The following is a 72,089-nucleotide window of genomic DNA, read 5'->3' on the forward strand; positions in this document are numbered from 1 at the left end:
ATTATAAAGATCTACTCCTTCTAAAAGATTATTAATGATTTTTTTATGACTCATAAACAGAATATTACTCATTCAGCCAACATTTGGCATTAATTTGAACTCTAACATGAAACAGGCAAACAGTAACACAAGTTACAGACCGGAATAGAAATCTCAAAAGGAGGCTGTAGTGTTTTTGTCAGAGAGGTGAGAATTTCAACTTAGCAACCTTAATCTCTGATGACATATGATGGTCATTTTATGATTTATTTCAGTAAATATATCACAGATCTCTCCTTTAAACGACCACACTAAGTACAAAGGTGACTCAGACTGGCTAAGGGATGGCCAGTGCCCACACCCTGAATGAAGTAGTGATACTACTCATCATATGCCTCTGCACTGCTCTTCGTGAATTTCACCTACATTTATACTGTATAATGTGTTCAACACTGTAATGATTATGAAAATGATACGAGGCTTTTATAAAAGAATACTATATAAAGCCAGTAAAGAGGTTAGCTATGGTCCAACAGTAAAAACACTTTATATTGAACCCTTTTAGTCAAGAAGGGCGTTTGGAAGTTTTCACAGTAAATTACATTAGCCTGCACTGTGCCATGTGTTCGGGTTAAGTGAACTGAAATCTCTCATCTCCCTCAGTTGTCATGTAGCCTCGGCACCCCGCTCACCCACCCACCTACCCCCGAACCCACCGCCTGGGAATCGAACGGTCTCAGTAGAGACCCGACAGTCAGAGTTTGGCTGCTTCTGCTCCATCACCACATTAAATAAAAGTACTGTACTTCTTGTGTTTCTATAGCAACAGTTCCCACTCATATCTTCAGGATACTGAGCAATGCGGAGAGTGAAGGAGAGCTGCAATGACGGTTGTACCTGGGCGTTTTGTTTTGATCGTGGCGGCTGTTGGTAAATTAAGAGTTGACCAATATACATACGGTACAGTCCCAATTATACAGTGTGATATTTTTCGGATATTTTTGGTGTCTGATGTTGTGTGACTTTAAATGCAAGTATATTCATGGCAATAATTCCAAAAAAAGTGAAAGAAATTTTAATCTTACTGAATATGAAAAGAAACAGCATTTATTCTGTCGTGTTGTAATAAAAATGACTCAGGATAACCACACCACTGAACTATGTCACTACTGACCCTGATTGGAAGAGCAGAAATCACATTTCTGAATACTTTATTGATTAGCGGCTCACACAGGCAGGCGAACATTAGCTTCTGAAAATCATTCGCTTCATGTGCAGTGATTTTTACTGTTGTGTAGGTGTACTCGTCCTTGGCTTTTTGTTGCTTTTAAGTAACTCTTTTCACTCTTCACTCTTCCATCCCTCCCAATTCCTCTCTCTCAGTTCCTCACATTTTCTCTCTTTTGTTACCCCTTCTTCTCTCTCTCTTTCTCTCTCTTCTAGGTGTTGATGAGTGACAGAGGTGATGCAATGGCAGAGCTAGCCGGCAGGACAGATCAGAGCGGACTGTCTGCTGCACACTGAGCCCACTGGATGCAACACGTTAGAGCCTAGAGAGGTGGGGTTCCTGGAGTTTACTTTGAGAGTTTTGGCTGACTTTTGTGGGCAAGACCTTGAACACAGTCTTTAAAGTACATAAAAGCACAAAACACCTTCAAAATGTAGCGTGACAAACATCCGTTTCACAAGCTGTATGTCAGTTTACTTCCTGTCATTGCTATAGAAACGTTACCTTCACCAACAAAATTAGTTATTTTTGACCCTGCCAGGCGTAAGCCAGCCAGGCATGTGTGTGACCAATGTGCCTAAAGCTTGTATACAGCAGACACACATCTCACTACATTGTGCAAGTAGAGCATTTCAATAAAAACTTCCTTTTCATCTACTTTGACATGTTTATGTATGAAGTGCAGAAAGCAAAATCATTGTCTATGAAAGTGTGGAAGGAGAAGAAGAAAGGAGAATATAGTATAATTCTTGCAACTAAGGAATTTTATTGCACTAAAATGTTGACTACCTGATTGAATTCCATGCCAGATTATAAACAGATTAAATAACAACAAATAATAGTCACAAAAAATATTGTCCTTTTCTGAAAATGACTTTTGGAAAATACAGTTTCCCCAGGCCCCCTTTATGTCTAATACTCAACTCTCTTTCAGAATGGATTTCCCCAATTGCAGTGAAGGGGTGTTTGCCACAAACATCAGTGGTAACGACTCACTGGAGACCACCAAACTCCCTTCCAGCAAGGTCCTGCTTACGGTGACTCTCTCTGTAGTGGCGATCCTGACTACATTCTTCAACTGCCTGGTGATCACAGCTATTGCAGTCACCCGCAAGTTGCACCACCCAGCCAACTACCTCATCTGCTCATTAGCGGTGACCGACCTGCTGGTGGCCGTGCTGGTCATGCCCTTCAGTATTATGTACATCCAAAAAGAAACGTGGGTCATGGGCCAGGTGATGTGTACCATCTGGCTCAGCGTGGATATCACCTGTTGCACATGCTCCATCCTGCACCTTGCTGCGATCGCCATCGACCGTTACAGGGCCATTACCGATGCAGTGGAGTACTCTCGCAAACGCACTGGGGCCAGGGCCGGGGCGATGGTGGCGGTGGTGTGGATCCTGTCCATCTTCATCTCGCTTCCTCCTCTACTGTGGCGACACTACACCGAGGATGCAGAGCAGGAAGACCAGTGCATCATCATCCATCATCACTTGGCCTTCACCTTGTACTCCACCCTCGGAGCGTTTTACATCCCCCTGGGGCTCATCCTCATCCTCTACTACAAAATCTACCGGGCTGCCCAGACCCTCTATATGCGCCGGGAGGCCAGCCGGGCTAGCCGCCACTCATGTATGACCAACGGGAGCATGATCCCGTCGACCTACCCTGCTGGAGATGGCGATGTCGATGGAGGACCACGGAGTCCAGAGCCTGTAAGCCCACCTGAAAAGTCATACTCTGAACCATCCAACGAGGAACCACCACGTGAACGCGTGCGTGTATCGGTTAAGGCTTTCAAGCACAAGTCACGCCGGCATGAGTCCCGTAGTGAGTCTCGTCGGAGCCAGTTTTACCAAGGACCCCGGATTTCAGGATCACGAGAGCGCAAAGCAGCATCTACACTGGGGTTAATAATAGGGGCCTTTGTCATCTGTTGGTTGCCGTTTTTTGTCAAGGAGGTCATCGTCAACACCTGCGGTTCTTGCAGCACTTCGGTGGAGATGGCTGACTTTCTGACGTGGTTGGGTTACCTCAACTCGCTGATTAACCCCCTCATCTACACAATCTTTAATGAAGACTTCAAAAAAGCATTTCAAAGACTTGTTAGGTGCAGTAATTACCTCTGATGGTTACAATTATGCATGATCATACCCATATACTATCACACATACACATGTAACCAGGAGGGGACAAACTAAAGGCTGTAAGTCAGAGAATACTGACTAAATACTGACTCAGTGTGCCTGAGGGAGAATAATCTCAAAGAGGAAAAGGACTGACACCCATTTCCAGGCACTCCAACAGCCTAAATGGCACCAGCTCAGCAATGAGCTTTGCAGCAAAGTTCCACATCGAAGTCCAAGTCCTGCTATTAATAGAACGGCCTGAGATTTCCTCGATGTTAATTGGTGTGTTTGAGGGGACACTGACATGTTAGTTTTTAGAAAATGGGCAATCTCTGACCTTTTTCGGGTCTGGGTTGTGTGCATTAGTGATCAGCCCCATTTAAAGGTCTTGAAATAGCTGACCATTATGTCTGTTCCATCTAATGACCTCCCTTCTATCTAGTCCACGCCACTGGCTGAAATCCAGGACATGTGTAATATACCACAGCATACCAAGTTGTGACTTTCTGTGGCCATAACATGACATGACATCTGATTGACTGTTGCAGTAATTGTTAACAGAAATAGTTGTTGAATGTGTTACGTATTCAGCCATGCAAAACATTCCAACAAATATGAAATAATATGAGCTTCATGTCAGGTAATTTTACCGGCTTAATTCATTTGACAATCTGAAAGCGGGGAGTTATTACCCGCCTTTCATAAATTTCACAACGCTGAACTTAACATGCCATTTTTATGATCTAGGACCAAAGCATACCATTAATAACACATTCTGAAAAGAAAAAAATACTTGGGGACCAATATAAAAATGTGCTTATTTCAACTTTGACTATAAAACGTTAACCTCTCGAGAAGGCTTAGGTTATTAGGGTAACAGGTTCTATAAGACACTGCCACTTTAAGTGATGTTTTTGCACAACATTATGTTCCTTTCAGTTGTTATTTATCTATCCTGGAGCCATTAAACGCCCCATCCCATCTCACTCCCACGCTATAGCCAACACGAAGTTGTAATGAATGTGAGAGCCACTGGTGGAGAAGTCCTCATTATATTAATCCCACTCAAGCACCAGGAATAGAACTACTATTTCTTTACTGCCTCCAAGAGGGCACATGTTGATGGAAATATCGTGGATGAGTCAAGTGTGAGGGTGTACTGTATGCCAGAGAGATAATACAAGGTGTGTCATATGCTTACATCTCTGACAATATGACCAGTATTTGTATACCGTTTATTTCTTTGTCTCTCCCTGTCTCAATAATCAATAATAAACAGTCCTCATATGAATGATGTTCCCCCGTTCCTTTCTGAGTTTATGATAATTTTCTGAGTGAAGATTTGCCAAGTGAGTGATATGAGTGCAGTATATCTCTACGTGTATGGAGAGAATGGCAGCAGGAATAACAGAAATGATTGCTCGCTGATAATCTGTACCTGTAAATGAATGTTGATATGATATACTGCAACCCTATATTTCAGTGTGCTGACAGCTGAGTGTGAGCAGACAGGATGCTCTGATGTGAGTGTGCCCCCTTGTGGCGAACAGAAAGGCTGCAGACCTTCCAATTGTTTGTGATGAGCTGCATCACTCTCTTTCACAGCTGCAACAAAGAGATTCATGAATCTGGAAGTATGTTATTGTTCATTTGGCCTCACCAGTCAAACAAATAAAAGTATTAAAATCTGTGGTAGTGTGCAAGTTGTCTCTGTCTCATAGGCTGTTTCGTGCAAGACATACAATATGTCTGCTTATGAAAAAAGGAAATTTTAATACCTGTCTTATCAAACATGAACATCATGTTTAAATGTTGTGATCTATTTAACAATTAAGGAATTAAAAAAACACTTTTATTCCCACCTTTTCCCACCAGTTTGATGAATATAATGTGTACAAATCAATGATCCTGAGCAGCCTCAGTTGTTCTCACTTGAATATATTACTTTAATACAATACATATCTGTGCACAGAGAAGATCTGGGTACAATGAGTACACATGGCAGAGTTCATACCAAAAGCTTAAAGTAACATTAAATTTATTCTGTATTATACCTTTGGGCGACAGGAGGATAATAATAGTAGAATTATAATATTAATAATGATAGTAATAATAATAAATTGGGGATAATTAGGCTATTACTGTTTAATATTTTCACTTTTGGATAAAATTAATGTTATTTTTACTAGTCTATTTCATTGTGAATAGACTCCTGGAAAACATGGGAAAGCCATAATGATAACAAAATGCTCTCAGAGCTGCAGTGGTAACAGCAAATGAATTAAATAGCGTATTACAGGTCTCAATATTATGGGGCAGCAAAACAAACATTTGTCATTTTAGTAAATAAGTTGGGCAATAAATGACATTTTTCCATCATTCTATGATCAAACTATGATCTGATTTTATGCTGCACAAGGCATGAGTCTGTGACCAGCAGGCCACAGTGAAAGGAGATGGTTACCTGGCTGAGAAAGTTGTTGCAGGTGTGCAGCCTGTCGCCTGCAGCTCTTCATCTAACAGCTCACTGTCACTTACTCCCTGTATTATTTCAAACTGATCTGCCGTCAAAAATACTGAAAATGACTGCTGTCTTGTTTTGTAGACATACTTTTGATAAATGATTGTGGAAAGCCAAGTTTACTGACAAAGACATTGCATTTCCTGTACGTCAAAAATAAAAGTCAAGTCAGTTTGCCAGTGTAATGCGAGTTAATGTGAAGCTGCAGCAGTAGGAAATGTTTGATTTGCATTAGCAGTAACTTAATCCAGCATTTTTTATGCTCACTGAGCTGGATCTTTGCCTGAGCCTCTGCTTGGGCCTTGTTCAGATGGTTCTTCTAACACAGAACATAAAACATTCTAATCTGAAGGGCACTAATATACATCAAACAGTGTTGAAGTTATTAAAAGTTGTCTTTGTCTTTTCCAACTCAGTAATAATACTTGTGGAGCGGATACAAAATGCAAAATGCTTGCTTTGATTCATGCAGTGTTGCCAGCTGCTTCTGGTTCACCTGTGGATCCTGAGCATCCAGGGAAGACGGTATAAGTGGAATTTCATGGTATCACTCCTTCATCCCGTACAGGAAAGTCATACAACGAGGCAGTAAACTAACGCATCCCACTTATGACTCCTGGCAGCCATTTTCACTGGAACGACCGTCACTGAGTTACAACTGCCAGAAATAAGAGTCTGGGTCTCAGTAGTGGGTGCAAGTGTTTGCCCCAGCGTCATCCATTACGGCCAAAACTAAAGTTGCTTTCAGAGTTTGAAAATATAAAGCTTATAGGCTATAATGGCATGGTCCACGTCCACTTATTCAGAAGCTTTCGCAAGCCCACTGAGTCGACATCTGTTATGAAATCTGTCTCCATACAGCAGCACACGAAGGACTGTCTGCACCAGCATGTGTGTGCACATTCCCCAGGGAACATCAATGCAGGCATCAGGCACAAATGAGCCGAAGTCTTTTCTCTTTCTCCAGCGTGGTGAGGAGAACAGGAGGCCTCCAGCTGACTAGCCCTAAAAGAACTGCTGATGTTCTCAGGGGTAAAGAGATCCCTCCTCACCAACAGTAAGGAATTACAAGGTACACAGATACTGTGCCCAGGAACTTGTGCTCTTTCCTGATGCTGATGTTTCCAGTAATTGAAATTAATTTAAGACATTTACCATTTAGGTTAAAATTTCTCTTTAGTGTGCGCTCTGAAACCTAAAGGCAAGAGGTAATTTTGACCTGTCTTAGTAGGAAAAGTACAGGTGTGCATGATCAAATTAATGATGGCTGAATTCTATTTAGGTGCTTTAGTTTCAGGGTCCTCATATAGGCTATTATGAATTCTGATCCACGTCACGCTGTCACAGATTACTGGGACACTTGGAGAGAACCGAGCTAATGTCAGTGTTATTAGTAACACCTGTGCTCTTCCTCCTATAATACGTCTGCTGTGAAAAGGGCTATTTTATGAGCACACAAATTTTATTATTAGCTTCTGCAAAGGGATTCTATATTTCATCTGCAAAATAAACTTTTATATTTTCTGTACTTGTGGTTATTTATGCCTGACTGTACATGAATTTGTTTCTATATTTTTCTCCTTTGAAAAATTGTCCTCCTCTATGGCCACAAGTAAGAGGGTGTACGCACAAATATGGGGATATTTTTTTTCTTCGGGTGACACCTTTGCAGCGGTCTAAAGATCAGATCAGTTTTGAACTATGTTTTCCAAGCTGAGAAACTGACAATCTTTCATACACTGTGACCCCCAAGCTGTATTTTGTATAACATACACAAAAACTAGAAATAATACGTTCTTTAGACATTGGTTATTCCCTAATTAGGCACCGTACACCCAACGGTCCACTAATAAGACATTACAAGCAGCACTTTGTATCAGAATAGATGAAAACTAGAAATATTTCTTTATTAGACAGAATTAGACACTCTTTTAGAAACTTACTGAACTTTCTTAGAGGGTAATTAGGGACACATAACAGAACTGTACTGTAAACTAAACTCTAACTACCCTCTAATAAAGTCTATGAAAGAACATATTATTTCTAGTTTTTGTCTAATTTGATACAAAGTATGGCTCATAATGTCTTATTAGTGTACCATTTACTGGAATTAGTGGTTATCTGCATTTAGCTGTGCTGGTTTACTGTCTCATTAAGAACATATTAAGTCTAGTATGTGTCGAATTTAATACAAATTACAGCTTGTTAGGTCTTATTAGTGTACAGTAAACTAAAGTGTGGCCTGAATCACTTCTGGTGTTACAAAATATGTCAAATTCAGCAAACTTTCATTTCTTCTATGGGGGAGAACAGGGATGTGGCCAAGGATAAAATGAGCCACCCTCTGTATTTAGATAACCATAAACAATGATCATAAATTAAGGAAGTATAGTTCATATGAATTTATCATGGATTCAAGCACATGGAGAGAGTGGTAAGCAAACCAGAGCAAAAGAAAAAAAAAAAAAAAAAAGTGAATAGACCTTTTTCACAGCAGCCATATTGATATGAAATTGTAGAGTAAACACAGATGTTCCCAGTGATGGTAACAGAGTAGTCGAGCCCACATGCACAACACACTGACTCTGTTTGACCTGAACAGAACCAGCATCACTGGTAAAACCTGTGTTTATTCTACTATTTCATGACAAAGTGTTTGCTGTGAAAAAAGGTCTTAGCATTATGTCACTAGGGGTATCAGTATCAGTAATTAAAATAGATATGTTTTGGACATGTTACTTTAAGTGAGTCAGTAAGCTAGAAAACAATTAGACTTTGCATAACTGGAGCAGGAATTATAAATGGTCAGTTTTTGTTTTTATTTTGGGGTGAAATGTGCCAGTTTGGTGATGTCAGGGCAGGTATGTATAGAGTAATCCGTGTTTTTAAGTCCAGTCTGATATTCTACAAGATTTATTTATTTATTTAGGATCTTCATTAGTTATTACCACAGTAACAACTATTCTTCTTGCAGAAACTTGCAGACCAGTTTCATGGACAAACTATTGAAATGCACAGAACTTGTATTTGTGTGAGTTGGTAAGCAAGAATGACATTTCTGATCTTAAAAACCAGGTCAAGGATGAGGTGACCAAATCCCAACAAACCAAGTGGGACAAAGAATAAGTTTGTGTGGGGCAATGTGGAGAAATGTGGGACATGTTATCAATGCTGAGAGATAGTCTAAATTTTTTTCTATTAAAAAATAAACATTTCTATTCTGCCCCTTATCTCCTAATGTCTTCATGCACTGCCCACTGGCTGATTCACCAGCACACAATACACAATAGGTAGTTTGCTGTAGCTGCAATCCCTGTTCTTTGTGATAGTTTCCATCATACTCTGCCTAAATCTGCATAGCATGCAACTTTGAGGTGATCTGTAATTTTTCCCATCGGGTGTAGGGTAGCTAAGACAGTGACAGGTTAACATGGATTTGGCCCAGTGTGTGCACAGTTTGACTTTTGAACTTTTGAAAACTAGAGCCAATCAAAAAGAAATGTGAGATGTTGTCTCAATATGTGGGATGTGGGACAGGGGATAAAAATGTTGTGCAGTCCCACATAAAGTAGGACACCTGGTCACCCTAAAAGCATCCTTGATTATTTTACACCATGAGGCAAGTTGTGCCATAGCACTAACTTTGTTAATGTGTAATTTCTCTAAAACCATAATAATTAGATAACTCATTTTAATTTCGATAGATACAGAAAAACCTGAGGTATATAAATAGAACCAGAACCATATCATTTTTTGTTTTTGTTTTTTTGACAAAGGAAAAATGTATGAGAAAACAGCTTTATAATGAAGTAGTATAATACTTCATAGATGTCTTGGCCTAAAATTTAAATTAAACATGTTTGTTTGGTACAGAGCCCAGAAAATATCACCCCACAATCTGACTATTTTGTTATTCAGTAAAAATGAAAATTTGTGATGTGAAAATAACACCTAATTGTAACCATATATCCAAATTACAATTTCAGTCAAATTAATTGCAATATGACTTTTTTACCGTATTGTGGAGCCCCATTTTTATTTTAATCAACCTGATTTCCTGTTTTATTTTTAAGATGCAGGATTTTAAAATGTTGGAGATGATTGTTTTACAACACTGTCAATCATTTTAAAAACTTTATTAGTATGTTTGCATTTGCGGGGTTGCCAGATTGGTCGTGTTTTGTCTGTGTTTGGGGGATAGACGGATGCTGCCTACAAACCCGGCAACGTTGACTATGCGCTGGATACAGCAGACAGTATGGCGGACAGCGAGAGTGATTTGGAAACAGACGGGCTTGAATTAGCTCTGGACTCACTGTATAATAAACATTGCAGCGAAGAGTCGTCTCTGAGGAGCAAAAGCTATTGCTCTGAGTTTTGTGAGGTACGTTGAACTCAGTTTTTCCATGGTCTACTGTGGCGGCATCTGTTTATTGCTAAGGCTACTAGCTTTGCTAGCTAACATTAGCCTCCAGATTAGCTCTATTTATGCAGTTGTGTAGCTCAGACTGTAGCACAGCCTGTCAGAAACACAAAGCACACATGTTTAACAAAACGTAGAAGGATATATACTGTGTTTCTGCTCCAGTAAATGCATGTAGCAGCTGTGTTTTATGGGATAATCTGCCTGACATTTGATAATGCTTAGCTTTCTTGCTAGTAAGTCACTTAAGCTAAGCTAACGGGGATGAGGTTAACGTTAGCGGCTGGGTCTTTCAGCGTGCTATGTTTCGCCGGACTATTAGTTATTATTGGCGCTAACGCTACACATTCCGTTGTCAAATACCAGTAGTTGAGTTGAAATGCTAGGTGAGTCATCAGTGGGGAAGTTTATTTTTTAGCAATCATGTATCAGCAGTATCGTTATTTGATTACTAGCTACAGGGTGAATTCAGTTCAAGATAGGTAACGTGGGTAGGTAGCTCTTTATTTATCCCACTGGGGGATACGAGGGAATAGGAGAAGGATACTACACAAGGAAAAGAAAAACAAACAACAAAGCAACACAATAAAATAATACAGGTGCAAATAGTACTGATGCTAAAGAGGACTGGCTACATAATGTGCATAGTATAGTGTAAACTTAAGAGTAAAAAGTAGTGTGAAGTAGTGCAATAGACAGTATGCATAAATGAATAATTAGAAAGTATGAAATATGCAATATAATGTGAAATATATGAAAAAAACTGAGCAAAACAGTGACCACATGCATGGTTATGAAATGAGATGTGTAAAACAAATAAGTGTAAAACAGTGATCACACGTATGGTTAAGCTACAAGACTGAGAAATCATTGTATGTGGCCTTGTTGCAGTCATGCATTATTTTGATTCATCATCTTCGGACTTGTCTCTGTTTCTGTGGAGGTGTCAGTTAGAACAAAGTTGCATCATGCTAAACTGCAGCATTACAACATATCACACCATAGTGTTCTCAAGAAAGGTCTGCATTTCAGGCAAGTGACTAATAAAGTTTCAGTGTGACCAAAGACTTAAGAGTTTAACAATTTCAAATTCATCTCGACAGAAAATCCTCTCTGTATGTACAGATAACATCCTTGACATTGTCAAAAAACACTCTAACAATCCCGCGAGATCACAGTCACCCAATTTATAATCTTAAATCATAAAACTCTAATAAGGCCTGGTTGTAACCTGGAGGACTTTGGAGAAAATTTAAATAGTCAGTGTCTCATTATGAACATCCAATTTAATTTTTACAAGAAAAGTTGCAAAAATGTTTGTGAATGCTGTCAATTATAGTTCTTAGACTGAAAATTGGAATCGGCCAAATTCGGAATCGGCAGGTCAGACCCTTCAAAAAATCGGAAATCCAAATCCACAAAAATTGAAAACAGTGCAACTCTGCTTAAATACCAAATTTTTTAATGTTTTCGTGGTGCTCTGCATTTTCATGTTTTCCTGCACAGTTGGTTGAGGAGTACACGGGGCAATGGCAAGTTCCTCTCCCTCAACTGAAGGTGCTGTGGACTGCACTGAGCAGTTTCACCAAAGCCACTACTGCCTTCCCCGACGACTGTCAGCACGTCCACTACGTACTCAGCAGTCTGGCCTTGTAAGTAGTTTGTTACTTGGAAATTTAATATTTTTAGTTATTTAACAGGAATACTGTGTGTTTCACTCTTAAATTAAGTGTTGCCAAAAAGTATGACACTGCAACTCCCTGTGCAAAACTGTTCCTTTTAATGTTGGTGTTCTTGATGTCAACTGGTAATTAGCACTTTGATTGGAAAAGGAAACACATTTAAATAACTAGTTGGTTGAAATTACCCATCAATTGGTCAGTTAGTCTTGGATCCATACAGCATTGAATTTTCTTTGTAACTACAAAGCTAAAGCTCTTAGGAGAAAATGAAAAATGTAAGTCATTAACATTTACTTTGGAAGACAGTATTTGTTGATGTTTTACAGGCAAATGAACCCTATTGTTATGCATTTTCTTTTTTTTAGCCTACCTTTAAGCCTACCTTGTATATGCACAACATAATACTAAATCATATGTAGCAGTGAATGTGGCAGTTTTGTTTGCTTGTTGTTCAGGGAAATGTTGGAGCTGACCCTTTTAGGTGCATTGTCCTACAGCAATGGTGTGCTAATGTTATCTTTTCCCTTTTTTAACTCACTGAAACTACAGCAAAAAAGCTTTTTGAATCAGCTGCTGCATAGTGGCACAGCAGTGTGGTCATGATCTACTCTTTGAAAGTAGCACATGCATGGAAAGGGTCTTATGAGGGTTTCCTTCAGGGCAAGATGTTTTTTGGCAAACTAATGTTCCTCTCATTGTCTTGCAGGAGCTTCTTTGAACTGATGCTGTTTTTTAGCAAAGAAGAATTTGTGGAAAAGCCTTTAAAAGACATCCTTGATTGCTTTCAGGTAAGAAATATTCACCCACTGTCTCAATCCTTAGGTTTCAACAAACTTTCTTAAGGCTCATCTGCCATACCCACCATTAGTTAGACGTGTGTTTTGACTAAAAGCCACCGGCAACCTGCCAAAACCACTACAAAACAGCCACTCTTACCTAAATGTTTTATCAAAATAACAACCTCTTTGATGTTTTCTACTGCTACTCTATCTGTTGTCGTTTTGCTAGTTTTAGTAGACAATTATGAACCAACAATTGTAAAAGTCACTGTCATTGGCCATGTTACAAAAAAGCATCGTCTCTGAAAGAACCCATTTTTACTGCTCTTGCAGGAGTGCCACACTCAGCTGCTGCGGCACCGGAACACCTACCTTCAGCATGTGAAACAGATCATCAAAGCAGGAGGCCCATGGGAGAATCCAGTGCTGCAAGGAATCCTGAAGGAGGTAGACTTGCCACCAAAAGAGGGTAGGTTCATGAGCATATTCAACCAATGATAAAGCATACACATAGAGAACACTGCATTGAGGGAGTGTGACAGGTTGTGCTCTAGCCTCTCTTTCCTGTCAGTCAGACACTGATTGCCATCACACTGTCAAAAGGAGCTCAGCTTCTCCTGTTTTCTATGGATGGAGGCTCAGGTTTGCAGCACTTTTGATCAATTTAAGTCATTTTGTCTTTGTTTTTTTCAAAAACACATCTGAGATCACTAACCTGGTGTTCACTACATTTCTTCTTGCAGGCGTTGTTGCCTTAAATAATTAAATAGTAGCATAACAAAACAAGTGCCTTCAAAAAAAAAAAGGTTCTTATGACCTGTTGTTATTCTTGTCTGCCCCTGTTGACTATTTTTCCTGTCAAAGTCTCATGATCAGTAATGAAATTGACCCCCATCTCACAGGAAGAAGTGTCAGCCTCTTATAACCGCTCGACCAGAGCAATGAATAACCACATTGAGCACAGGCATGTGGACATTAACCTGCACCTGCTAATGTTAGCCACACTGTGTGGCAGCCAGTGTTACCACAGGTGCTGTGATCCTGCTCTGTCTAATAAGATAATGCATTTTGTGAGTTGTTGTGATGTTTTGTAGGATAATGTGCAATATTCAGAAAAGTATTCTCACAAGACTAGAATTTCTAACTTCCATACCTATATTCGTATTCAATACCAGTTTTAGAAGAAAGAAGGAAAAACTGACCCAACAGTAAGGGCATAAACATTCAGATTTTTATCAGAAGTTATCTATAATAAAGCTATAACATGACAACAGATATTCCGCTGAAGCAAATGAAATGAGTGACAAAAAGAGCAGAGCACTGTGAGTAATTTGGAAGAGGAAGGGGTATGTGGGCACTTAAGTGGTGTGTGTCAACTTGCCGTCAGAGAGAAGAGAAAGTGAGAAAGAACAGCTGGTACCAGAGTATTAGTACTGCAGAAAATTAGTATTCAAAGCATTTACAATATTCAGAATTAATATATATTGATATATCAATAATTTTTTAAATTAGTTCACACATTTCAGCTGCATTTCTTAATTTTAGATTAGTCAACTTGTCTGAATTAAAATTTCATTGTAACTGACAGAGAAATAAGTCTCCAGGGACATCCCTAACACTGACACCTGTAATTCCCTCTCTTGCAGTTGAGGACTACTTGAGCTCAGAGTTGCCGGTATTCTTTGAGCTGCGAGTTCGATATCTGCAGGCCTGTGAACGAATGCAAGAGGCCAAAGCCCTGGCTAAAAGCTGCCTGGAGAATCGTGAGGCTGGAAGGCATCTGTTCTTCCATCAGGCCTACCTGACCTGCCTCTACAAGGCCTCACTGCATGAACACTTACACAAGGAGGTAAGAGACAAAGAATGGTTAAGTGGGAAGGCGCCACACGATATGCTTTGCATTACAATCTTTGATATTTGTTGGGGTCTGTACCAAACAAACATGTTTTCTTCCATCTGAAGAACAAGACTTTTAGGCAATGGCATCTATGCAGCATTACAGTGCTTCATTATGATCTTTTTTGCTAACACATTGTTCCTTTTGATTTGGTTCTGGTTCTGTGATTTGGATATTGCACTTGGCTATATTGAGATTTCGATAATATTTGGATAAACTGTGCTGCTGTTGTGGGAAGTAATGAGAATGTGAGGCATGGTGGGGCTGTGTAGATCAATATGTTTGTGCTCTCTTAAACTAATTTGACTGATTAAGTTGTTAAATATAATATAAATCAAACAGTATTGATCAAAACTAATCTCACTGTTATGATGCTTAAGTAAATGATGGTAAATGGACGCTGTAATTATAAGCAGCCAGTTGAACAGATGAATATCGCATCTCATTGACTGTAATGCATTTTGATTTACTTACTTAATGTATGTGGTGTATTTCTGTGCGCGTGTGTGTATGTGCTTCTGCATATCTTATTCCTCAGATGGCAGAGATTGATGGCCGTGATGCAGTGGAGATCATCTGCAACACAGAGAGTGTTGAAAAAGACGAGCTTCTGCTGTCGCTGTGTAAAGCTTTCCTTACCCAGCAGCTACACAATGGAGACATGTACTACATCTGGTAAGAAAGACCTTCAGACATGTACGTCACACTAATACTACACCTGACTATCCTCGTCAGTGTTCGTAGTTGATGTTTGTCTCAGGTTCTATAAATAGCCCAGTGTTTGCTCAATATATGTATGTGGGAGTCGCTGCCGGATGATCTCTGTTTTTTATTTTGGTTAAGTGCCTCTTCTGTTTACTGACTTAGGCATTAGAACAGCTGTTGCCTAATTAACATATAAAATGTTTTTGACTTGTCATCCGCTGCCCCCTGCAGGGACCTGGTGTTCATCTGGAGCAGGTTGCATCTCAGAGCTCATCCCTGTCGACAAGGCTTCTTGGCTGAGTGCTTGCAGTTGGCCTCCTCTGCTACCAACGTCAGAGCCATCTTTCCTTTCATCAAGCTGGTCACCACAGAGGTGCGACTGACACCACAGCATCATCTTTTTTTATGTGGTGTTCCTCAGGACAAACAATAATGAATATTCTAGAGCAGCAAAAATTTGTCAGTTAGTCGCCAGCTGTTAAATAAATCACCATCTATTTAGGTAATTGATTGTTTTGAGTCATTTTTAAGGGAAAAAAGTACAAATTCTCTAATTTCTGCCTCTAAAATGTAAAGAATTTCTGGTTTCTTTAATATCTTTGGGGAAAGACACAGCAAGATATTTGGAGATGTCACCTTGGACTTTGGGAAACAGTGATCAACATTTTTCACCATTTTCTGCCAATTTATGGACCAAACAACGTACTGATTGAGAAAATGAGCAACAGCTTAATTGATAACAAAAATAATTGTTAGTTGTAGCCTGAAAATATTCTGCACATTTCATCTGAAGCATGGTTATTTCTATAAAGTTATTATCAATGTCTGCAACAGGGTTTGATTCTCTGTGAAATTAGATGAGCCTGTTTACATTTTCCCAGGAAAAGTCACGGTGAGTTGTAGTTTAGCCAGTTAAAATGAAGCAAGAGGAGATTTTTATTTATTTATTTTTGAAGTTATATTTTCTGGTGGAAATACTATTGCTTTTGTCCACAGGGGCCTCTAATATGTTTATATATTAATCTCTGCCCTTATAATTTGATTCTTCTATGATTTTATCTTGTTTTAATCACCGCTGTGTTTGTTTTTGGACAGCTGGGGGCTGAAGGAGTCCATATCTGCGTGGAGCTTTGTGCCAGGGCCTTGCAGCTGTGTGACATGCAGTCTGACAGCGTGACCCAGTCCCTGGTCTGCAAGACCATCGCCTTCCTGCTGCCTCAAGACCTGGAGATCTGTCGAGCATGTGCCCTGCTGGTCTTCTGTCAGGAACGCAGCCTGGAAGCTTACAGAACTGTCTGCTTGCTTTACATGCATCCTGACCAGGAGCCGCATCCCCACAACAGCCCTGTCCGGACTAATGTTCGCTTCCATATTCTGCAGGTTGGAGAGGGTGAAAAGGGGAATATATTATATGACATAATTATATATTAGTGTTATAATTTGTGCCTAACATTTTTTACATCTTTGTTTTCCAGATGCTGAAAGAGCGCCTGTGTTTTGACCCTGAGTTTTGGAACCTGCTGACCCTCAGGACCCATTGCTTGGAGTTGATGAGTGACAAGGTCATGAAAGCTGCTGTTCTCAGTGAGATCGAAGAGGAAGAGGAGGAGCTGTTAATAAGTAATTGTGTCAATGACTCATGTACTCAAGGTTTCAATTCCTGCCAGTGCACTGAAGCTGCATTTGGGAAACAAGAACATCCAGAAGGGCAGACTATGGATGGAGAGTCAGAAAAGTGGGTCGCCCCATCAAATAATGTTTTTTTGAAAAGGAGAAAATGGAAGAGAGGGTGGCAAAGAAGAAAACAATCAAAGTATGAAGATGAGGTGGACTTTGGTGATGATCCAGAGTTCAGATTAAATCTCAAATCAATCTCTTCAGGCAATAAGCCTGTGTATTCACTAAGACGTGATCACACTAACATGGAGAATTCTGCTGCTGTAAAAGTCCCTGTAAACCGCAAGAGAGAATACTTGTCTAGATGTGTGAAGAGCCAAATTTTGAAAAGGAAAGGTCGGAAGAAAAGGTGGTTGCAGGGTCTTCCGATGCTGGAGCAGGTGCCGGAGAAGAAGATCAAAGTTAAAGGGAAAAAACGGGGACGGAAGCCTTTATCGAAACTGGAACTCTCCTACCCTGATAATGAAATATGCCTGACAGTAGAGGAATCTGGTTTTGAGGAGATAACTGACACAGAGGACAAAGTGCCAGATATGCCTCACCAACTTGAACACATGAATGATTCTGAGAAAGAAAATGGACTTGAGAAACATACTGGTGTGGTCTGTGGTAGTCGTGTCGGTGAGCAAGCCCAAGAGGAATCTCAAACACGGTTTGGTTCTGAGCTGTGTGACGGTCCTCCGAGTGAGCCTCAAGCTGCTCTTCCTGCTGTTGAAGCTGATCCTGAGCTTGACGGTCCACCCCTTGAGTTACTGGATTGTCCAGTAGAACTGTTACACAGCTACTCTCTTAAATCCAAAAAGCCAGACAGTGATAAACCGGAACCTCCTGAATGCTCAGCGTCAGATGGGCGTAACGGCGAGGCAGAAGAGGAGCCTCAACCCACAGTGGAAACTGAAGTGCCAAAAAAAGAGGTTAGTTGTTGGTTTGCAATTAACCTCCAAGAAATGTCATAATCAGTGGGCTTACGTACTCCAAATGAATTTATGTTGTCTTTCTTGTTAGATGATGCATTAGCAACAATTTTCTTTGAATAAACTATACTGCAGTGTGGATACACTACAGAAACAATTTTTTGCCTTCCAGATACCGATTCTGATACTTGAACTTTGTGTATCAGATGATACTGAATACCAAGAGCAGAATAAATCTTAAGAGGTCATTGCAGTCAGTTTTGTTTTCCCCACATTTTTAGTCCAATCCAGTTCACAATTACAACTAAAAAAAAATCCTGGTTTTACTGCAGCTCTCCACAACAACAAATCCAATCAGGAAATAAAGATTGGAATAACAGCATCTGTATTCACAGTTCCATAACAGAGATTATGTCCAGTGTAAACACTGTGTACTCCTGGTTCTGATGATCAGTTAGTCAGTAACTTGGTCAGATTTGCTGCTCCTCTAAAACACCAATAACTCCTGGAACTCTGACTGGGAATAATACCGTCCACTGGATGATTCCTCTGCTTGACACAGACTCCAGGCACTTCATTACAGGAACTTCTCAAATCTGAAATGCTATCTTATCTCAGTTTAAGATGACATTTAGGATTTTTGCTATTACAGAAGCAAGTTTCTTAACTGCATTTAGGACAAATCCTAAGATAAGTTAGGACGCAGACCCTGGCTTAAATAATTTTTTTTTTAAAAAGCCAAAACAGGGAATGGTGCTGGGAAGCAGAAGGGTCCCATTTTTTTAGGCTAATAAATTATGTGATATTGTATTGGTGCATAAACTTGCATACCCGCTGATGCTCAATGCCACATTTTAGGTAGTAACTGAGGAATTGTCCAATACAGTGACAGCATATTAATAAGGAAAACAGAAAGACATGAAGGGGTTCAAGTGCCGTTTGTTATAAATTTTATTTGATATTCCGCTGACTTTTTCCTGTTGTAACTCTTGGCACTAATTTAATTTATTTGTTGTCTTTTCTGCAGGTGAAGGTCAAGAGAACATGGAGGGACAGATTACTTCGTACTCAACAGTATGCTCACTTGATGCACCACTGCAAGTTCTGCCACAAAGACTATAAAGGCTTGAATGTTATGAGGCATGCTCTCTCACACCTTAAGAGTAGGAAACTAAGATGTATACTCTGTGGAAAACGCTTTAAACAGCTTCCTTTTGCCAAAAAGCATATTCTGGACCACATTGATGAAATGTGCAAGCAGAGACCCCCTGATAAGGAGCCTTGCTCTGTGGACCCACCAGCTGCTAATGGAATAGAAGATAAAGTGGAAAATCAGAGACAGCCTCAGGATGAAAATCAGACTCCCATTTCCAATGAGGAAACTCCTGAACAGAGATCCGGAGGCAAATTGAAAGTGTCGAGCCTCAAGAGGGAAGATCGAATCATCAGAAACCTCCGCACCCTCATCAAAAAGACATCTGTGCTTCACAAAAAGTGCAAGAACCCTAATGCAAATATATTCAAGGAAGTACACTTCAAGGATGAGCAGGTCATCATTCAAGATGGCCTGGTGATAGTAAGAGAGCCCTCTGTGATCGAGAAGGAGGGAGAAGAGGGGAAGGAGATGCCAGCCGCAGAGAATGGTTATGGTGCGGACCTTACATATCACTTGTGTCCCTCGGAGTCCTGTGATAGAGTATTCCTGAGGATCAGCTCCACACTAACAAAGCATGCTATCAAATGCCACACTAATGAAGAGAAGGTGCTGGAGAAGACTTTTGTTTGGGCCAAACACAAGTGCACTCTGTGCCTCAGGTAAGACGTACACCAGGCATCACAGAATCTCATGTGCAGAGGTTTACATGACCATCTTCACATATTTATCTGTTCTATTGTTACAAAAGGCTTTGACTGTGCATGTGTACAAGGTGGGAAATTGGATGGCTTGTACATGACAGCATCTGTTGTGTTAATGTCTGGTATAGCTGGCCTTTAGGGCTGCCCCCAACTAAAGATTTTCGGCTAGAAATTGTATTTCATGTAGGGGAGAGCAGTGTGTCGTCATTTATGAGGCTAAATTTTCCTAGATGTAGGCATCCTTTCACTGTTAAACTAAAAGATTTATATTCAGCCATTGTCATATTTCACATTTAAGGTTTTTACAATTTCATTAAAATTAAGGAATCTGATTTATTTAGTCAAAATGTGTCACTGGGCTGAGTATTTTTTTTTTAATATCTGACATTTAACTGGTCTGCTAAAATAATTGATTGCGATATATAGTAATTAGATTGATTGGCAATTCCAGTTTGAAAATGTAGCATTGGTTAAGGCCGAAGATCCGATTTGACTAAAATGTTAATTTAACTGTTATATACATGGATCTTCTGGCCCAAGCCTCTCTGACAAAGACTGTCAGTCAGCTCTGTCTCTGTGTTGAAGGTATGGATGCTGTGGATGTGTGTTGTTTGAGAGACAGCAGTGGAGGAGCAAAGAGCACATGCACTACACAACTCTGTTCTTTATGAAATAAAAATGGTAAAACAGAAGAAAAAAACGAAACTGATCCCTTTGGAATCAACCCTATTGATGCCAGAATCAATCTTCAAAAACAAGTTGTAGTGTCAGAAGTATCAGTAGTTTGGGATCGAGCCGCACCCCAAGCTACAGCCAATATGTTTGGCTCTGCAGTTTTCCTTCTGCTGCAGAACATCTGTTTTTGTTTAAGCCCATGTCATTCTGCGCACTGCCTGTTTTGAGTTAGAATTAATACTGAATGTTCGACTGCTTATGAGTCGTAACAAGTCATTAATAATGTTTTAGAAGGAATAGATGTTTATAATGGTTTAATTGAACAAATATGTTAACAGAGTCTAGGAAGTAGTAAAGTTGATAGTCACTGAACTCCGACTCTAGAGTGAATATTTCCAGTGCTGTGGGGTTTTGTTTTCAGGATAATGGGCTTAGCTTTACATTGACAGACCACTGACAGTAATAAACAGCTGGTCAACTTGCAGAGGAGGACTCATCTTTGCTTGTCATTGTCAAAGTATAATGTTGCAGGAGGGGCGGGAGGAAAACAACTCACTCCAGTATTTTGAATGTGGACTGCAGTGCCCACTTCTGAATGCTAACGTGTTGCGCTGACTGTGCTTTCGTCCAACAGGCAGATCCAGTTTCTTCAGCACTACAAGGACCACATGAAGCTCCACGATTCTTCTCCCCAGCACTTCTGCTACCATCTTGAGTGCAAGCAGCGCTTCTTGACACAGCAGGAATTAAAGGATCATGTCGTTACCCACCAGCCCTTCAGACCTCAGTGTCCGTTCACAGCGTGTGAGAAGCTGTTCTCTAACCTTCAAAGCCTTTATGACCATGAATGGAGACACTACATCCCAGCACCACAAAGGGACGAGCTCGAGTTGGGACCCGCCAGACTGAAGAAGGAAAACGAGGAAGCTCCGTGGAAGCAGAGAGTGAAGGTTGAGGAGATGTGGCTGCAGAATAAAAAGGGGCAGAGGGAGAGTCCCGCCCTCGATCATGAAGACTCTAGCCCTGAAGATCTCAACATCATTATGAAGACTGAAGACCAGCATTGTGAAATAAGCAACAGCAGTCAAGATCTGTCTAATTATGATAATGGTTCAGAGACAGCAGTCAAACATGAGCCCTCAGATGACAGTAAAGCTGATATCAAAGCTGCCATCAATGGTTTTGAACATGAGACAAGAAACCAAGTTTCAGAGGGAAAGCTGTCCACTTCCCGTCCTGGTGGCGCCCCTGCAGCAACTTCACGCAAGGGCTCTCGATACAGGCAACCCGTCGAACGGGACCCCTTGAATGTCCGAGACCTCGAGGACGTGTCCACTTTGTCTGAGGGAGTCCAGCAGAAACTGGGAGAGCCACATATCACTGAGCACAAATCCTTCAAACCCGAAGATCCCGCCTACGCCGCTTTCGTCAAAGCCCCCTTCATCCGGCCGCCGCCCTCCACCTACCTGGATGAATCTCGGCTCTCCATGCGCAAGAGGAGGTCGTCCGACGAGGCCGCTCCCAGGAAAAACATTTACTGGTGCAATAAGAAAAAGACGGAGCCCACGCCAGAAGAGGAGCAGCAGCAAACGGTTACGGTGGCTCCTGAGCCGAAGATCAGGTCTCGCTGTGACAAATGTCTCTCCTCCTTCAGCAGCTTAGAAGAGTTAAAGAAACACCAAGACCTTAACACCTGCTCTTCACTCTTTGGCTTTGATTCTGACGATGAAAGTAAGTGAGCTTGATTCACTGATTATAAAGAATTTCAAGCCATTCTGGTATGAATATTTTTAATCCAACTGACCCACTGAATAATCCTTTTTTTATTATTTCATTTTATTTTTTTCAGGTTAGTTGTAAGTGAAGAGGAGCTGTAACTGGAGTGACCATTGGACTCTGCCACCTGGCTCAGGGCAACCATTCAACATAAAGGAACACTGGAACCCTTCCTTAACACTCAGATACAATACTAATTTCATTTTTGGATACCAGTTTGCCAAAATGGTTGATTGGATGATTTTCAGCATTTTTGAAGCAATAATTTTGACAGTGAAAACTAGTTTTGAGCACTTTTTTTTGTCCCAAAAAACCATAAGTATTGTACTTTAGGTAAAACAGAACCGATATATTCTCGTTAAATATAATGCTAATGGTGAAGATGTTTAGTAACTGAGAAACTAAATTTGGCCCAACAAAACCTCCCTGGAACTAAAAAAAACACAACAGTTATACATGTACAAATAGTTACTTGTAGCCTTAAAACAACTTCTAATCACAAGACTCATATTTTCCGTTGCTGGACTGTAAAGTAGGGCTGAACAGTTAATCAAAATTGAACAAAATCGCAGTAATGGCCTGTAATTTTCAAATCGCAGCAGGTGCAATATTTAGTAAAGGAAAATGCAGATGTCGTGCTTAGGCTTCCTATTCTACAGACTTAAGAAAACATCTTTGTTTGGCACAGATCACTGCAAAAATCACACCATAATTGCAAATCATATCACAACTGCAATATACAGGGGAAAATAATCAATCAGTTACATATCTTTATAAAATTGTTCAGCCCTGATATGTGCTACTTTAAGGAAAAGGGTTGTGAATCTTGGAATTTTTTTTTTTTTTTTTTTTTTTTTTTTTACAAACAGTACCGAACAATACTTTTATAGCACCAGTCAAATTGCATCTGTACTGTTGAGTGTCAAAACACACCTTGTCATTCAATAGCTAAAGAGTTTTGACAGTTATTTATATTTTTTTATACAGTCCAGTATGGTACAAATACTCCATGAGTTCACATTAGTTCAGTTATCCAGGTTGAGTAAGGTGCTCAGAGTAAAACAGTTTCTCCAGCTGCTCCTTGGTCTTTGAACAGCTTCTTCCTTTAAATTCAGTAATTGTAGCGTGATGTAATTTTGTTTTTGTATTGAAAAAAAAAATGTCAAATCGTTCAGGAACCGGTATCGAAGCCAAGGTATCTGTAGCGGTACTAGTATCAAACCTTTGAACGATACCCAGCCCTGGTCCCCAAACAAATCTCTTTCATGGATACAGAAACTTATTTTGGAGGAAAAAGTAGTTTTTTCTCATGCTTCGCTGGGCTTCTTTCACATGTGGCTCCCTCACACCCGTGGTGTTCAAAATGATGCAAGAAGCATGACGTCATTAACGGCTTCAGCTCATGATTCAGTCCTATCCTGATTTGTCCAAAGAGTATGGTTTTTACATGCAGTATACCACGAATAGTGTGTACAGCTGTATGAAATATAGTGGAAGCTCAATGCATTTTGCCCTGTTTGTTCAATTGTAGTCTTCCAAATGAATCACAGATCACCCTGAGCTTTTGGTCTCTGTGGAGAGGATGTATAAAAAGTCTCACTAGATATGACAAGTGGATATGTGGTGGTTGTGGTGTTCTCTTTCCACATCTACATACTGTTAAATTATGTGTTCTGAGCATAATTTGCGTGAGCTGCTGTTTTTGTGGGTAAGCAGGACTGGGTTTGCCTTTAACTAGTCTTCTGGTCATGGTATGACAACAGGAATCACTCAATAAAGCCGTGACCAAAATGTCTGAAACCATGTAAATCTGCCTTCATACTGTCACACTATTATTCTGTACAGTATATGAATTATTCACAATTTATTAGTGCCAAGACTGAATCACAGTGTTAGACAGTAGATAAACATTAAAACCAGTAATACAGTTTGCTTTGAATCTCCAGTTTAACTCCATCATGTATTTCATTATGTAGACTATTTCACATTGGTTGTTTATGTATATACTTTTGAGATGGTTGATCTGTTTAATAACTTTTTAAAGTAATGTTTTTATGGAACTGTGCACTTCAACCTGATTATTTATATGTAAAAATGTTAATATATTGGATTTGTAAAGGTAATGATGATTCCCCATCTATTTTTCATAAAGAAAAGTGATTAAATTTGTTTGAATAAACAAATGAAACAAAGTTTGTTATTGGTTTGCAATATGAACAAGGAGTGTTTTTTTCCTTCAGTACTTTAAAGCAGGTATGTTATTGGCAATGCTATATTGTATAAAAAAACACAAACCAAAAAAAAGACAGCAGACAGACTGATAATGTTTTATTTCTTAGTTCGGCATTGCATATTCACTTTTCGTAAAGGTATTGCTTCATTGTTAACCCCAGGAAAGAGGAAAATAGAATGATTATATTAGAATTGCTTGTTTAAAAAAGTTTTTGCATCACATTTTCCTGATACATGAGGTACTTTTGAAAAAGGACAGGGATCGTCAATATAGTGAATAAAACCCTTTTGTTCTGTTTGTTGTAGCCCAAAGAGTTTTTCCCTTTTATTTTACGCTCAGTCACTCAATAATGGAGTTAAGTGCAGTAAAGCCAAGGGTGCACTTGTCACTGAAGGCATGTAAGAAGACTGGATGATGCACATTTTAGTTGAGAGTTAAATGATGGCAGGCTTCACCAAACTTTGCATTGCACTATTGTGTTCTGATATTAAAGTCTAAGTGACACTTGGTCAAACTGGGGTGTTGAAACAAAGCAGTGGCAGGGAGGCCGTCCTGCTTCGGACCAGCATTCAAGACTGGAGTTTTTCCACTATCTCATGCTGCAAATGCATTCCAGTTTTGACACATGCTAATTTAACCATAATGCTTTGGTGCTGCTTATAGCTTAAAGAATAAGAAACTGACACTTAAAGTCATGTTCATGACACAGTGTCTTTACAAAGGAGCACGGACTGTGAAGAATGAGCACATGATGTAAGGACTATACACAACATGCAGCATACAGTGCATTGATTGCATCAAACAACTTTTTCACTTGCATTTTCCTTGAGCCTGAGATAAGAGAATCCTTGAATTATGCAAACAGAGAAGCCCCTAAATAGAGGGTTTTCTAAGCCACACACTCCTTTTTATCATATACAGTAACTAATAACTTAATATGTGTGGTCACCACACAGGAAAATGTTAAAAATGCAGAAGTGTGATGAAGTTTTAAGGCCAGGTAAAATGGAAAAACAATGAAGTTGAATTTCTATGTAGGGGGAAAAAAGGATGCTGTACAGTTTTGTAGGCAGAAACTCAACACACCAAAAACCTGCAAAATACTCAAGACTGCTACATTTAACTGTATTCATGACTACTACTTTGAGTAATGAGAAATATTCTAAAGACCTTTTTTCAGTTCCCATAGATTCCCTGGAATAAAGAGCTGGTTTAAGACAGCCCATCATTCTCACACGGACCAACAGTGAACATCTCTCTTTGTGAAAGAAGAAAGTACAAACATGTCTCAACAGCATTCAACGTTGGTGATAAACATGCAAAGTGTCAGAGTGCATCCCCAGTGGGCTTGACTTGAGAAATATTTCAATAATTCACAATATTACGATATCTTTTACTAAATCACTGTGCTGAATACACAGCAGTAGCACTTTTCCGATTTAAAATGGAAGACCTGGATCAAAAAGAGGGGTTTAAATAAAACCATACCACAGCGAGTTAGAAATTAAAACTTAAATCAGACATGCAAAAGTCTGATCTCTGCATCTGTCTGTGCACTCGCATTTTTTTTTCTCTTTAAACTCTGCACCAATCTGTTGGTAAGATAAGTGACAATAGCAGCACCTAACCAGATTTTGGTTGTCCAATGAAAGAGCTTGATACCTGGGTCCCAGTTTCATAAATGTTTTTACAAAATCTTTAAAGGCTAACATCTGCTTTTTTTTATATTCTTGTATTTGATATCCACCGTCTGTATGAGGATACACTAATGTCCTATTTCCATTAGGTGTTAAAACTGTAACAGCTATTACTTATTAGAAAACAACGTCAACTTGTTTACATATGCAGGTTGAATATGGCGCTGAAATGATGGAGAATCGGCAGCCTGCTAAACATAAATGAGTTTGGAGGTTCAGAGGGTTTAGATATGGCTTGTCAAGGCAGTGTATTTGGATCAGCCAAGTTTTCATCTCCATCTCTGATTAAATGTTCGATGTAAATAGCCCAACGAGTGCTGTATTAGACAGAGAAGACTGTGATAATCTGTGACTCCTGAGTTTCTGACACTGACTGATGGAAGCCATTGTTATTATTCTTCTTATTATTATTTTTACATTAAAGTATGCTTTTGGTTTTCTCTCTCTATGATATTTTACGCAAAAATAATTAGCAAAGATGTATGTTAATTGTCAGGTTTTGAAATTAACAGACACTGATAGAAAAGTGAAGTCCCCCCCCCTCCTCTTGTGGACCACCATGGGACCTTATCTCAGGAAAACTATGAAAACCAGGAGATGACCAGGAGATGCTGGATAAAACAGTCACGGTACAGGGGACAACGAGATTTATGTTGATGACATATTAAGCGAGACGAGAGATGTAGTTCACCAAGCGGTTTCACCATTTCCATATATTAGAAATGGACAGCATGAGAGCTCCCAAAAGTGAAGCCAAAGCATCTTAATCGCCCCTTTGGTGGCGGACTGCAGTGTAGGTCGTTAATCCTACCACTGTTAACAGACTGGACATGGGCCAAACGAAAAAATCCAAGAACACATCGAATAAATTTTCCCCAAAGACTGTTTCTATCATTTTATGTAGTTCTCATCAGTGTTCATTTTTCTGATCAATTTGATTTTAATTAGATATGTGATGCTATAAAAAGGGGGTTTCCTGCTATGATTGACAGCTGAGCTACAGACTACTGTTCATATTTTTTCCTAAGTAAGGTCCACCGCAAGGGGAGGGACTTTGCCTCTCTATAATATATAATAAGTCATTAATGCGCTTAACGAGCATTACAGGCTTCCTGTTAATCATGCTGCTGCAGTTTCTATGTGCAACTTGATTTTTAAAATAAGCTCTCTGTTGTTACTTCAAACCAGTAAAACTTGAATATAAAGGTCATATGCAGTACATGACTTCCAAACATTGTGTGTAGGAGCTTACAATAAGAACTTGAAGCGGGGATAAGCCTACAAGAGAAGTATGATTCTATGGTCCAGTGCAAATGTGTCCCACTCACCGCTTGGATTTACAGTGCGTTTTGCATAAAAACATTTGCATTTGAGGACCAGTGGACTGCATTTGGCGAGCACGTCATCACCAACCTTCTGGTCTTTGAGTAGATGCAGCTCAGTAGAAAGTGGACAGACGCAGAGAGACATGTGAGAGCTAAGAGCTGGACGTGTACGTGTTCGTGTGAGCGTGCTCAGTGGGAACTGTTGGAGCTCCAGTCATATGGGAGGAAGCTGACTTTGGTCTTCCCGGCAGAGAGGACGCCCTGCAGGCTGGTCTTCTTCGGCGAGTCGCCCATGTGCTCCACCACCCACTTCAGCAGCTACAAGAGAGACGAAGAGGAAGAGAAAACACACAGTTTTCAGTCATGGTTGGATTAAAGGTTATTGGGGTGATATCATTTTATATCACCATGTCTATTCTCCAGTGTATATCCATTTTAACCACGGACTGTGACATGGAGACCTGTACAGATGCCATCACTGGCATATTACTTAAACAAATTTATGACTATGATGTCTGCGCACAAGAATGCAAGCTTAGATTTAAACAAGATAAATAAAACAATTCAGGTTTGTAATAACTGTAGCAATGACTGACCACATTATAGTCTTGGCCATCATTAGCATCACAGTACCAGATACTTTGCAGTCGACCTATTACCTGCAGGCGGTCAGCACACCCCCAGTTTGGAGAAGCAGCAGGAGTACTAGCAAGGCTAAACTAACCCATGAACTACTGTGGACCGGTATAACAGAGATTAGCCATGTAAAAAAGGGTCCACCTAAACAAAAAAGTCAAGTTTAACTGCGTGCTATATTTAGAATATTTTCAGCACTTTACCACAGCCTCACACAGCCTTTTCCAGCAGGAAACCACTGTTAAATAAACCAAATACTGACCTCACCTCACCATCCAGACTCAACAGGCAAAATTAGTAATTTTACCTTGCAGAGCACAGGTCTACCGTTTCTTTGATGTGTAAGTTTGTTTGTGTTATTGTGTGACTTTGGTCTTTTAAATGGCCAGTTCAGATTCACCAAAGTCACACAATAATGCAAACTAACACATCAAGGCAGTGGTAGACCAGCAGCTTCTTTGTTCTAAAGTTAAATTTACCAATTTTCCCCATGAAGTCTGGTTGTTCAGAGCAATATTTGGTTTATATAACAGCAGTTTCCTCTGTGATGGGAAAGTAAAGAGGTGACGGTATTCTAAATACAGCGTACACTTGTTGCTGCTGACCCTATTCAAACCAACCACCATCTACTGTAGGTAATAGACTGACTATCATTAAGTACCTCATACAACCACATGACAAATAATCCAAACTATTCCTTTAAGTACTTCATGTGCAGAAATACATTCAAATGTTGATTCAGTGTCTCTATACAGAATATACACACATAAAGCATTTGGGAGTCAAAACTACCTTCTCATCAGTGCCTCCAAAGTCAGCTTTGTACCACTTGAATATCTGACTGAGTCGCACTTCTCTTTTCCCAGAATCCACCACACATCCGTCGTCATTCTCCAAGAAGGCTTCAGCCGCTGTGCGGAGCTGACTGTCAATGTCCTGATGAATCAGAGTTGATTTCAGATGAGTCAAGTTCTTAGTATTTACCAGGCATGTTGATAACCTCCCAGAACACCCACATGAATCATTGAGTTATCAGTAATCACATGTTTCCTTCATCATTGACCAGTTTATGAAGAAATTAGCTATATAAAGATATGCTGGATCATAAATTACAAGTCACAAACTTGCAAAATTACATAGTTCTACTGTTTGTATGGTTTTCAAATGAATTATTCCCTCCACTTAACATAGAAAGATGTGGTCTATCAGCAAGTGCAGGTAGTTTATTTACCATCTATATACAAAAACCTACACTGTTATATGTTATATTCAAAAAAGTTGTTGTATTTTCGAAACCTGCTGACCTGTGGAGTGTATGTTTTAATTGGTGGGCAGCCCTTTGCACCACAGTTCAAGGCAAAGTGAATGAGAGGCTCAGCATCTGGGAGGGCCACCTAGTGGACAACGTGGGAAGTGAAACATTACAGTTGTTATTTCACTCACAACAACCATTGGTGAATCGGTGAATTACTCAGCTGTGATGTGACAGAATGTCTGAATACCTGTAGACGTGGGTCCGTTTTGGAGAAGGGCTTCAGAAGTTGTGCGACACCTTTTCTGTTCCCTCTCAGAACGCCATTCTCAATGTCCTGTAATGTGAACACTTCTCCTCCAATCAGGTAGCTCACATAGTTGAAGAACTACAAAATGGGTCAGAAACAAATATATTTATTGTAATAATCATTCCTCCTTAAGGACATGTGGACTGAAATAAAAATGAAGATTATTTTGAAATGGTAAGCCTTTAACCCAATAGATAACACAACTTCTCATGACATTCATTCACACTGTTTAGCATGCATGTCTTTAAATTTCAGTCTCGTTTGAAAATATTGTATGCTATAATTAGCATAAATCAGTACAAAAATGCCCCTCCTCACCTTGGATATAGAAATATCTGCTAACCCTTACTGTTTTCTTTACATTTTTTTTTTGCAGCACAAGTATTTTCAAACAATCTTAATGATTTCCCTAGAAGACACCTTCTCTGACAGAGTTTGAGGTTCCAGGAACGTCTGTACGGAAACTGTAGGGACTCTGTGGAACGTGATAAGGACCCAGGATATGAGAGTTTTGGGAAACAACAAGTGCAGGTGTGAGATCTTACTCTGTATCTTTGCCACATGTTGGTGGGGGCCCCCAGGCGTAGGTACCCGTGGATGACCAAGGCGTTGTAGATGTTAATGAAGAAGGCCAGCTTCTCCTCCCGACTCAGTGAAAGCAGCTCCACCCTCTGCAGCTGAATGGCCAGCTCACAGTAACGCTCAAAGGCGGGGTTCAGCAACATGCCTTTGTAGTCCACAGACTGCAGGAGCAAAGACAACACATACAGAACTCATTTTCTACAAATATACAGGGTTTAAGTAATCTCAGAATAGGGCTGAAAAAAAATTAAATTTTATCAAAATTGCAATATGGCCTACTGCGCAGGAGGTGTGACATTTGTTAAAAAAAAGGAAATTAAAAAATGAATTAGCCTACAGACACTAAAAGAGTTTAAGTACACTATTATTATTATAGTCTGTCCCTCATAGGGGCAGTTGTTTATGTTCATGAATCATTCCAAAATTTGTTAAATCGGTTATCAAATTAAATCCATAATTCAGTTATCTGAAAGCAGATTTTCAAAGAAAGGTGGGTTATGAGAATGATTTTGTCTATTCTGTTATTTAGTTCAGCTATGCTAATGCAGAGGAAGGTCAAGTTAAAAACAACCAAACATACAGATGACTACACGCTGCATCAGACAGAGTTAATCAGGACATTACCTTGCCGTCAGCGGAGAGATGCTCGGAGAACAATTTCAGAATCATCTCCCGTAAAAGCAATGAGAGCTCAGCAGCTGAGAGACAGACAGAGAGAGAGAGAGACAGACAGAGAGAGAGATGGTGAATGTTTGATATATTCAGTTGTGTTTTGTGGTGAGACAAACCCCCAGAATCTTTACAATTATGGGATATTTTAAACCGGATACTCCAGGTTTTGCTGTAATGTAATCAAAACAGTTCAAAGCTGGTTTTCAAAACACAATGTGTGAGTGTATATTTAAAGTAGCTGTGAAATAAACCCATGGGAAAAAAAAAATGGATAATTACAGGCTAACCTTGATGTTGTACAAATGAGATTAGGAAACATTACCTGTGAGAAAAAAGCACTGCAGATAAATTCAAGAGAAAAACAGCCAAGCACAATAACACTTAGGAAAGCAGAGGTTAGAATCACCTCTGTGTTGTACAGCACAGATTAGCTGGTTAGTTAGCCTCTGGAGGTGTGCAACATCCAGTTATACAACGATATAGAGCCCGGTGTAGCCACATGTGTAATCACAGAGTCACAGAAAAGACAAAGTTTGAAAACTGTTAATCTGTCAAAAGAGGACACCATAAAGGAGGACACCAAACCCAAAGAAAAGCAGAGCATGGTTTTGAAACAGGGCTTCAAAGATTTTTTCATTATGCCTTTCTTCTTCAGTTCCAACAGAATCCATTCTTTCTCAGGGTTTCTCGGGGTACTGATAAACTAAAACAGAATTATAAAACTGACTTTACTACAATATATTTTCAAATAAACTGCATCATTTTTGACCCAACACCCCCCAGTATCAACTTATTGGCTTTTTCTAAAGCTTTCAACTGTTTCTCTCAGGCTTAGCAATATTGAACATGTAATGTGTAATGTTGCTTTTTACTGGCTATGTCTGCAGCTCGTGTACGGCATTGGGCTGCAAGATGTCCCTAAGCGAAGCTGTCTGGCCCAGTGGTAATTATCCTTTGATGAGGGTCGGTGGCCAAGTATCTTTTTTGATGGGGGCTCAGCGTCAGCCAGCAACAGAATCGCAGAACTGAGAATTTAACCAAAACCATTATATCTATATTTCCAACCAAGCTGCCCCACTGTCACTGTTGTTTCAAAAACATCTTAAAAACAACACATCCCTTGAAAGTAATATTACCAACAGGCTTGCAATACACTGGGGGTAACCCTGTGTTGTGTGAGTTACAGGAAAAACAAGACAATGAGCTTTTGCATTAGGATTGTGTGGATTGTGTGGCTTGTGCCTTCAGTTTTTGGACTCAGTACAGCAATGTGAAACTTTTTTTCTGTAATATGGGTAAGTTAACATCTACAGAATATAGCATGCTATGTAAGGGATAAAGTAACTAAGCAACCACCAGCAGGGACTAGCAAAATAAACACAGACAGGGTGATCACCAAGGAGTTAACCTGAGGTAAATGAAAACAATGAAAAATAAAAACTATCCAATCAAACTGACAATAAGACTCATTTCTTGTAAAAAAAAAAAAAAAAAAAAAAAAAAAAAAAACCTCACATAAAAATATAAAGAGATGACTGGCCCATTATTATGTTTCTATAGCGGATCTCTGTGACGTATGCAGGCTTACAGGCTGCTCTCACACCTGGTGGAGCCAGTTTCAATGATTATAGCAGAACAGGGCTGTGTAATGACAAGAATCTGGCACTGCAATATGCATCATGATACAGGGGCTATGATTCAATATACTGCATACTGTTTTTTTTTTTTTAAATCTATTAGAAAAACTATCATAGCATAAAGAACAGCCCACCATATGCATAAAAGATGAGTTATAAAGTTAACTTTTTATGCAATCAGATGATATATAACAACACTGCTATCAACATAAAATGAATCATGAATGCCATGAATCTTTGCATGTTTCATAATAGTGTTTTGAGAATTGATATAGTATCACAAAACATTATATGGCGATACCCAAGTGTATCAATATTTTGGAAGCGTAGTGTTACAGTTAACATGCATAAGTTACGTGTTCATTGTAGCCAGCCTCTGCCTGGTGATGTGGACCATGATTTGCAGTTGAAAGTTCTTTCAAAAGGTAGTATTTGGACTTTTTATGTTATTTTATGTGTGGTGTGTTTTTTTTAATACAACAGGTATTTCCTGGTCAGGAATACTGCATTGCAGCCAAAGCTCACTGACATAACACAAAAAACCCAAGCAAACCAAAAAGAATCATGTACCAAGCCAGCAGCACAGAAAGGACAGGGGTTAGAGAGCACTGGATGACCACCAGTCGGCGTGAACCTGGGAGGCGATGTGTGAAATGTCCCACGGCCTGCTCCGGTCCTGACCTACCCTGGATGGGACTGCAGGCGGCCGTCTGTCCCGTGTTGAGGGCTGAATGAGGGTCATCCTCCAGCAGCCTGTACAGTGTGTCCATGGTGTCTTTGCCTTCTCCAAAACTGCCATCCTGCTGCCCACTGCCACGCGCAATCACCATGTACTTCTTCTGCAACAAAGCCTGGCCAGTATTACAGGCCTCAGCCCTGGCTGGCACAGACACGACCACAGTCAAGGATTGACAGACCTGGATTTGGCTAAACTTTGTATGAATCTTTTGAGATGGCGTCCAGGTTGTTGTAATAATTTCTACAAAATAAAACTGACAACACTGAATGCCTGTTTTACTGCAGATCTACAGCCTTACTTACCCATGCCCTTCTCTTTCTCCAGCCAGTCAACCAGTTGACAACCTGAGAAGCTCTTTTTGTATAATGTCAGTCCTCTCCTATGACAGCCAATCACACTGCCATGTTTGAGGTCCTCTACCAGGTTCGCCAACTCATCTCTCTCACACATAAACTCTGTGAGGGCAGGAATATGCCAAGCCAGACAAAAACACACATGTTCACACCCACATGTTTAAAATAATATGTACAGCTATGCAGTCCAGCATGTATGTGGAAAAAAAAAACTGTCCGGTCATAGCTTCTCCTTAAGCGATGAGGTGGATTTAGATTTTTAAGAAAGAAGAACCAAGACATGAACTTGATTCCACGTAATGACAGTTTAACTAATCAATATGGTAAGTCTGTCAAAAAAAAAAATATATATTACAGAAATCTAATTTTCTACATGGAACTAGTAACATAGAGTTCAGCAGGTGTGATGGAGAAAAACAGATTAGAAAGTATTTCTCACAAATATTTTTATTAATTTTTCTTTTAATTGAAATTTATTTATTTATACATTTTAGTCTGTTTTACTAGTTGGTATATCCTTTTATTTTATCAATTTATTATTCTAAACCTACTGTACGTCTGTTATTCTCTGGATTGTTTTCTTTTTGATGCCCTACCTTTCATTTTTTGTCTGTGTCCTCTCTTTTAGTATTTTATTTGTTCTTAACTTATTTTATGTGTTTTATTTTTAGTTTTTTTATTTTGCCTCCGGTGTTTTTCTCACTTATGACAGTGCTTCCTCAGTTCCTGTTTTTAACAAATGTTCACTGCTTTGGGTGTGTGTGGGTGAGTTATTGTTTCAATTGTGTGAAGCATTTTGTGTTACATTTTCTTGGTATGAAAATTTAAAATAAAGTCTGATTGATTGATTGATTATCTCCTCAAACTAGTAATTTGTTAGCACAAATTATCACAAAATACCATCATTCAGTTTGCCTCTATTTTAACATACTATCTCTTTGAGGGACTTCCATGTGGGCCACATAGATTAGCCACTACACACTTCATAGCAGCTTAAGTATTGCAGTCACAATGTCCATTGTAGCATTTTAGAAATTATAATCCACTGTCTAGGCCAAACCTATCCAATTTGTGGCCCATGGGCCAGTTACAGCCCTTTTAAATGTATCTATAGCCTGCAAGAGGCTGCCTATATCAGGCTGGCATGTGTGTGATATGATAAATAAAACTAAGATACATACGTCTGAGTGACTTTAAAACATCTGAACCACAGACTGTATGATTTGAACCAATGGTGGTGGTCTTTTTAAAGTGCCTATGTGCTCTGATTGGCTGCAATAGGATTACATCCACTCCACGCCTGCCATTTGATTAGTTAAGCCTCACGTTGCACTCTGGGCTAGTGGGCCACAGAGAAACTCTGAGCTAACAGCAAGCTTCATAATGTCTGTCTCGAAGCTAAACAGATGTAAAGCTGATTGTGAATGTCAAAGCCTGACAAGTGTTTATTTACTTTGCTGGTAGCAACAAGTAATGAGCTGGTATGTTCATTGTGCAACAAATGCATTTCAAAAGAAATGTTGCAAGAGGCACTGCCAGCCAAGTCATGGCTAGTTTCCTTGTGGGCCCAGAGCGAACTGATAACATTATACTCTAAGAGTTATATGTAGCCATTAATGGAAAAGTCTTCTGTGTTGCCTACTTGCTATCAAAGTTGAATAACCCTGTTCTAGGGGACTAATTGACTGATAGGGTTAACATAATTACATAAATATAAAGGAATAAATTCAGTATGTAGGCAGCTCTCTACCAAAACATAGCTTCTAGCATGCTGCTATCTATAACTAATGTCGATGCATCTACCACCACATCAAAGCTAACACTGATTTTAAATATATCTCCAAAAAGGCTTCTAATCAACCCTTTGGACAGACTTGTTTACACTTTTGGGAGCTTAATAATCACATATAATGAGGTACTGTGAGGTAGCCTGGTGCTGCTGGGTTCATCCAGAGTATCAAGTATCCTGTATCAACTGTCAGGAGATGAGCACGCACACACACACACACACACACACACACACACACACACACACATCTGCTGTTACCCAAACATTACACTGTGTTCGTATGCCGGCACTAGCAACAAACCAGCACTATGTGGTTCATTTCACCATTTGACAAACCATTTCTGAGCAGACCCAAACAAACAGGAAGAAACTGATCTTGTTTTCAAACACATCCTTCAACATTAAGCAATTAATCCAATCCAAAGAAGAAAACGTTATACAATAATTGTGTAATAATGAACTGAAAAGGTTAAGGCATTAAGGACTGCAGGATTAAGTCTTTTTCTGCACAACATTTTTCATCTGTAATATTATTGGCTGTTCCTACATGTGGAGGCAACAAAGTGATCTGGAGAAAACAAAAATTCAGTACTTTCTGGTGGACCAATCAATCCCTCACCTCCATCGATGTCCCCAGTCGTGTCCTCTGATTGGTTCTTGTCTGGCAGTGGTGGAGCATCTGCTGGAAGAGGCTCCTCCTTCACCAGAGTCACCAACCTCTGAAGCTCCTCAGGAGCCTGAGGAAGTAAAACGGATCAACACATATATGCAAGTTTAAACACAATTTTGAATAACAGTAGATGCAGTCAGGATTTTTTTCAATCCTCCTTACCAATTTCTGTAAGTCATCATTGCCTCCAACATGAATGTTGTTGAAGAAGATCTGCGGGACTGTGCTGCGTCCTGTCAGCTCCTTCACTCTAGCTCTCAGCTCTGGATGCTTCCCCACATCCACGTCACATACTGGTACTCCCAATTGCCCCAGGGTGGCCTTAGCCTGCACACAGTGTGGGCAGCCCTGGATGGAGTACACCGTTACTCTGCCCATAGGATTGCTCTCAAACTCCTCCATCTGCGGCAATAATGGAAATATAAGAGAACAAAGAGGTTTATGCTTCAGCTGTCTAAAGAAAAACTGGCAGAGCTTCATGACTTAAATAGTAATATACTGCCCTTTTCTTCACGTGTTGATTTTTCCTACATATGCTGATCTCTTTGAGAGTATTATAAGGTTTTGTTCTTTGTGTGTAGATGTGTAAATGCATATTGTACGTGTTGTGTATTTGAACATGCATGAGCAATTACATTTGTGTTTACATATTCTACATTTAGACTGAGTTGCACCAACAAATTAAATAAATTAATTCAATCTAAGATAGTTCAAATCTGCTTTTAGGCTTAAATTGAGTAAATCCAGATTTAAAATGAAGCGGAGCTCTGTTGCTCAATTAAAAATGAATCCCAGTTTAGTAAATCCAAGTTTAATGATGTAAACCTAAATGAGTATAGTGTAATCAGTATGGAGATGCTGATGTTAAGTACATTTTTCCTAGCTAGCTAAAAAGTTAAATAAATAAATAAATAATTTGTTGGCTAGCTAGCTAAAAAAGTTAACAAAACAATAAATTATTTGTAAGCTATCTAAAAAGTAAAAACAAATTTCAGCTTATAGTTTGCCAGCTAACTAAAAAAGTTATAGATGTAAATTGTTTGCTAGCTTGGCAACCATTTTAAAAGTTACACCACTTCAAGAGTAGGTTTAAAGTTACTACTAGATCAGAGTCTAAATTTCTGGTGCAACAGAAATAAATTAAATCTAGGTTTAACAAAAATTAAACTGAAGTGCAACTTTGTTTAAAATTAAAACATGATTTAATTGGGTTTTAAAATTACTCCTTTTTGGTGCAACCAAACCTTAGAGAGGATATTTTATAGAGAGTTGGCATTTGCTGAGGCTTAAGCTACATGTCTGGTCGAGGTTATTTCTATGCAGCCTCCTACCTGAAAGAGCAGTTGTTTCCTCTCTCTCCTACACACACAATGGTGAAACTGTCTGATGGACATTAACTGACTCCAGTTAGTATTAATAAGCATCATGGGTTTGGTTCATTGTGTTCCCCAAAGAGGAAAACAGTTCCCCAAATACTTTGTGTAATACTGAAGAAATAAAGTTGTTGTTCTTGACTTTGTGTACTTTCAACGATATCTAAATTAGGGCTGGGCAGTTTATATAGATCTTAATATAAGGCTAAATAATACCTTAAATGTTGGGCAATATTACATCATGACAAGGTATAACTGTTGTCTCTTCTTGGTTTTAAAGGTTGCATTAATGTAAGGTGATATAATTTTTCTTCCGTCTTACCAGACTGTTCTGTTATTTGCCTTTACCCACTTAGTCATTATAGACACATTACTGATGATTACTAATCAAAAAATCTCATTGTGTTAATATGTTGTGAAAGCACCAAGAGTAATTCCTGCAATACTGTCACAACACTGATAGAGGCATTTGTTCAAAATTATCATATCTTGATTTTGTTCATATGGCCCAGCCCTACTTTATATACTGATATTCTACAGCAATGCATCATATTCTATATTGTATGTATATTATTTTAGTGAAAACGTGTATACTGAAACATATTGTACATTGCAGTATTGCCTAGAAATAAGATAAGCCATATCACTCAACCCTTATCTAAATATAAATTTAGAGTGACGGTTTCCTGGCCAGTCGAGGTATTTAAAACCAGCAACCTCACAGTTCTTTATAACTTCAAGAGAAATGATTGTGAGGAGTTAAGGAACTTGAAAAGCAACTGCTGCAATTTCCTCCCAGCTCATTTCTGAACATTTCCTTGTCTCCTCTATGTGAAATGTTGGTGGCTGATTTTGTATGTTGGCCAATAACACAGTTCCTAATTCATTCTTACAAGGCACAGCAGTGAGTCAATATTAGTCTGGGCTTATCAAGAGTTAACTAGATCAAAAAACATCTCATGTTAATTTCAGTTTGAAAAAACAGGTCAAGGTCCAAGGTCCTGATTTCAAAACAGTTTTGCCTTCTTTATTCATACCGGTCGACTGAGGACCTACATATGAAATGGGGTAGTGAGCCCTGAAAATTCACACATAAATCACAACAGAATTTTCTAATTTCTAAAATCAGTGTAGTATAATTTTCCACATGCAATTATATTGCCATATTTCCTTGTTTAGTGGTTATCTTTGAAAGTAAGTAGAGACGCCCTCCAGAATCAGTCCCGAACTGTAGAATTGCAAATATCTCCTAAGACAAAGTATTTACTTTAATGGTGGAGAATGTAAACTATTAATAACAAGCAAGCTTATATTAAATTGACCAAGTTTTCTATGGAGTTTGGATTGAAGATACATATGTGTGTTTCTTTAAGTCAATTAATCAGAAAAATAACCGACAAAACTAGCATGATTAAATCATTACAAAACTATTTTAATGACATGTGATACATATGCTGGATATCGTGTTAGTTAACGGTGTTGGCTACGGAACAGCGTTAACAAGCTAATGTGGATATAACGTTATTAGCAAATGATAACAACGCTACGTTACCTTTCAGTGACTCCCTTGCTTGATTTGGGAGTGTAATTCTAAATTCCACAGTTTATCTCCTTAGTCCTGATAATTAAAACATATTCGTTAATATGTTATTTGTAACGCCAGCTGAGAGGTCGCTTGTCTTGCAGGTAAATTATCCAGCTGCACTGACTGAACATCATCACTGCGCAGGCTAGCTGCCTTAGTTAAGCTAGCTATCTTGTCATATGATGCCTTCAGGTGCTCCTCGTAAAGTACAAATTCTAGCGCTGTTTATCATTATTATTATTATTATTATTATTATTATTATTATTATTATTATTATTATCACTAGTAGTAGTAGTAGTAGTAGTAGTAGTAGTAGTAGTAGTATGGACCCTTTGTTAGTTTAAAATGTGGCAGTATTTATTTAAGTATTTATTTATTTGTAGATTGCTTGGTAACATGTTAATGAAACATGCTTTGTGCAAAACATTGTGTGACTTTCTGGTTTTCCAATGGGTATTTCAATTTATTTAACTTTAAAATAGGTTGAACGTGATCATCACTACAAACACAGGTGATGGAAACATGCACAGGACATCCATGAAATAAGTTAGTTCAAATCGTTTCATTTGGAAATCTTTTTTCTTAAGGATTCTGGATATATATATATATATATATATATCATGAAAGAGAGTTGGTTTTATTTACTTTATTCAACATATTTTAAATGTTCGAAATTAATAAACCAAATCAAACCAAAATCTTCAAATATCAAATAACAAACCAACAGTATAATTTTAAATATATCTGATAGTAAATCCAAGCAGCATAAGTCAAAACACTGGACAAAACAAATGAAATACCCACATATATGAAGAAAACAAACTAATTACATTAATTTTTGAGGGAAATTGAATGATGTATATAAATAAAAGTGAGTAGTTAGGGTTGTGTGTGCGTCTTTTTTTTTTAACTCGAGACTCCAATAATTCCTACCGCCATAAAGGCAGCAAAGTCCCTCTTTCTGAGTGCCGTTGTGCTGTAGCAACCGTCCCGTGGGTTTGAGCGGAACGCTTTCCTACTGTTACATGTTCCTGTACGGACAATTTAACAGAAGGACACGAATGACGGAACAGGAACTGAAGTTTTTGATTTGCAGTGTTGAAGATGTCAGGACTGTCAGACGCAGAACGCGCTGGATGTACAAAGATTTTACAGTTAATGTCAAACGGCGACTTACTGTCACTTAGCGACACGGTGACGAATAAGTTGATAGTTGTGGAAAATGATAAAGGTATGTATTCAAACTGAACCTGACAGTAAAGTGAAAGCTAGCAAGGATACCTTCAGTTACATTCTAGTTTTACTGTTATGTCGACAGACCTAGCACGCTAATGTCAAAAACACGGCGTTGCATTTATTGTATGAGCTTCATAAATTATAAGTTTGTTAGAGCGTTTGTTGAAATATCCACCAGTGTAAACTTCTTAACCTCTTGTCTTGTACCAACATCATTTTAAGAAAGTGAAATGAGGTTACACTAGTACATCAAACGTGATGTACGTGTCGCATAAGTTTGTTAACAAGGTAAAGGGGCGTTTGAATTGGTGACACCTTACCAAAAACAGAATTTCTGATGTTATTTCACTTAGTGTCTAACAAATATCCGCATTATTATGTTCAGAAAATAAAGACACCCCATTGCTGTGCTCTTTATGTCCGTCTGTTCATATATATAGAGGCTACGGAAACAATTCTGTCCTTCACTAAAAATGCTGAGGAGCTCCTTAGGAGGAAGAAGGTTCATCGTGAGCTCATATTCAAGTACCTGGTCAAAGAGGGCGTGGTGATGCCGCCAAACAGTGAGAAACACCAGCTGGTGAAGAGGACCCTGAAGCTTTGGTCACCTGGAAAGGTGAGGACAGGAGGTCAGGTCAATATGTTGACATGGTTGAATGTATGAAGACAACTTAGAGGCAAGATGGTGATACTCACTCAGGACTAGATAAGCTCATGTGATGCAGCGTTGTCTCCATACAGAGGGAATGTCAATTATTAGAGGATAACGGCATTTTTTATTGGAACATATTTACTAAACAGTACTCCACACTTGGCAGCGTGTTTGTATATACCATTAATATCTCATACCTTTAAGGCCATGGAGGATGAAAACCTTCAAGAAGAGACGGATAAGACCAGACAGAGACCGTCCACAGAGACGGCTTCTGTTTCCACAGACACGAAGGTTGAGGTGGGCTTCGACCCCATGGCCCTCGGCCAGCAGTTCTGCCAGTGGTTCTTCCAACTCTTAAACAGTCAGAACCCCTCGCTGGGCCAGCAGCCGCAGGACTGGGGACCACAACACTTCTGGCCAGATGCGAGGCTGCGACTCCTCTCTAGGTAGGAATAGCATTAACTGTAAGGGAACTGAAAATAAGCTATGATGTGTGGTTTATTAGCTTCTCAGTGTTCACAGCAGTTATGTGTTTTGTGCAGGAGTTGGATTTTTGGCCAGATTTTTGCCAATTACAATTAAAACTTTAATTAACATGCACAAACATTTTTGTAAATTTTCTTTAATGGAAAATTAGGTTGTATGTTCATGATAAAACATTGATTTTTAATAACTTTTATTCTAACTTTTTAAACTTTCTAAATATCTATTTTTTCTCAGAAAGTGCAAGAGTTAAAGTTACCACTTATTTATTCTCTTCACAACTCTTATGCAAACTCAGTGTAGAAAAGGTTGGCAGTAGCAACATCACAGCAGCAACGCCGTCTGTTCACACCACAGAGTCATGTATTGGCAAGAATCTGCCATAGGATTCAATATATTGTTTATTGTTATTGTAATTCTGCAAGCAAGGTGAGGTATATTACTATATTTTAAATCTAATTTTAGGAAAACTGTCATAGTATCAAATACCACCATATGCATAAAATCTGAGTGAAAGAAATTGCTTTATTATGCAATCAGAACAGTGTAGATAGATAACAGCACTCCATCTAGTGGTCGGGGGTTTTAACACAACTCAAAAAGGAATCACTGCCAAGAATCTTTGCATGTATCACGATATCACTATACAGTGTTTTTGATAATCACAAAACATTATACTGCAATACTCAATATATCAGTATTTTTTTTACATCTCTAATGTGAATCATTGTGTAGCGCGTGCATGTAAATTTGTCTGGCACAGAAACATATCTGACACTGCCACTTGTGGTCACCAGCCAGTCATCTTTAGTTCAAATGAAGTGGTCAGAATAAACCAAAACTAAACTTTGATGACATAGATGTGTCTACTCTTTCTCAGAGCTGGCAGTGAACAGATGGAGGAGTTCCTTGGCGCTGAACTGGTTAACCTTCGTCTCCTGGCCTTAACCAGGGAAGAGCGCCTCCTCCTCAGCCCCAACCTGGATCCTCACGGACTCAGGGCCCTGGCCTCCCCCCATGGCCTGGTGCTGGTGGCCGTAGCCGGGACCATCCACCGAGACGGAGCCTGTTTGGGCATTTTTGAACAAATATTTGGCCTCATTCGCTCCCCGCTGGAGAACAACAGCTGGAAGATTAAGTTTGTCAACTTGAAGATCAGAGGGCAGGACGCTCTGGGTGGGACAGAAGTGGCAGCGCCCGCTTTGACTTACAGTTCCAGTGAACTGCAGCTTCTCTGCAGATGATGATGCTCTCTTTTGTGTTTTTTACATTATTTATCTGACTGAGCATGCTGTCTCTCATATAACTTGTCCAAACACATTTACCCAGGTGGTTGTTTTCAGAGAACAGATCTGGCAAAAATTCCTTTCCTAACCCACATTTAACAGTCATGGCAGGGCGCACAGGTCGGTGGACACTTTTGCATATATAAATTTATTTGGTAGGTATAAAATTGATGAAACAAACACATGATAAAAGGTGTGAAAAGGTTCCTTTATTGTTTTCTGCTCTCCAGACCATGGAAGTCTTGCTGCTGTTGGTGGTTTGTTTCAAATATACTGTACCTTGAAAGTTTTTCTTTTTAATCCAGTGCCTTGTACTTTTATAAATACAGAAATGGATGTGCTCTTGTAAATATGTATCATATCAAATATAAAGGTTATACTGACACCTGTGTGTACACTTGTGCTCTATAATTACAAATAGGTCATTATGTGCGAACAGAAGAAATATTGTTTGTGTTCATATGACAATAAAAAGTCAATTAAAATTTATTTTGAACATAATCTAAGATCACTGTGTTTTCATGAGAATAATGGTCAAATATTATGTCAGACAAGTTAACAAAATGAGTGCGATCATGCACAGGTCTGAGGTGGATCGATCGAAATGTCTAATATTTAGGCAGCAAACAGATGGAGGACTCTCTGGGTGCTGAACTGGTAAGCCTTCGTCTCTTGTCCTTGACCGGGGAAAAGCTCCTCAGCCTCACCTGGAGCTCCAGTATCAAAACATCTAAAATGTATTATATACTGGAGCATTTAAAATGTGAGTTGCTCTTCCTGTTTTTGAAGTTTTATATCAGTTTATAGTTTAAATGCTGGGCTAAACATGTAGCTGCACTTGGTGCACACTAGTCTGACAGCTCTTGATGAACTATTTTCTGTAATGAATTTGTGCTTTTTTTGAATTTAAAGAACAAAGCCGTTGCACATTTGTAAGCAGACGGCTGCGTAGGAGAAAAGTCAACAATAAAACAGCAAAAAGGCTCCTCTGCACTTGCAAATTCAAGATTTTTTAACAACATTTCAGTACAATAACCTTCATCAGGTTAATTAACCTTTACAGGCGCAGAACAATGTGCGAGAGTGTTTTTCCCTTTTACTGCTTTTTAAATGAGCCCATTTATTCATCACTGCAGCTTCATCACAGGCAGTTTTGTGAAGCTGTGTTGCATTTTGCTGAATCACTTGAGCTGTGGCACTACCAATAACACTACTATGCACAGATTATATTTACAGGATTTTATATTATATTATATATTTATAGTTATCTGGTGGCTCAACCATGGTGTAGAACAGCTGCTTCTATATGCTGTAGACTATCAGTCTCATATTTTACATTTTGATAGCATCGTACAAACACAGCTGTGGAGAGAATGATAGCCTACTTCTAAAGTGTTTCCGTGTGTTCTATTTATTCTATAATATGAAAATCTAAATCTTTTTCAGTGGTCAAGCATGTGTACATTGTATACGTATCATAACTCTTTGTGCCAGTGTTTAATATTAATTCATTTGAACATTTTCATACCCTTTAGACTGGTTTAATTGCTGGTGTCGTCACAGGTGCTGAGTGTTTGGTCGATATAAACAAATTTACTGGCTGTGGTTAAGACGAAAACCTCCATCATAAACGACATTTTATTTTTATTTTTTTCTGGACAAAATGGCTCATGACTTGTGTTGATTCAGCCTTTCTGGAAACAGTTAAAAATGGTTCTGCCTCACCTGCTTTACAGGACAAATATCAGGAGATCAGGTTGATGAGGGTAAGAGTCAGAAGGCAGCAGAGGATCCAGCGCCCTCATCAATGACACTAGACCTCAGCACGCTTCAAAAACAGGTGAGACGCCTTAACAGACTTCATCATCTTTGAAAATATGGGATTTGACCAAAAGTGCAGGTCAGGGGTCAACAACCTGCCACTCTGGAGCCATACGTGGCTTGTTTGCCCCTCTCCAGCATTTTTTTTTCACATTTTTATTTTCATTTATCATTGTTGTAGGCCTGGAGCGAGTCTTTGATTCTTCTGAAGCCTAAACACCAAATAGAAAACAGTTTTTAAATTTAGTCAACTAAAATGTGCGTCATAGTCTACTTCTGGCTTTGGTGCCCTGATGGCGAGTCTCCCTACGCTAGCTGTAGACGCCAAATCCAAAAAATAAAAGTCTCCAAGGAAAACAGAGAATTTAATAGTTGAGAGTTCAGTAGGTTTTTTTGTGTGTTTGTTTTTTTGGCCAAAAATGGCTCTTTTGAGAGTAAAGGTCACAGACCCTGGCCTTAGCAGCTTTCTCACGAACTGGTATTTTCAGCCACATTTTAGCTGCAAAATAAAGCATTTCCTCTGGTACTGTTCCATGTTATGCCCCATGAACCAGACAAAACCGTCTAATTAATCGACAGTACATTTCACAAGCTCCTAACTGAGTCCTTATTTATGAAGAGGACCTGGTTTTCCATTGATTCGATTCTGTCGTCAGAGCCGGGGAGCACAGGGTCTGGTGGGGCGCAGATTACGCTGGTATGACTCCGTGGCTTTTGTGGGAAATGTTACATGTGGGAAATTATTCTTGGCAGCTGTTTTCAAAGGCCCCTGGAATAGTTAATATCTGTGACTGTATGGGTCGGAGCCGCACGGCCCTTTGTGCTTTACTGGGCCATAGTTGTGGTGAGGGGAAACCACTGCAGCCATTGATCTCAGCCTGTTCACCTCTCAGAAAGAATAATAACAAGCTGCTCGCCTTCTGTCTTTATGGCACTTGGCTTCTCTGCGTTTTTAATAAGCGGTTTGGCCACGGGCGCAGCTCTGACGCACGGGTTCAAAAATACCGCTGCAGTGGCGTCTGGTGATGGTTTTTGACTCCAAGAGCCTTTTCTCTTTTTTTCCCCCCTCCTCTAATAGGAAAGTGTGTTTCTCATAAAGAAACATGCTAAAACCTAAATCCATGGGCTCTTTGAAATAGCTTATGGGTGGTGAACCATAGAGACTGCTGCTTTAATTGTCAATCCATTTTTTCCCCACCTTTTACTTTGATTGTGACTGATTGGACGTTAGGTCTGCTCTTAGAAACAGCCTCATTAGTTATCAAAGATTACTTTATTAAACGCTTCATGCTACAGCCATTTTTCACTCTCTGACAATCTGATGGCTTTACAGATCCATTAATGCCAAAGTGTATTTTTTTTAAATGTCTACAGCAGTAATTCTTAAAGTGGAGCCACCCAGAGTTTTCTCTGGGAGTTCATGGTAACGTCCCTATGGTCTTTTTTAACAATATGATTTGAAACTCTTGGCTATTAAACTCTGTAACTGTGATTTTTCATTTTATTTTTCATTTGCAACTGGCAGAAAAAGTCATAGTATTATGATACAAAACATGTAGGACATGTTTAACAGTTTTTGCTGCATTAAATACAATATTATTTCTATAAACAAAAAGTTTGATATAAATTGTTCTCCTCCACAATTTCTGACTTTTGATGTTTTTGTTTGTTTTTGCAATAAAAAAAACTCTAATTCTCTTAATGCTAATCAAAATACACATTTTTAAACCATGATTCTTGTTAAGCTTTGATTTAGAAGCGCTTTAGAGTTGAAACATATCTAATAGGAATATTATTAAGTTAATTTGTTGAACGTTTTTTATGCCTGATTAAATCATGTTTTTGTGAAAATTTGATGTAATTGATGAAAATCTGGGACACAACTTTAAAGGGACAATGTTTTTATAAAAATATATTTTGAAACAAATATGAATAATAGCACATATTTACAAGTATATTATAAGTAGGTACTGATAGTTTTAGATTTAAAATTTTCAAATTGTTTGAAGTTGTGAATTTTTGTCTGGGTGTTTTCTGGCACAGAGCAAGTTTAAAAAGCAAACCAAAAATTATAACTCATATATAGAAACACTTTCAGAATAAATTTGCACACACACACACAGACAAAAAAAAAAAGAAACTGAAGTGTTTTTAAAGTATTTTGTGGGACATGATTTATTCAGGAATGGGTGTTCATCTTGCCTGTCAGTGATAAGTCAATATGAGTTGACCTCATGACAACATGAGGCCAGAAGAGGGCAGACAAGCTACACCAGAGAGAGGAAACACTTTGATCCTTGGCCAAGAGAAGAGAGGAGGGAGGAAAAAAAAATCCTTTTAACACTATTACGTGAGGAAACTCATCAGTTCCTAAGAGCTATATGAGTGAGCTGATGTTACCAGGCAATTTCTATCTGGCCACAGCCATGAGGAAAACTGTAAATTTTTCGAGTTTGAATTGTCCTCCATTAAAGTAATGGGCTTCTAAAAGAGAGACACGTTAAACTGTTGCCTTTCATAGGCACGGGTGCGCGTATTTCACAAGTTATTGAAGTGTCAGTAATTTATCGGCACCCGTGAAGGTGTCAGAGACGGCTTTAACACAATACTGTACTCTGCAGTCTGTACTCTCCGGACAATAAAGAACAGGATTTATGAAATGGTAAGAGAATCAATCAATAGGCAATGATATTTCTCCTGCTGACAAAACATGTTAGAGGAGAATTCAATCAAAGTTTGACAGAGTTGCTTTGTCATTTTGTTGGAGTTGCCCTCACAACCCAGCAGTGTTTCATAAACCAGTGTGCACTAAAACTGCACAGAAACAACCACATAACTCGTGGAGGAGGGAATGAGGTCAACAGTGTTTGGCATTGGTGTTAAAGCCACAATCCACAATTCTCCGACCTTATACTTTATCTTTAGCCGAGGATGAGGTTACACTTTTACTTTTTGTTTGGGTTAGGGAGTTGACACACTGCTGTGGCCTCTTGCAAGGTTTTTATTAAGATTTTAATTTATTTTACTGCCATACTTCTACACATGTTAATTATCTTTAGCCCACATTTAAAGCTGATCTTAAAGGGATGGTTCAGATTATTTGATGTGGGGTTGTATGATGCGAATGATAGTCAGGTGCACACCCAGTTTGGAGAAGCAAAGAGGAACACTGGCAAGAAAGCTAAGCAATGAACTGCTGTGAAAACGGTCAGCAAGAGAAGGTATTTTAACCATACCATACCACCAAAAATACACACTTTTCCCCTCTGGCCTGCAGTGCTATTTATCCATTTAAAAGTTTTTTGTATGAGTTAAAAATGACCAACATGTATCGGCCAAGACAGAGCTTCATCGGGGTCAGACAGGAGTAACAGTTACTGATTTTGTACCAAGACTGTTTGACCCATGCAATGAGGCCTTCACATGAAGAATAAGCACAAAATACCTGAAGTATCCAAAGAGCTCTCTTCAGTATGATGGGACGATATGGCGCTCAGCTTGTGGTCCTCAAAGCAACAAAAAATACATTTCAAAAATTAAAAACCAGTGTCTCTTTCCAAAAATCATGACCCGGTTACTCAAGATAATTCACAGACCTTGTTGTGATACATGTATAGACTTTTTTTTTTATTAGAAAGAAAGTACTTCTGGTAGGTTTTACTGCAGAAAGAAAGTAGTTCCAACACAAAACTGCTGACAACAAGGTTTGTGGATTATTTTAAGTAACTGAGTCATGATTTCTGGAAAGAGACAATGCTGTTGAGATTTTCTTTTTTTTCTTTTGTTGCATTCAGCACCACAGGACTAGTGCCATCTAGTTTCATTATATTTCAGAGAAAGCATAAATCACTATGGCTGCTATCTCCAAAACTCTGCAACTCACACCAAAACAGTAGAGGTTCATAAATAACACTACAGACCAGAGGAAAAATGTGTATTTTTGATTGGAGCCATTGAAAAGACCCTCTATAAAGGGTCCACCTAAAAAATCTATATCAGTTTAAATGTGTATTTAGAATATTTTCACTGCTTTACTTTGCTGTCAAACAGCCTTTTCTGACAGGAAATCTCCATTATATGAGCCTAATGTTGCTCTCTCCAAACCAACCAAACTTCATGGCCAAAATACTTAATTTTACTTTGCAGAACATGGTCTACCACTGCCTTGATCAGTTAGTTAGTTTGTGTTAGTGTGTGGCTTCAGTTTTTTAAAAGGATAGTTCAGGTTCACCAAAATCACACAAAAAACACAAACAAACAAACAAACAGACAGCAGTAGAACAGTAGTTCCCATGTTCTGCAAGATAAAATTTGTGATTTCGTCAGTGGAGTCTGGTTAGTTTGGCAAGAGTGATATTTGGCTCTTGTAACAGCAGTTTCCCATCAGAAAAAGCCATCTGACAGCAAAGTAAAACAGTAACAATATTCTGGTGTTGTTTTTTTGGTTTTGGTAGACCTTTTTCAAGTGACTGAACAACCGCCGCTGGTGTACCTATCTGCTTCTCCAAACTGAGGGCACGCCAACCGACAACAAACAATCCAAACTTTCCTTTTAACAACAAAATTGATGTTTTGAGTGTCCCCACATGTATTTCTGTCAAAGTCCAAAGAGAAAGACATTACGTCAGAGCATTCTTGTCCAGTCACTTCTTGCCACAAAGTAGTGGTAATTTCCTGGAAAGGTCTACTTAGACTCAATATGCACGCAAAGTACTAACATTTACATTTTAAGGACATTACACAAAGAGGGAATGAGTTCAACAACATTGTGGCATCTGTAGAATCAGGTTTTACCTCATGTTTCTTTGACCTCGCATGACCTTTAAGCCTGCAATGGGAGTGTGTGTGTGTGTGTGTGAGCCCTTTATATTTTGTGTTGCATCATAGATTACTCCTACAGCATCTCTCTTCATTACATTCCCCCGATGGACGTCTGAGCTGACATCATAGTTCCGTTTCAGCACAAATTGGTTTGGACCGACGAGGCAGCCGTCACAGTTCATATCAGCCCCCTTCTTTTGGCCTGGCGGTGTATCCTTACACATGCATCATTATCTCACGTAAACAGTGGAAATGCGAGACCGCCGGGGGAACGAACGCCATTCAAGGCAACAAAGCGAAGGGCTGAGTGAAAAGATCCTGGGCGGTGACGCTCTCGTTTAGCGTCAATTAAGGGAAACAACAAGCAGAGACATTTCTGAAGGCAGCTGCGTCCAATGTGTTTATTTATACTGAAGCGAATGGGTATGCTTGAAGGAATGCATGCAGCCAAGGATGTTTCAATCAGGGAAACATGGAGGGAACACAGGGGGAACCATAAATGTCCCTCACATTGAGATGTACTTGAGTTGCACACAATGCCCTCCCCCCTTTCTCTCTCTCTCTCTTTATCTCTTTATGTTCCTCTGTCTCTCTAACTCTCTCACACATAGTGGCTCCACTGTGCAGCTTTGCACCAAGTCCCTTTCGTATGCAGTGCAGGGGCCCCGGTGAGGGCCTTCCCCTGGCTCTCCAACTAAACAGAGAAGATGGTGTTATCAGAACGCTGCCAGGAGGTTGTCAGCTTGTATTGGGCCGGGCTGACCGAGTGGCCGGTCGGCGGATGCGTGTCGATGCCAGGCTCCCAGCGCCTTCTCTCCGTGGACATCTGCTGTGTGTGGAAAAGCTGTGGAGTTTGTCTGTGGTTGCATCTTAATCCTCCATCTCTCCGGCTCCAGCCATGCCTGGCCGAGCAAACCAGCAGCTCTGCTCGCCTTGCTTGTATTAATTGCCCTTGCCTGGCTCGCTGTTTGCTTCTGATTACACTCATTAATTTCAATTCCCCAGGAAGCCACCACCACCGTAGCTGCTTTTAGACAGGCACACACACACTCACGCACACACACACACAAATACACAGACTCATTCCCACATGCATGCATGAACAGGCATGAATGCATATTTGTATGGACACAGCCTTGCATTTCCTGAATGGTGTGAAATAGTCAACATTCTTTAAATTGATTTCTTTGTCTCATTATGTTCTCCTCATTTGGCAACACCTACATAATGCTGCAATTATATGGGTCAAAATAAGTGGGATGCAGCTATAGAATAACCACACTCAACAGAAATATAAATGCACTGAAGCAAAAAAATCCCATGAGAGTTCTTCTGTGCACACAAAAAGTTTTCACAAATTTGTTAAAGTCTGTGCCCAGATAATCAATCCACCTGACAGGTGTGGCATACAGAGATGTTGAGTAAACAGCATGATTATGACACAGGTGTGCCTTAGACTGGTCACAGTAAGAGGCAACTTTAAAATCTGAAGTTATTTAAAAAAAAAAAGACATTTATTATGTACTGGACCATTTCACATATGGGTACAGATTCCATTTTTCCCCAAAAGGCTAAGTGACTTTCTTACCCTAACTCTAACCAAAAATTCGTGAACAAAATTTGAGAGAAAAAAAAATAAAAACAATGTTGCTTTTGTTGTGGAAACTGCGTTTGTGCAGTGCTCTAAATATTGCACTTTCTATTATTTCTTTATTATATTATTTAGTATATTTCAATTACTAAAACTACACTGGTAAATTATTGTGCACTATGTCTGTGAGCCTGTGTAGGAGAGTCATTATGTACATATGTTGATGATCATTAATTTCATGCAGCCAGTTTCCTGTGATCATATGCACAGATGCAAACACACCCTCTGTGTCATCAGTGGCTGACCATTTGTGTGTCATTAGCAGCTGTGAGCTGTGTCTGCTCTCTACCTTGGCGGGTCTCTCTCTCTGTAAGACAGGGGACAAGAAGAAAGTTGTTCTGATCTGCTGGCCATAAGTCAGTGTCCTCATCCCAGCAGGTGGACCGCATCTGGTAAAATCCCAACATCTGGGCCGACAGGGTGGCCTCGTAATTATAGCGGCACCACAGTCTTGACTCAGAATTGCTTGGAAAAATCAGTGTCAGACCATATTATTACCTTTGACTCATTAAATTTTTAAGCTCATACGCAAACACTTTCCTCGGACCAAATGTTGCAAATTCAGCTGAAGTACAGCGGCTTAGTGGCAATACTGGAGAGACTCAGAATGTTAAATCTGCCTTTAATCAGCATGGAAACAAACATGGAATCATCTCTGCATGTGTGTATTTATCTAAAATACATAAAAACATCAAGTCATGTCAAGTCCAGCATGTTAAAAAACAAATGTTGAAAAAATTTCTTTACGAGATGAAAAATACTGTATATATCTATACATATCTATGTCTATATATGTATCTGTCTATCTATCACTATATATACATATATTTAGAGAATGTTGACCTTTTTTCCAAAAATTTACTCAAACCAATTAATTGATTATCAAAATAGTTAATTAATTTATTCAATGACTGATTTATGGCTTATCTGTTGCAGAGCTACTGTCTTTTAGCTGATTAAAATCTTACTTGCTAGTGACAGCTGTGATTTAATCCCACCACTGGTTGTCACCTGTCCCATATAAAATGGAATCATCCCATATCAAGAAAAAAAAAAGCACCGTCTCTCACTGAGTCAATACGGGACGCAATTTGTCCTGTATATTCATGCACACCCTACCCTAATGCATACACTACATTTTCATATGCTTGGAATGACATGGGGAATAATAAAACCAAAACAGTTTCACGAGAGACAGCTTTAATTTATATGCATAAAAACACAGGGAGGAACAAATAGAAACACAGGAATAATCAGTCAGACTACAGACACAAATAAGGGAATAGAAGAGAATAGAGGCATGAAATATCTCGATAAAATATTATTGTTTCTGTACACACAGATGTCTCCAGGGTACACCACAGTACTTGTGGTTTTTTTTGTCCTTGCAGTTCAGAGCAGTTCACCCCCAAATCAAAAATACATATTTTCCCTCTGGCTGTAGTACTATTTGTCCATCTAGATTGTATTGGTGTGAGTTGCAGAGTTTTGGAGATATTATCCAAGACGTCTACCTCCTCTTGAGTATAATTGAACTAGATGGCAGTTAGGTTGCGGTGCTCAAAGCGTCCCCCAAAAAAAATACATTTGAAAAACTTAATACTGATGTCTCTTTCCAGAAATAATGACATGGTTCAAAATAATTCACAGACCTTGTTGTGAGTAATTTCTTTCTAGTAGAGAGTTCCGGTAGATTCTAGTGTGGAAAGAAAGTAGTCCCTACATGAAATTGCTCACAGCAAGGTCTGTGGATTTGAGTAACCCAGTCATGATTTCTAGAAAGAGACATTGCTGTTGAATTTTTCAATTATATTTCTGGTTCTTTGAGCCCCACAAGCCGAGTGCTATCTAGTTACACTACATTTGAAAGAAGGCAGACATCTCTATATATCTCAAAAGCTATCAAGATAGATAAATAGTTCTGCAGGCCAGAGTAAAAATATATTTTTTGGATTTTGGGGTGAACTGTCCCTTTAAATTGAGAGCGATGTACTAAGCGTGGCTGCTACCTCTCCTCAGCAGCCGCTAAGCCGACCCAAGGAGCAGTAAAACCCTCCCATAATGCCAAGCTGTGTGGCCTCTTGCCTCCTGTCACCCTATCACCTCAGAACCTGGGATTTTCTGGGAAAGCGGGGCTTCTGGCCTGACTCATCAGACAGCTGTACCTTAAAGGGCCTCATGGGGGCGTCGCCCACAGGGTCACTGCCCCTGGGCTGTGATTTGACGGCCAGGCACAAATAAAAACCCCTGAAGCTTGACAACTTCCTCGCTGAGCCCACGTAACCCAATTAGCGAACCATTCCTCAGTCGGGGAAAATGAAAACATTCCGGACTCAAATTCCCAAGACGGCTGTAGTCGTTTATTAAATCCATTTCTTGTTTCACCCTCTTCCTGAGATTTTCAGGGACTCATTTTTACAGTTCACCAAGGAGTGACTCAACAATTCATTGTCATGCCAGCGGGTTGCAAATACCATGTACCTCAGTATTATTATGTTAACCCACTGTTAATGTTTTTAAAGGACAACCAGATAATGAGCACAGATTGCCTCGGCTCTGTGGGGGCTAAAAGCCTACATTACCCAGTGGGCAGTGCAGGCCACTGAAGATGCTGGAGGGTGATGGCAAAGACGAACCAGTGCTCCAGCAGAAGGTCATATTGATTGATAAAGCACCCTGTGGACTGGCCTGTGGATTGCTCACCCCCCCATGGTGTGCTTGTTGCGGGATACCAGACTGCTGCCCTGAAGGCCCTGAACAACAAAGACAGCCAGAGAAAGACAGTGAAATCAATGACTGTCTCACACACGGTTCTTATATGTTCTTCCCAATCATCTAAAGTGGCTCCCTTGGCACTTCTTCTTGCACCTACATCTCCGCCAGAAAAAATAGCATGATTTGTTAAAGATGCCAGAGTTCAGAGAAGAATGGCAAGCACCCTCTGCACTAAAGCAGCAATCGATGACTGAAGAAAGATTCATGTGCCTCAGAAATAAAGGCATCCTGGCATTATAAGGCTACATCCACACTACGTAGTTTTAAAGTGAAATCTATCTCCATCCAGATGGGCATTTTGGCACAGCTTCAGGAGTAAACTCTGTCCATACTAACAGGCCTGAAAACGTATATCACATGAGCATTAGTCTCACATATCCAGATCTCTACAATGCTCAGCACTGGAGAAAGGTCTGGCTCCACACATTACACTCTACATCCACGATGCAGCGATGGGGGCCCTGCAAAATAGTGGCGGGGGGAACTTGTTTTGGTGGAACTTTTGCACATCGGGAGGCGAGTCTAACCATTAAAATGACTACATCACTGCAAAAGAAAGGTAAAAGCTTATTATGTTTGTACCATCAGCATCCCAGGTGCTAATTTGCTTTTTTCAGTGTGTAGGTTGTTAGCTCAGAGATTGTTGTTTTTTCCCTGGGACTCCCCAGGAAAATGCAGATAGTAGATGCTGCGATGCCAACTGAATCACGTTGTCCTAGCAGCTAACATATAGCCACACTAACAGCAGGCTAACCAAAGCTAGCAGCTAACATAAAGCAGCAAACTTTCAGATACTGGTGCATCAAAACAAACCAATTATTTGACACATTTATGACTAAAACAACTTGTTGGGATTGTCCAAATGTATTTAAAGGAACATCCAAACTAAAAGCAAATAACAGGACATTAAAACTGAAGCCATCAAGCAACATCCAGCCTCACAGCTTCTCTAAGGTTTGTGGTGTGACGAATCAGGGAATGACACGTCGTGACTGATAAGACCAACTCAGGAAGCGCACATGGTAGTGTGCGTCATTGTTTCTAAAAGTCTCAGTTTCTGCCTGTCCAGATGGAAACACAACCCTGGAATTTTTTTAAACTGAAAACATAAATTGAAAACATAGTCCTCCCACCTACCCCACTCCTCCTCCGCACTCATGAAATTATAGAAACATATTTTTTACGTATTACACAACATATTTCTGGGTCATGGGTACCCATGGTGCTCAACCTGGTGCAGGACTTAACTGCGTCATTATTTCCAAAAGTCTCAGTTTCCAGGCTGAAAAGCAACCATAGAGCTTTAACACTGAAATGGTGTTGGCAGCATTTTCAAACTTCTCCAATTTAGGTGATATAAATTGCTGGCATAGTTAGGACATTAGGTATAAACACAGAAATACATGCGCATTTTAAAATAAAAACGTAGTGTAGTGGGATTGTTGCCTAAAGCAACTAAGAGATAAAAATACCACAAATTCCAGCTTGTGAAAGACGAGGATGATGAGGAATGCATGCGAGGAAGGCTACATTTGCCTATTGAGACCAGGCCCCTAGTGTCCTCTCTCTCCCTTGTGGACTTCTGACAGAGCCAGATAGGCCTCCTCACTGCTGACAGCCAAATGTCCTCATCCATCCTCATCCAAGAGGCCCGCAGGCATCATCAACCCCGTCTAGATTTCCCCCGACGAAACCCCAAAGCAGAAATCTCCTGCTCCGAGCCCGGCAAAGCGATGGAGTTGGGAGTATCCCTGTGGAGCCTCTGTCAATATGTCATCATCGTCATAGCTGCCAGTTGGCAGCATCGTAACCCGCTGCAGATGTGTCAGCAAAACAAGACTCCATTTTATTAAGATTTTTTCTGAATATATAGCTGAATATCTGTTGCAAGATACCAACTTCTCTGGATTCACAGGACGGGTCATAGCTCAAGCACCCCATGATGTGCCTCCCATTCCTGTGATGGAGGGGTATTTGTGATGATGAACAGACACATGAGGGAGCGTTTGTTTTGTGCAAGTGAGGGACACTAAGCTGGGTGGTGCTATATAAGCAGACGTAAGCACTTATGGTCCAACCTGGCTGTGCTGACAACACAATTTTAGCCAGTTTGGAGAACAAGCCAACCATTTCATAGGATGATACACCTACAGTACAAATGTAGCATCTGAATTATTTAGTTTTATCTTTTGTGTGTGGAGCTACATGGGGATATGTGAGGCTCTGGCTGTAAAGAAATACTTTATGTCACCTCTCTACCGGAAAAACAGTGGTCATAAAAAATGCTGTAAGAAAAGCCTGTATAGAAGTATAGAAAGGCTCAGGGAATAATGGATTACATGTAACAAAATCATATAATTAGGATATACAAAAATATTCCCTTACAGTTACAGAAAAAAGAAATAATCAGAGTACAGATGCATATAGAAGATTGAGAGACTTCAGAGTCTTAAACACCACTCTGGTCTCAGTGAAACCATCTAGTCTTCAGTTCATTATCATGGCCTCAAATGAAAAAAAAAGCTTCACTGAGTGAAATTTCAACAATATTTTGTCATTAAATCGGAAGAGAGGGACAACATCACGGTACATGCAGTGACAATTCTACCTTCAGCTGTGAAAATACTGTCATGATCTAAGAACTCAACATCTAATTTAAAGAATCATTTACATGAAAGTTGCTAACATTAGCTACACCGACCAACTGCTAAAGTTAGCTGCACAGATCAACTACTAATACTGGCTCAATCTTTCTAATGTTAGCTACACACACCAACCACTAATGTTAGCAACACAGAACAACCACTTAGCTACACAGACCACCCACTAACATTAGTTACACACATCAACTGCTAATTTTAGCTATATAGGAGTGCAGTTATGTAGCTAATCTGTCAATACTACTGCTATTACTACAACTACTGAAAAAAAAATACATTTATGCAAAACTTTCATTACAATTATAATGGGTTAACTGGTGAGGTCTGTGACCAGAATGATTTATGGGTGAAACAGTCCCCAAAGTAAGTTTACTTTAAGTTTGAGTGTAAAGTGTTGAGCGTAACGTTACTTAACAAAGCACATATTAATACACATAATTACTGCAATCAATCTAAACTTGCATTCACACATAACAAAGGAAGGACTATCTGGACAAACAATAAACCTACAACCAAATAAAAGATTATATAAGACCAAAGAAATGTCACCATATTCTATATTGAGGTTATCCAAAAGCAACAGAAAGTAATTAAATTACCTAGATTAGGTTAGTAACATTTTTAAACAGGCAATTAGTAATTGTATCGGAATGTATTTTTAAAATAATTCTCCCAACCCTAAGTATATACACATCTTGCCCAGACGTTAACAGAAAACAGAAGTATGCCTTTGAACAATACTCCAACTGTGCTTACTAAACAAAAGCTCTTCTTTTTAATGTCACCATCCATCCTCCAGAGCAAGCTGCGATTTGCAGTAATAGTCCACAACAGTAACATCACACAGAATTGCACAATATTTATTCATTGGGACCCAAAAGTGCACTGTAAATATGAAGCACTTTGCTAAAAGCCCGGAAATCACAGCAATATCACGGCCATTTGGAAAGCAGAATCATTCTCAGTGGAACATTTCTGGGCTTCATATCATCAGGCTCGAGACAGTAATTGTTTATACTGCATTTAGTGCGGGTCATAGAGAAAGTGACAGGGGGAAAAAGGGACAAATTATGAAAGAGGCAAGTAAAGACTGACTTCTCCCTCGCTGCGTGTCCCTTCCCAGCAAATTACAGGAAATTGCAACTTTGCAGCTTTGCCATGAATGAATTCTGCGTGTTAAGGAGGAGAGCGCAGCAAGAACAAGTCTACACATGTCACCTTGACCTTCCCTAGACTGTAATGTAATGCTCAGCTAATAGGGGGACAAGATGACTCTGAGATTTCATTTCAGGAGCAGCAGCGGTAATGGCAGAGCTGATGATCATGACTGCATTACATGCAATTGGATTTAAAACATTTGAGATATTTTGTGGACTTCCTCTCAATAAATCCAGCTTTCCTCCAGCTTTGGGGCAAGCAAGAAACTTTAAGACCGAATTGTATCAACAAAAAGGAATTTAAGATGAGCTCTAATCAGATTTTTGCAAAACTAGGTGTAAAAATGGGTAAATCCAGATTGAAAATCAAGTAGACCTCTGCACAGTTAAAAACTAATCAAAGTTTAGCAAATCCAAGTTTAGTGACTCGAACTTAAATCAAACAGAGTCTGATCAACATGGAGATGCCTGCTCACTCAAATTAAAATAAAAAAATATATAAATTTCAGGGCTGTCGCTACACACTACTATATTGTTTGTAGCTAGCTAAAAAGTTAACAAAATCTTACATTGTTTGCTACCTAGCTAGCTAAAAAGCAAACAACGACAACAGCAACATTATATTGTTTGCTAGCTAGCTAAAAAGTGAATAGATTGATACATTGTTTGCTAGCTAGCTAGAAAGTAAAAGAAAAACATTTGCTTAGCTAGCCTAGTTAGCCTAGTTAGCCTCCTCATGATGGCTCAGCAGAGAAGCTCTAATTTCTCCCCTGAGGAAAACTTGTTGGCCAAATTATCTACTGGAGAAGGAAAGAAGAGATTCATCATGAGTTCAATTGCATTGAGTGTGTCCTTGAACCTTGATTATTTTTGTCTTTTGACAATCCATGTCAAAATGCAGCCATTTTTTAAGTTAAATCTTCTCAAGATTAAGTTTAAAGTTTACACTGGATCACATTTACTAAACTGAGGTTTAAGGAGAGGTTTAAATGGAATCTTTCTTAATTTTAAGCTAGTTTAAAAGTTTGGTGCAACATAATTTAAAAGTAAATCATGTTTTAATCAGATTTAAAAAGGAATCCTTGGCGGTTCAACCCAGCCTACTGTACACCGAATATGTGTGTTTTTGACTTGTGGTCCTATGCATTACTGTGTTGTTGGTTCATACTTGAGAAAGATAAACACCTTTTGACACTGACTTGTATGGGATTGTGTTTGTATTGAGTCTAGCACAGTGGATTATGGGTTGAGAGAGTCAGAGGCTGCTTGTGAGGTGATGTGTGACCTTTGACTGAGGAATGTTTTCCATAGCCGGGTCATCCATCTTCATTTTCTGCGTGTGGTTACTGTGCTGTACGGCATTAATTCAGACAGCTCAAGGTGTTTGGATAGCTCGCTCTATCCGACTAAACAAACCCAAACCGCCTTAAAATGGCATCCATCAGTCAAACTTTGTTTCAATAAAGGATCAGGTTAACTCCATGTTATCACTTACTGTAAATGAACATTCATGGATCACATTCTTCAGCTATGTAAACTGTGAAATGACTCCATAAGTCATAAGGCAAATACACTTCGGCATAAAAGTGGATTTATTAATAATAAAAATTAAATTTGTATAGTGCCTGCTTTACATCAAAGAAACTACATGCTCTAAGTGCTTCACATAAAGAGACATGGAATGAACATAAAAACAGAGAGAGGATGCCATGATTAAAGTAAAATAAGCTGGAAAATGACACCCTGTAGGAAAAATAAGATGGAAATAGAATACATAAAATGCATCTTCACATTGATAATACCCAGTTGATAATACTAGCAAAAGTAAGATAAAAAAAAATAAGGATGAAATAGAATGCAACACAGGATGTAAAATAAAGCCCACTGAATAATAATAAATTTCAAGTTAAAAATAGACTAAATCAAAGAAAATATGGCCAAGGCCTTCATCAGCATATGCAGTTAAAGCTTAAATAAAGAGATAAGTTGTTGGCTTTCTTTTAACAAGAATTTGCAAGCTGACTTTGCTGACATCTTGGTTCCTATATATTTTTCTATAACTTATACTGTTTACATATTTTCCTGCATCTATCTTGCTACATCTTTAATTTTAGGACTTGGTTCTCTTTGTTTTTTTTTTTGTTTTTTTTTGGCTGTAGCTATGTGATTTTATTATTTATTACAGTAAATATATCACAGATTTCTCCTGTAAATTTCCCCTGACAGTTTGGGCACAAGACTTAACAATCAATTAAGTCTCCCGTCACAAGACAGATTTTCTAAATCCTGAAAACAGAGCCAAGAGGAGCAAAACTTTCTTTCTTTCTTTCTTTCTTTCTTTACACAGGTATAAAGTTACAAGTGATTTTGCAGTCCACATTAACAAGGCCAGCTACAAATAACAAACACTGCAGTGTGAATTTTGCTAATTGAGTGAAAAGATCTCTGGCCGGCGTGCTCTGAAAAATGACACTTGTCTAAATGAGGCTTTGCTGGTAGAAGAGATGGACTGTTATTTGCAGTGTTTTTCTTTCAGTTTGATAGAAAGTCAGCCGTCCTTCCTGCCTCTATAAATCCTGAGACACTAACAAAGTGAAAGAGCATTCAAATCAGCTCGTTCCAGCAGCAGTCGATGGCCAGCCTCTCAAGGACGCTGATTGACATTTTATACAGCGCCTGCAGTTTAGTGGTATTGATGGCATTCAATTTAACTGTATATTCTTTTAATAAGGGTGCTGCCAGATGCCTGCTGCTTCCAAAGTGCTCTTTAAGAGACAGCAAGTTGCAGAGAAAGGGAGGGAGACACAAAGAAGGTCAGAATTAAGTGATGTGCTTTCTCTAAAGCAATTATTTTAAGATACTGGCGTTTTTTTCACTTGGCTGGGTAAACACAGTGTTCAGACAGACACATTTTTATTATCTGGCTCTATACTCCAGGACATTTGGAATGAATCAATTACTGTGAGGTTAAAGTGCTTTCTGTCAGCTTTAGTTTTCATATCAGATGAAATCTATATGACTGGAAGATAACATAATCTTGGTGTCCATCATTTGCAATTAATGAAGTCCTAGATAAAGTCTACAGCCAACAGAAATCAGCAAACCCAAAGGCCAAATCTTTACTTTTAGCTTGTTTCAGAAACATTTTGCCTTTCAATTACTCTTCAGCTGGGAAAAATACAGTGAGAATAAACCTTAAATGGTTTCTGTGTCCTGGAGGAAACAGCGGTTTCACAGATTGTGAGGGGAGGGGCAGTACGTTGGTGAAGTTTATATCTTGAAAAACAGTGAAGGAGGGATGGGTCAGGTCATGTGACTTTGTGACAACGTTAAAAAATCCACACACAATTTGCATCAAATTCCTGGATGGCAGTGTATGTGGAGAAAGACTTGATTATTAGCTGAGTCACAATTCTCCAAATCCATGATTCGATATGACTTTTGAGTTTAAGCTCATGATTAGATTTTTTTGATTTAAACTTTTTTTTATTTTGCACTGACAGCTATGCCATTATTAAACTATCAAGTTTTGATAGAAAAGATAAACAAAACATTGGTTTTCTGCCATGACAACTGCCTCACTTAACCTTCATAGTCATTGATTCATTTGATTTTAATGAGCTTGAGTTAAACCAGAATGATAAAAATATTACTGTAATTATAGAACATTTGCAAACAGAAGGTTAAGAATTTACACATAGGGAAAATAAGTAATTTAAATGATGATAGTTGTGCCTCATTGTTCAGAGCGCTCTAAAACTTTAACATCTGTTAACATGGTGTGAGGTTCTACTCAAGCTCACTATTGTACCTAAAAGTCCTGAGCCAAAACACTCACAGTGTTGAAAAGTGACTTTGTCCTCCTCTGACTCTCCAATCACGTCTGGGGTACAACATCTATTCCCAGCCATGTTTTATTAATCCATCTGCATCCCCAAAAACTAGGCCAGTCACACAGAGCCCAGACTATCCACTTGTCCTTTGTACAGATGGAATTATTGTTTTTTCTGTCTTTATACTCGGGTCAAATGCACAGAACAGTACTTATTTCCTTCTTGTAATGAGAGCTGTCCATCTGGGGAGACACAGAGCGGTAAAGACTGAGCTGCAGATGCACAAGATGTGAGAATGTCTCTGCTGTATAAATACACACTCTATCAATATGACCATGTACTTGCAATTTTGGACACAATAATGAGCAATAGAGTTTGCAGTGAGATTGACAGGCTCTTGTGTCCAACAGTGAAAGGCCTCCCCTTTGTAAATGCCATCGGGCATCCACTTAGTCTAGACGCTCGACCACACAAGGCGACACTGGTTGCCCTCAGTCTTAGACACTGCCATCTGTGTGTGTGTATACCCAGCTACTTACACGAAAGGAAAAAGAGATTCATGTGGTACACATGTGCACCACGTGGCTCTGACAGAAAGAGAGCGAGTGTGAGACACCCCCCCCTCCCCTCATGGGTACGAGGAATCTGTGGCAGACAGTGTCACCCGCCCCGGCTACTGCTTTAATTAAAGCCCTAATGATAGGCTTTCAACTGAGAAGTAACTTATCATCACACATAATCGCTCGGCGCTAGTTAGCGCTGGCAGAATTGCAACCATCTGCTCAACTAAGAACACATTCTGATCATTCTTTATATAGCATCAGTGGTTCACGTACAGTATTTATATTAGGAGACCCCCATTATGGGAAAGTCTGTTTAAACCTTGTACATTAATGGGCCACATCTGTGGTAGAGGCGCTTGGCTCAGCAGCACAGCTGAATACCCAGAAATCGTCTTATTAGGATATTCATCAAGATAATTATAAGATACTAGGTCACTGTTGATTACATTTTTATTCAAGGTTTTCATAACTTTTTTTATTTGCTTATTTTCTTCATCACTCAGCTATGATTGTATGGACACAGTCCATCACGTCTCTTTAGAATAATGATAGTAGTCATTTTATATGTAAAACACTTTTTAAAACATGCAGTTACAAAGTGCATGTATGCATGCATGCATACAAATGAACATACATAAATACATGTACACTCAAGCACACACACACACACACACACACACACACACACACACACACACACACACACACACACACATACATACATATGCATGATGCATAAATGCAGATTAAAGCATACAGCTAAGGCACATAAGATGTAATTTGGAAAAAAAAATATTTTTTCTGCACTCTTCAATCCTCTCAGTGAGATGTCTACAGAGTACAGACTGTGCATACATTAGTATGCCAGAAAAAAAGATTTAGTATGTCCTGATACATGGTTTGTCAGATGCACTATACCAAAAATACTACTGCATCTGGATGCATTTTGCAGCATCCAAGCCAGCGTGCTTCTCTGGCTGTTCTGACTCAAGATCCTTTGTGACTGGTGTATGCACAAGAGGGTTAAAGTTCAAGGTGCCATGTTATGAGGAAGCAGTAGGTCCCACTTGTATGCATGCAGCATGAAACAGTATGTACTTTGTAGCTTGAATAGGTTGGCACCGATGAAAACACAAAAATCTAATCTTTTTAATGGTAAGTCAGTTCAGTTACACTTCAATATTATTTGTGCAGCATCAAATCATAATAAAGTTATCTCAGGGCACTCTTCATATAAAGCAGGTAGACTGTACTCTTTATAAATGTAACTGATTCCCACCAGGAGCAAGAACGAGGCGACCGTAGTGACGAAAAACTTCCTTTCAGCAGACAGGAACTTCGAGGGCATCCAGGTTCACATTTTCCTTAAATATCCATTTCTATGGGTTAATTATCAATTAGCAAATTTTTAATCAGTTAAATTCTTATCAAGTAAGCAATTATTGAGTAATTAATTAAAAATTAATGTATCTATATATGCGTCTGCACACTGTAGCCCTAAACAAGACAAGTGTTTGACAGAATGGATGATGATGAAAAGTCAAAGAGTTACAAAACCTGAAAAGATAAAATACTTCACAGCCAGAAAGAAATACATATTTTCCCAAAGAAGAGAAACAGCCTTGTTTACAAAGACAGATCACAAGTTTGGCTTGTGAAGAATAAATGTAAACTGGGTATTTAATACATTTTTAATGTGAATACGATCCTATATGTCGAGGCAATTAAAGAGACTGTATAAACAGAACCCGAGTTTGAGCTCCAGCATGAGAGAAGTGCTACTGTTGCTGCTGTTGAAAATTTCCATATCACACGGGGATCGCACTAATTTCTCCAGACGCCATTTACAAAGCAGGTTTTTATTGTTTCCTTAACGTTTGATTTGTCGACGGAAACTAAATTACTAAGCGACAACAGACTGTTTTCACACTTTCATTAGAGCCTTTTACTTTTCGCGCACACAGCAACGAGATTTACTTCCAACGAATCAATCTGAGGTCAAATCAGGAGCACTTAGGGATTATTTACTAGCTCTGAGACACAGTCATCGTCTAGCTGACAGAAAAGCTGCACCCTAAGAGCTGATGTAATTCTCCTCCATGTTGGGTGCCTCAAATACTCCGCTGATAGAAAGGGAAAAAAAAAAAACTTTGGCACGGCAAAGTGATGAGAGCAGCTTGCCTCCACTGATGTAAATCCTGCCTCTGTTTACTGAGGGTTCCCGTTCAAAGGAAGAATGGAAAGATGGAGGACGTGAAATGAAAAAGGAAGTTGCAGAGTTGTGAAGCTGAGTCATTGTAGGTGTGTGTCTGAGGTTAATAGTGTGAGTGTGCGCAGGAGGTTTAATGTGGGGGTCTAATGGCCCGTATTAAGATGAGAAGATTATAATGTTTTGGTTTTTCACGCCATTCTGGATTCATTTTAGAGCAGGTCACTTGTCAGGGCTTTTTAAATACGCCTGTACAATTAATAAGATCCGAATTCCTCTCCAAACCTCCTACTTCAGGGCACTTTCATGGTGAGATAAACCATTCTTTCACCCTGTCTTTTTTTTTCTTTGTTTAGCTTTTTATTTTGCAAATTTGTCTGGTCTCCTTCAAGTTCACCCTGTGGCACAACACCTCCCTCCCTTTCTTTTTTCTCTCTGTGTATCTCCTGCCCCCGGCTGAAAGTGAACGGAGGATGACACAAATAAAAAGGTTTACTGTCTGCGGTGTTTGACAACCTCTCCCTGCGGGGCTCTTTAATCATTCATGCTTCATTAACTGGCTATCCGTTATCATTTTGCATCTCTCTTTTGAAGAGGATGAGAAAGGTGGAGGACTATGTGGCAATAATCAATTTTCCTGCAACACAACAGTGGTGTTTTTTTGTTGTTTTTAATCAAGCTGAGCAGAATAACATTCAATAAAGCAAACTTTTGGACCTCAGCGCAGGTCAGTGGGTCCCAGTGTTTTCAAAGGGTGTGTGTCAGGCACAGATGTAGGCCTCCACTCTTAATCACAGCATAACAACAGAAAATTGTTCTTTATGATGCTGTAAAGAGCTGTTTCAGAAGTTTGATGTAGCTTCTTCTCAAGAAGTTCTATAGAACTTTTATAGTGTTATAAGGAAATAATTAAAGATCTTTGTCTACAAAATGCTTTAGTGCTGTGCTGGGGATTTATGCATTTTCTCTTCACTTTGGTTGTGTTTTTGAGAATTAAAAAAAAGTTTACTGATCTTTTATGGTTAAAAGTTTCAGGTAAGTTGCACCTCAGTGTTGGGTGCTGTCTGAACTGAACAACCACAGCCAACAGTAATGTGAGGATCATTTGAGAGAACTGGCGTCTGTAGGGGTCAAACACGGCGAAAGAAAACTTCCTCCAGATGAAGGATATAAGTATTTAATGTAAGTATAACTAGATACATATATAGTGTATACAGAGACGTGTTTTTAAAATGACATCAGAGTCAAAGGAAGGAAACAGAAGGTCTAATGAGAATCATAACCATAACAAAACCATATCATTTTATTTTTACAAAGGGATTCATTACACCCCGCATTCATGTTATGATTCAACTTTTGTCTATCATTATTTATACAAACTTCCCACTAGGCATTTCATATTCATGTTCTTGTTCTTGTTCTTTTCATCTTCTTTTAATTAGACTGACTTTATAGTTTCTATTATTTATATTTTATATATCTTTATTGTATTATATTTAAAATAACACAAATCTGCATACTATGTATGTATGTAATAAGAGTGGAACACACTCTCTTGATGTATGTTTATGCATCATATGGCTATTTTGCGTTGACATGGTGCAAATATTTTAATACATCTAATATCATAATACATTTCTCTTGTGTTACTCTTTCACATAACTAAAAACTACTAAGTGTAAAAAATATTCCAAGGGACATACATGAGGGGGTCACTGACACATCTTATACGTTGTGAGGGGTCCTTGACTGAGAAAAAAACTTGTGAACCTCTGGATTAAAGGACCATACGAGGTGGTGATGGTGGCTTTATATGAAATTTTATGAAATTAAGAATATTAGCTTTCTGACTGAGGTTTGAAATAATCACTGGGCAGCTGTACCTCAGCCAGTAAAGTGTTACTATAACTTTTTATTTAAAATAGTTGCAGTCCAAAGTGTTTGGACTGCAGTGTCACTTTCCTCTAAACCAGTATACAGTTTTGGCCTGTGTTGCTTGTGTGTCCCCTGTTGCTTGGCTCGTCCACATGTCACTATGCTCCATCTGCAGACAGCACCTGTAGCTCAGTTTGGGACCGTCTCCCACTGTCAAGGATGCCTCTCACTGAAAAGCTGAGGAAGCAGCTGTCCACTGCACTTTAACAGAGGTGGAAAAGTTCAAATTTGTGTGGACAAACAGCCTCACAAAGTTGAGATTTATGCCTAATTAGAAGTGTATTTAAACTGTTTGGGTCAGTTTTGATGAGGAGGACGTAATTTTGGCAAATATATGTCTAATAACTTCTCCAATAAATAGCAGGAATTGGGAGCCCTCTTAACTTTGTCTCATCCAGAGACGGTCCCGGATCCTGGCTGCTTTTCATATCTTTTTCATAAAGCCCAATTTAAGAGCTTTAATCACTTTCTGATCCATGACTGAGCTGCTTGGCTCAGTTGCAAGAACATCAAGTCCCCACTGTGCTGCAGCCGCTGCTTCAAAACCGGTCCAGTTATTGACTCACAGATCATTTAACTGGCTTAATTTAATTAATTTAAGGTCCTAAAATCTTTAATAAGGTGTTTAATGGTGAAACCTTTCAGGCCATCCATGTATTTAATAAAGAAAAGCTGACAGACTGCTCGCACCTGTTGACAATGAATGAATATGATCTAATGTAAGGCCTTGTTATGATATTACACTTTTTGGCACACATTTTGATTTAATTCTCCAAATATTTCAGCTTTATTCTTGGGATATCTGGATATGCATATTTTTTTCTGGAAAACAAACATTTTACATTCAATACCAGGGCAGGAGTTTCACGGCAGCCATGACAGGCCACTTCCTCAGCTGATTTCACTGTTTTTTCTTCTTCTTCCTTGTCATTATGAGTTTTAGACACCGACGTCTTTTGTTGCAAGCCTGATTGGGCAACATCAGCTGCGCTCATAACCGGTGGTGGGTTAGATTTAGTGCCTGGTATGAACCACTGGAAAACCACCTGGCTATACAAGTGTGATAATTCGCAGCAGAGAGACCGTGCAAAAATGTTTGGATAGGGGCGCTTCCTGGCTTCAACATGCATTTGTCTGAGTTGCCCTTTGGATGAGGAAGTGTATACTCACAAATCACAAAAAACTCCAACGCACTCTTTTTAAAAACAGTAAAATGCTTTTATTGTCACGGCATGATCATGTTGGAGTTTAAAAAAACAAACTCCCACCAGATTCCTACAAGTGAAAGATCAATATAAAACCTTTTGTTCCATTTGATATGTTTGACTCCCTGATGAAGACGTGATGCTGAAAGATGAGTTTGTTTGTTTTAAGGTCTTACATAACCATGCCATGATAATAAAGATATTTTAATTGTTGTAAAAGAGCGAGTCTTGGAGTTCTGTGTGACTGATATAAACTTTCTTTGATCATGACGCCTGATGTTACAAAAAAAAGATAAATCAGTAAATATAATCAACCCTTAAGTTGAATTAATTATTTCTGTGGATTAATAATAACTCTACAGTTCTGTGGTTTACACTGCAGACTGGAGTCTCTGTTAACTGTGACAAGCAGCTAGATTCCTGTTATATAGGCTCTCCTTCTGTATTTTCAGTGCACTGCTGTCCATGCGCCTTCTCTTCCTGTAGAAGCCCATTTCTGCAGATGTGATGAACAAAAAGAATGTCCTGTAAGTCCTTTCTCACTATGTTAGTATCTCAAAACAATGAGCTGGTCTATCAGAGTAATAAGTTATAAATTCATTATTTCCGTGGATTTCAAAGAACTGTTTTATGTGACGGCCTTGCTGCCGTGCCATTTAGTCTTTGTGCCCTCAAAAAATTGACCACCACACCCCAGGCAATTTTTCTTGCCCCTAAAATAATGACATTCCAGACCTGTATAAAACAATACAATACAATATCTGTGTCTGTGTCTGTTTGCGTTACATTTATTTAAGTACTGTCTTGCATGAATGAGCTTAAACGGCTTAAAGGATGTTTGTGCCTTTCTTGTCACCTCTCTGATCTCCTCCGATTCAAATGTGTCCTGTTTATGAGGCATGACATACATTACAAGCATCGGTCTTCATGGCTGGCTCTTAACCAATGTATCATGACAGGCAATTGACTCCGTGTGATCTCTCTCCTGTTCCTCCCGCTGATGCACAGAGATATGATCAGAGCTGGGGTGCAGATGCGAGGCTGGGAAATGGTGGCAGTTCACCGGAGTTGAATTGTGCCCTGGAGAGGAGGAAGTGTAGTTTTTCTATCAGATGGAAAGATCAGAGGAGACGGATAATTCGGTTATCACATCTGCAGTGATTAGGGCGACAGGACGCGGTTTGCTGATAAGGATCTGTGGGCTTCTTGGAGACTCTGTTCAGTTATTAGGAAACTACAAAGACAGAAGAAGACTGTCTCAACACAGTGTCTTCTTTTTGCAGTGTCAACTGCTGTCCTGCTTTATCTCACCTTGGTTAATCTCATTTCTCTTTTTGTCATTTCTCATTTTGTCATCTAATTTATCATTTTCTGCAGATCAACACGTCCATTTGCTGTTTCATCTCGCCTCAATTAATCTCATTGTTACATACTCTGAGTTGTCTCCTCACATCTTGTCTCATTTTGCGTTGACTCAAACTTGTTTTATGACCCCTTACATCCTGAAATTCCTCTCATTCATAGGACATCAGGACTGTCATCTGCTGTTTCATCATGTTTCACTTTTTTTCTCGTGTTATATATTTAGTCTCATGTCATTGTGATTTGCATAAGAGATACAAAACATGCAAAAAAGGGAAACAAATGCCGTGCAAAGAAATGTCAGCCAACTCAGGAACCCAGATGCCTATGTCATCTTATTTGTTCTTTCATTTCATCTCTGTATGTTATCTCATTCTGTCTCCTTCAGTCTGGTCTGGTTTCATTGTTACATATTTATAATATATATATGAATATTTAGAATATTAATAATGTTATGATATTTTATAAGTTTATATTTAGTTATACATTGTTATATTGTGTAAGCATTTGTCATCGTCATTTTGTCTCATCTACTTGCATGTTGGCTGACACATTTTGCCTTAATGTATATTTAATCTTCTCTTGTCTCTTTTTGATGTCTGTCTCAAATCAAGTCATGTCATGTCATGTTATTTCTCAAACCAGATATAAGCTATGAAGAGATCATGTGATCATGTGAGTGGTTGTGTGTGTGTGCGTGACCAATGGGGCTGGAGCTACTGTGTGCAGCTAATGTAACACAGGCTACTACTGGACCCATCAACCTAATATTTTTTTATGTTCATTTATGATCAAGGACCTCTTGTGGTCGGAATTATTCACATTGTTTGAAAAAACATGAAAACTGTTTCAGTGCTCTGTTTTATGCAGACTTCTCTCTCCTCTTAACCAGCTGGTGGAGATGACAAGTAATGTATAACTGCTAGGCTAAAAACAAGGCTTGCATAGTCCGTTGCAGGCCACATTTTTGGCAGAGTTTCTCTAAAAATGTACATTTCTATATTTATTATATTGTTGTCAAGCTGCCTGGTTGCTTGTAAAATAAATAACAATGTTTAAATTTAGAATTTGGGACTTATTGTTCTGTTTATTGTTTCCTTAGTAACAGAACCATTACACTGTTTTATGCATCTTAAAGAAAACTGACACTATACTATACAAAACACTTTGCAAACATCTAGATAACAAAACTTACACTATACTATACTACACACAAAATGCTCACCATCTGTTGCCTGGTAGAGATCTGCCCTCTTCTTGTGTGTCAACTCTTTTTCTGTCTCATCTTAATTTCTGTTGCATCATCTCATTTCATCTTGTCTCATTCTGTCTGTTCTTTTCTCCACTTTATTATCTACTTCATGTACTCTGATCTGTTTGTGCTGTCAGCTCATTTCACAACCTTTTCTGAATGTCTTATCTTGCCTCATTCTATCTCACTTCCTCTTGTCTTCTCTCGTCTGATTTCTTTATTGCCTTGTTGATTTGTCATACATTTCCTCTTAAATCAGTTCTTTTATCCTTTTCTATTACCTCTCCTGCATCTTGGGTAATGTCACGAGCCGAATCATTTTCAGTCTGCGTATATCATTAGACATACATCTTACAGTCAGACAGAAGCTGACTTTGGATAACCAATTATTTATTCAGTGTTTATCTACATTTTTTTCTGATATGGAGACTTTCAGTCAGACCTAAAAAACTTCCGCTAAATAACATTTGAAACACTCATCTCATTAAAATTCCTCTGAACTTGGACCAGCTCTCTCTGTATATTTTAATTTTGTTTCGTGGCTTTGCTCGATAACATTTCAAATTAAAATGTGAGCAGTTTTAGTCAGTGATTTTCCTAATAAAGTGCTGAAGTGTGACACTGCTACAAAGACGGGTTAACATCAAGGGACAATAATAGGGAATGTGTATGAGTAAATGTTCAGACACACACACACACACACACACACACACACACACACACACACACACACACACACACACACACATGCACACTCTCACACACACACTTTTCAACTCATAATCATCTCTTTCTACCTGATGAGCTCTCTGTATCCCTCCATCATATCCTTCATGTAAATCACCTTCTATTGTCAATGCCACCTGGGGGCTAACGTGACAAGCCTTCTCACTCTCTCTATCACAGTAATTAACAGCCTCCTCTGCCCGCCTGTGCACACACATACACAAACAGACCCAGAAAAAAAAAAAAAAAAATCCTCTTCTTCATTTTCCTCTTCTTCTCTCCCTCCCCTCCCCCTCTCTCTTTTTACCCATTTCTGTTTCTTGTATTGCTCATACTTGTCAGCCTAGTCATTATCCTGTCATGTTGGCCTGCCAGATCTCATCACAGACTGCTAAATTACTGCTGAGAACAGATGACACAATGTGAGTGTGTGCTCATACGTTCCTGTGTGTTTGGATGCATGGGTCTTACATTATTATGTGCTTAGTGTCTGCCGTCAGCAGAGTTATAAAGTGGAACTTTTGGTATCAAGGCCTGTTGAGTCTCACAGTGATGAATTGTAATGCTTCTTAATTGAAAGTGTATCCTCATAATCTTTTGTCTTTAATTTGCAAATAAACAAAATATGTTTTCAAGTAGTTCAAGTTAAGTTTTATTAATAAAAGTAACACAGACTCAGCACTGCGTCAATGAACAGCATCAGAACAGCACAAAAACAAAGACAAACAAAATGCACAGTATTATAATTTGCACTGTGTAATGGTTGTAGAATAATGACACCATCCATGTTAATTTTGTTTCACTATAGGCCTCACTTTCACAAAGCCTGCAGTCTTCAAACTTTTTGTGCCTAGCCAATCAGCAGCGGAGTGCAGGTGGGAAAAACAAAGAAATGTCACTCAATCAGGGCCTCTGATGCATCGTGTAAGGGATGATGTACAGTGAGCAGGTCGTTATTGTGAGATAAATCCCAACAGGATGATGCAGGACCCCTTCATCCTGAAGAGGTTTATTTCACATTACTTACCCAAAAAATCTAATCAAATAATTTCTCCTCCAATGAGGAGCAACAAATCTAATCTAATGTTACTACTATGTTATTACTATGCAATGTGCATCATGAATTGCTTTCAATTTACCTCCTCAGTGAACATGCTTCTCTCTTCTCCAGTGTTTCAGATCCAGTTTTGTGCACAGTTGTTGTCTTTGTGACAGTATCATGAGCTATAATACCCCTTGGAAACACTAGGGGGAGTGATAAAAAGTTGTGTGTGTACACTTCATGTTTCTTCACCATTTTTCAGACTGGAGTGCTTTGAAATGAAAAATCAGGGGCACTTTACTAACTCACATGTGATTAG

At 39.1% G+C, this 72,089-nt stretch overlaps 4 protein-coding genes across 4 annotated transcripts; 3 read left to right on the plus strand and 1 right to left on the minus strand.

The window, feature by feature from the left end:
- Positions 1-1,421: 1,421 nt before the first annotated feature.
- On the plus strand, positions 1,422-4,939 carry htr1fa (5-hydroxytryptamine (serotonin) receptor 1Fa). The gene is made up of 2 exons (XM_084724115.1): positions 1,422-1,537; positions 2,142-4,939. Exon 2 carries the CDS (start codon positions 2,143-2,145, stop codon positions 3,337-3,339), a length of 1,197 nt encoding a protein of 398 aa, XP_084580241.1. The 5' UTR covers positions 1,422-1,537; position 2,142; the 3' UTR covers positions 3,340-4,939.
- A 5,140-nt stretch (positions 4,940-10,079) lies between these two features.
- On the plus strand, positions 10,080-22,488 carry znf654 (zinc finger protein 654). Its single transcript, XM_084725374.1, has 12 exons — positions 10,080-10,244; positions 11,790-11,935; positions 12,672-12,753; positions 13,078-13,213; positions 14,391-14,593; positions 15,180-15,316; positions 15,578-15,719; positions 16,442-16,726; positions 16,822-17,937; positions 18,965-19,752; positions 21,104-22,200; positions 22,319-22,488. Exons 1-12 carry the CDS (start codon positions 10,119-10,121, stop codon positions 22,321-22,323), a joined length of 4,263 nt encoding a protein of 1,420 aa, XP_084581500.1. The 5' UTR covers positions 10,080-10,118; the 3' UTR covers positions 22,324-22,488.
- Positions 22,489-27,025: 4,537 nt separating this feature from the next.
- LOC146323128 (uncharacterized) lies at positions 27,026-36,561 on the minus strand. The gene is made up of 10 exons (XM_084725375.1): positions 36,303-36,561; positions 36,090-36,207; positions 33,631-33,783; positions 33,275-33,469; positions 30,905-30,978; positions 30,244-30,441; positions 29,639-29,776; positions 29,441-29,530; positions 28,929-29,072; positions 27,026-27,818 (listed from the first exon to the last, which is right to left on the minus strand). Exons 1-10 carry the CDS (start codon positions 36,540-36,542, stop codon positions 27,690-27,692), a joined length of 1,479 nt encoding a protein of 492 aa, XP_084581501.1. The 5' UTR covers positions 36,543-36,561; the 3' UTR covers positions 27,026-27,689.
- A 3,569-nt stretch (positions 36,562-40,130) lies between these two features.
- On the plus strand, positions 40,131-43,259 carry c8h3orf38 (chromosome 8 C3orf38 homolog). Its single transcript, XM_084724116.1, has 4 exons — positions 40,131-40,329; positions 40,775-40,950; positions 41,191-41,435; positions 42,353-43,259. Exons 1-4 carry the CDS (start codon positions 40,203-40,205, stop codon positions 42,714-42,716), a joined length of 912 nt encoding a protein of 303 aa, XP_084580242.1. The 5' UTR covers positions 40,131-40,202; the 3' UTR covers positions 42,717-43,259.
- Positions 43,260-72,089: the final 28,830 nt, after the last annotated feature.

This window comes from Lutjanus erythropterus, chromosome 8 (assembly GCF_056507025.1).
Source record: "Lutjanus erythropterus isolate fLutEry1 chromosome 8, fLutEry1.hap2, whole genome shotgun sequence".
In the NCBI taxonomy this organism is placed as follows: Eukaryota; Metazoa; Chordata; class Actinopteri; order Lutjaniformes; family Lutjanidae; genus Lutjanus; species Lutjanus erythropterus.

Coding starts and splice junctions, on each gene's coding strand:
- htr1fa (XM_084724115.1), top strand. CDS start 2,143: ATGGATTTCCCCAATTGCAGTGAAGGGGTGTTTGCCACAAACATCAGT.
- LOC146323128 (XM_084725375.1), bottom strand. CDS start 36,542: ATGGAGGAGTTTGAGAGCAATCCTATGGGCAGAGTAACGGTGTACTCC. Junction 36,208..36,302: donor ATGATGACTTACAGAAATTG/GTAAGGAGGATT, acceptor TTACTTCCTCAG/GCTCCTGAGGAGCTTCAGAG. Junction 33,784..36,089: donor GACTGGGGACATCGATGGAG/GTGAGGGATTGA, acceptor CTGCCCTCACAG/AGTTTATGTGTGAGAGAGAT.
- znf654 (XM_084725374.1), top strand. CDS start 10,119: ATGGCGGACAGCGAGAGTGATTTGGAAACAGACGGGCTTGAATTAGCT. Junction 10,245..11,789: donor ATTGCTCTGAGTTTTGTGAG/GTACGTTGAACT, acceptor TTTCCTGCACAG/TTGGTTGAGGAGTACACGGG. Junction 15,317..15,577: donor GGAGACATGTACTACATCTG/GTAAGAAAGACC, acceptor TGCCCCCTGCAG/GGACCTGGTGTTCATCTGGA.
- c8h3orf38 (XM_084724116.1), top strand. CDS start 40,203: ATGTCAGGACTGTCAGACGCAGAACGCGCTGGATGTACAAAGATTTTA. Junction 40,330..40,774: donor AGTTGTGGAAAATGATAAAG/GTATGTATTCAA, acceptor TCATATATATAG/AGGCTACGGAAACAATTCTG. Junction 40,951..41,190: donor AGCTTTGGTCACCTGGAAAG/GTGAGGACAGGA, acceptor CATACCTTTAAG/GCCATGGAGGATGAAAACCT.